At 39.0% G+C, this 72,089-nt stretch overlaps 5 protein-coding genes across 8 annotated transcripts in view; 3 read left to right on the top strand and 2 right to left on the bottom strand.

The window, feature by feature from the left end:
- Nucleotides 1-44, top strand: part of LOC121974300 (transcription factor TCP14-like) — a 2,358-nt gene extending 2,314 nt beyond the window's left edge. The window contains exon 1 of the mRNA XM_042525291.1: nt 1-44. This exon is cut by the window's left edge and continues 2,314 nt beyond it. The gene's annotated coding sequence lies outside the window, so the exon portion shown is untranslated.
- Nucleotides 45-11,413: 11,369 nt separating this feature from the next.
- On the top strand, nt 11,414-29,407 carry LOC121974298 (PH, RCC1 and FYVE domains-containing protein 1-like). 2 transcript variants are annotated; one of them, XR_006109977.1, is made up of 9 exons: nt 11,414-12,308; nt 18,027-18,113; nt 18,212-18,301; nt 18,939-19,019; nt 24,681-24,869; nt 24,951-27,020; nt 27,320-27,466; nt 27,586-28,590; nt 28,935-29,407. XR_006109977.1 is itself a non-coding variant. In XM_042525290.1 (9 exons), the coding sequence occupies exons 1-9, from the start codon at nt 12,261-12,263 to the stop codon at nt 29,065-29,067; spliced, it is 3,129 nt and encodes a 1,042-aa protein (XP_042381224.1). In that variant the 5' UTR covers nt 11,414-12,260; the 3' UTR covers nt 29,068-29,407. The 2 variants fall into 2 exon arrangements, 1 of the variants encoding a protein (XP_042381224.1); XM_042525290.1 differs by having other exon boundaries at nt 28,307-28,590.
- A 1,467-nt stretch (nt 29,408-30,874) lies between these two features.
- On the top strand, nt 30,875-32,267 carry LOC121974297 (homeobox-leucine zipper protein ATHB-13-like). Its single transcript, XM_042525289.1, has 2 exons — nt 30,875-31,607; nt 31,744-32,267. The coding sequence occupies exons 1-2, from the start codon at nt 31,128-31,130 to the stop codon at nt 32,065-32,067; spliced, it is 804 nt and encodes a 267-aa protein (XP_042381223.1). The 5' UTR covers nt 30,875-31,127; the 3' UTR covers nt 32,068-32,267.
- A 2,794-nt stretch (nt 32,268-35,061) lies between these two features.
- LOC121974296 (very-long-chain aldehyde decarbonylase GL1-9-like) lies at nt 35,062-42,260 on the bottom strand. 3 transcript variants are annotated; one of them, XR_006109976.1, is made up of 3 exons: nt 41,637-42,260; nt 35,612-36,471; nt 35,062-35,522 (listed from the first exon to the last, which is right to left on the bottom strand). XR_006109976.1 is itself a non-coding variant. In XM_042525288.1 (3 exons), exons 1-2 carry the CDS (start codon nt 41,865-41,867, stop codon nt 35,926-35,928), a joined length of 777 nt encoding a protein of 258 aa, XP_042381222.1. In that variant the 5' UTR covers nt 41,868-42,260; the 3' UTR covers nt 35,062-35,522; nt 35,902-35,925. The 3 variants fall into 3 exon arrangements, 2 of the variants coding, with proteins under 2 accessions (XP_042381222.1, XP_042381221.1); XM_042525288.1 differs by having other exon boundaries at nt 35,902-36,471; XM_042525287.1 differs by having other exon boundaries at nt 35,062-36,471; nt 41,637-41,961; nt 42,080-42,260.
- A 12,318-nt stretch (nt 42,261-54,578) lies between these two features.
- On the bottom strand, nt 54,579-55,787 carry LOC121977223 (F-box protein SKIP23-like). Its single transcript, XM_042529817.1, has one exon. The coding sequence runs from the start codon at nt 55,785-55,787 to the stop codon at nt 54,579-54,581; it is 1,209 nt and encodes a 402-aa protein (XP_042385751.1).
- Between the last annotated feature and the right edge of the window lie 16,302 nt (nt 55,788-72,089).

Genomic DNA, 72,089 nt, shown 5'->3' with positions numbered 1-72,089 from the left:
AGGTGATGTCCTTAATTGCTACCGCATGCTTGAAAAATTATATTCCTTAGTCACTATCTTTTTTATTGGGAAAAGCCCCGTTCCAGGCTTTCATCATCTGACGCTTTATATTCTCTCCTATATATCATCGCTGCATGCTTACCGCATGTATTAATTATTTTCTTTTGATAGCATTATCATCACCATGTCCAATCGCATAAGGGTTTTTTTGTTTTGGTGTGTCTAGAACTCAAAATATTAAGAGTAAAATTTTATTGGTCAAAATCTGGTCAGTTAAAAAATTTTATCTCTCAATTATAATATATACATATAATATTACTAAAATACCTATGTATACACATTCATGTATGCATTATGGATGGTCAGATTCTAGTCATTTAGCATTACTCAAATATTAAATAGTAAATAAGTCATTTTCTCAAAAGATTTCAGAATTTTACAAAGGCATATTGCAATTTTGTAATTTTCATCGTGTTATTGTCAAATATGGTAGATGGTTAAATCATCAGTCGATAAACCAACTTATTTGCGCTATTCCTCGGAGATCGTCGGTGAAGAAGAAAATTAACGGACTTGCAATTGGGATGTACTCAAAAAAGAAGATTAGAATGACATCAGAGATGGAACTCAACATGCCACTCTGATGTTTAAATTAGGGTTTACTTGAGGTGGTATGTTAAGGACGATGATGAATAAACCAAATAAAACTTGGTGGAGTTGGGAAGAAATCAGACCCTTTGTCACTACTTTTGTAAGTGCTTGCATAGATGTAAGGAGAGCATATCCACATTAGTAGAAATATTATCATTGTAGAGGTCAATGAGGGGACAAGATCCGATGGTCATTAGTATCTCTCCATTTATCCCACACCACATATTAGTGGAGGGGTGTCTAGGGAACTGGACTTGTCAACCTCCTAACTGAGCTTGTTTGGTTTAAGTTATCACGTATAATTTTAGTTATGTGATGACATAATAATTATATAATCAGGGTTCAATTTAGGTATATAACCTAGTGTGATATTTTACGGTATTATTCTTATTTTATTATTATTATTATTATTATTATTATTAATAGTGATATATATACTTAAATAAAATTGGATATTTTTTAAAAATTATTTTAGAATTTATTAGATAATTTTATTGGACTTTAGATTATGTCTATTTAATTTATTCCAACTATAACTAGGAGTTGATTGATTTAATTAACTAAAGTTTTAATAAAATACCTAAGTTCAAAAAAAAAAAAAAAACAAAACAAAAATTACCATCTTCATCTTCCTCCTCCTCCGAGTGTCGCCGATTGCCGCCCGTCGGCTACTGCCGCCCGCTACTGCCACCTCCGGCCGCAACCCTGCCGCTGCCTACCGCTTGCTCGTCACTACTGCCCACGGGCGTCTACTGCTGCCACCTCCGCCGTCCATTGTAGCTGCTACCACCTATGTCGCCCACTGCCGCTGTTGCCACCTCTGGTCGCCACGAAGCTTCGCAACGATCTGCACTTGTGAAGGAATGCAACGTCACTGCTTGTTGTCACCTCCGCACAACCCAATTGCCAATCCAGCACCGCCCGCCACCCACTGCTGTCACCCGCCACTGCCACCTCCGACCACCGCTCCACCACATGCCACATGAAGCTTCGCAGCGAACCTTCGCACCGCCCTGTTGCGCTCTGATTCTTTCGAGAGTAATTTAGGAAAAAATTACTTAACATCCGGAATTGAGAAAAACCTTGGGCGACCCATGGTTTTCTGATTTTGGGTTCGATGCCGACATTGATGATATTTGCTAACGTTTCGTAATCGAGAAAAATTTCAGAATCTAAAAAAAATCTCGAACCAAACACGGTTATCCTGGATTACCGTAGGTGGATAACCTTGGTTATTTGTGATATCCCTGAACCAAACGCACCCATAGTATTTTCAGCAAACCCATGTAAGATGTAGGCCCGTCTTGAGGATGAAAAAAGATAACATTGATGAAGAGTGGCCTTGGGAATTGACTAACCTCATATCTAAGATCGAGACTGAGAGATGTAGTTGAGACCTAGGACTAAGCCAGAGAGATAAGACCAAGACTTGAAGCTGAGGTAGGGATGGTATTGGGAGATGAGACTGAGAGATGTCCTTAAGACTTGGCCTGAGCTAGGGATGATGTCAGGAGCCGATACTAAGAGATGTCTTTGAGACATAGAATTAAGCTAAAGAGATAATACCAAGACCTGGAGCTGAGCCAAGGATGGTGTCAGGAGCCTAGATGGAGAGATGTAGCTGAGACTTGAGGCTGAGCCAGAGAGATAATACCAAGATCTAGAATTGAACTAGGGATATAATGACGAGACCTGGAGCTGAGCTAGGGATGGTATCGTATTCGAGTTGGTCTGGTCAACCCTGGATCTTATCTAAGCTATATTTGATCATGTTAGATCCATCTTCACTTTGACAAATAACTTTTGACCCTTGGACAAGTTGGGGGGGGGGGGGGGGGCTGAATGAGATGGCTGCATCACATAGGATTCATATGGACCTGTTTCCTAAAATATATATTTTTTATTAAAAAATTATAAAATAAATCCCATGTGACCCATCGGAACGCGCACTACCAGACTACTTGATCACTCGACTTGGCTGCTCGACAAAACAACCAAGGGGCTTGGTTGCTCGACCAAGGTCGCTAGGAGGTTGTGCGTGAGACCAGGCCCTATGACCGCTAGACCAAACTCTGCGATTAGAGTTGTAGACAAGCCGAGCCGAGATTCTGGGTATTTAACCTTATTGGGTAAGTAACCGAATCAAACCGAGTAGAGCTTAAAATGAACCAAACTTTTGAAATGATTATTCAAGCTTGACTTGGTTTATTTTTTATGAGCTTGAACTTGTTGAAAGCTTAACTTGAGCTTAGTTCGTTTAGATGTTATCAAATTCTCAATTCAAGCTTGGCTCGAGCTTAGTTTGTTTAGATGTTAACGGACTCTAAATTCAAGCTTGTTTTATTGTTTAAAATTTTTAATTGTTTGATTGGTTAGCTTGATAATTTAAATTTATTTTATTATTTATTTAGCATATTAAAAAGAATTTTATTAATAAATATGGTTGGTGAACATTGTTCATGAATGTTATTCACGAATATTGTTCACGAATGTTATTCACGAACATTGTTTATGAATGTTGTTCACGAACATTGTTTATGAATGTTGTTCATGAACGTTAATGAGCTAAACACATATGTGTTCAATTTTGCTTGTTTAGCTTAATGAGTTGTTCAAGTTTATTTATTTAATCAATCTTGTGTATATTGGACGAACATAAATAAACTCTTATCAAACTGAACACCAAACTTGCTTACGAACGCTTGGTTCATTTACAACCCTACTTGCGATCGTGAGGCCAAGTAGCTGTTGGTGCAACCTTAGGTCAAGGTTGACTTGGTTGACCTGACTCGAGTTGACCTGACTCGAGTTGTGTTTTGATGTTTGACGATGTTTGACGAGAAGAGAGTTGTATTCTTGATGTTTGACAAAAATAGGTGTTCGGGAGATTGTAGGTGCAACCTTAGGTCAAGGTTGACCTGGTTGACCTGATTCGGGAAAAGTCCAAGTATGGAGACTTGGCACGGGAAAAGTCCTGATGAGTGAAGCCGGGCAGTGGAAAAGTCCTAACTGGGATGTTAGGCAGTTGGAAAGTCCTGGTGAGTGAAGCCAGGCAGTGGGAAAGTCCTAACTGGGATGTTAGGCAGTTGGAAAGTCCTGGTGAGTGAAGCCAGGTAGTGGAAAAGTCCTAACTGGGATGTTAGGCAATGAGAAAGTCCTAACTGGGATGTTAGGCAGTGTGGAAAGTCCTGGTGAGTGAATCCAGGCAAAGGAAAATCCAGATGGATCAGGGATGATCGGACATCTGGTGTTGAGGAAAGTCCAAGTAGGTCAAAGGGATTGACCGGACACTTGGCAGGGAGTTCTAGCAGGTCAAGGGAGTGACCAGATGCTAGGGATGAAGTACCAATAGGTCAAGGTTGACCGGATATTGGTTTGGAAGTCTTCGGACTTGGTTTGGGCAAAAACCAAGCTCTGGATCGGTCACCAGACCGATCCAGTGATACCTTGTTTTCTCTGATCGGTCTGGTGACCGATCAGCAAGCGAACATCTGGTGACCGATCAGTAAGAAAACAGAGGCGAAAAGAAAGGCAGCCTGATCGGTCCACAGACCGATCAGGCCATGTCCTGATCGGTCTGTGGACCGATCAGAGATGAGCATCGCGAGAAGGAAAGGAAGGGGATCGGTCTGCGGACCGATCCACCTCTTCCCTGATCGGTCTGTGGACCGATCAGGGTTCTAGCCGTTGCGACGCAACGGCTAGTTTCTTCGCTGTTTCTTCTTCGCAGGTATAAAGATCGAGGGCATCTTCTGTGCATTTTTCTTCCTCTTCTCTTCTGCTACAGAGCTGCTGTTCTGGTGCTTGAGCTTTGTTGAGCTCTTCTTCGCAAGCTTCGCGTGAGCTTCTCGACTGGGATATCCTGCTGTTGTAGGTGTTCTGAGGAGCTGCTGCTTCAACGAAATCCAGTCGGCGAGGAGGCAAGAAAACCTGTGTTTTTACATTCATTGTTCTTGTCTTCTTGTATTTCTTGTTGTATTCCTTTCTTGCTGTTGCAAGAATATTGTGGCGAGGTTTCTCCACCCACAAGGAGTATATTGTATTAGCCGGTTTTCCGGGGACTCATCCACCGACGGATTGATAGGCTTCGTCCACCTTACGGACACGCCGAGGAGTAGGAGTTTCATCTCCGAACCTCGTTACATCCTTGTGTTAAGGTTTGGTATTCTTCCTTTCGTTTCTATTTGTATTTTCCGCTGCGCTAACAAATTGTAGGAAGAAACGAGCGATTTGGGGCGGCTATTCACACCCCCCTCTCTAGCCGAGTACGAAGGATCCCAACAAGTGGTATCAGAGCGAGGCCGCTCTTCGACGGATCAACACCCGGGGGAGCACGGGCTAGAGATGGATCTCTATGGAGAAGACATCACCATTCCACCCTTCTACGAATGCGGCGACTTCGCGTATTGGAAGGTAAGGATGAAGTACTTTCTTATGACTAACATAATGAATTGGTTTTGTGTACAAGAAGGTTTTACTCCTCCGGTGGATAAGGAAGGAAAACCACTTGAGAAGGAGGAGTGGACAAGAGAACAAATTCACAAATCCGAAATCAACGAAGAGGTAACGAGAATAATTGAATTTTCATTGCCTACTAACATCTTGTGTAAGATAGGTTACAACAATGCCAAGGAATTATGGGATAACTTGGCCAAGTACCATGAGGAGAGCTCCACTTCAAGCCATGAAGAGGAGCCTAGTGAGCCAAGTAGCTCACATCATGGAGGGAGCGAATTGGGAGTTGAGGGCTACTCAACATCCAAGGAAGAAGAGGAGGAGAGTTCCTCTTGTTCAAGATCGGAGCAAGAAGAAGATTCTACCTCCGGAAGGGATGAAGGAGAGAGTCATCCATCCCAAACCCTAGGTAACTCAAGCATTTTAGTTTCAAATAAATTACATATATTATGCTTTGAGTGTAGGGAGTATGGACATTACAAGAGCAAATGTCCAAAGAGAGTTAGGAAGTCTCCACCGGCGCCAAAGGTCAAGGTAGCCGGAGTCCCAACACGCAAAGGCAAGAAGCACGTGGTGTGCTTTCAATGCAAGCAACGGGGACACTATAGGAGCCATTGTCCGAGGGGGAGGCAACCTCACAAGGGCAAGAGACCGGGCACATCGATAGGGGGAGCTAAGGCAAACCCTAAGGTATCTTTTAAGGCTCATTCGTGCAAGTCTAGTAGGATACATGCTAGTAATTTTATTGCATTAGTCAATAATGATAAGCATGTTAACACTAAAAATCAATACATGTGCTTAGGTGCTAAACATGTCAACCTAGATAGGGATACTACTAGGAATGCTAACCCTAGGATTAACACTTCTAAGGTTAAGGAAAACCTAGGTAGAAACCCCAAATCAACTAGACACATGCCTAGGAATGCCTCAAAGAAGAATGACAAATCAAAAATTGAGGTATTAGAGAAGGAGAATCAAGTCTTGAGGTCAAGACTTGATACTTTGGAAAAGGCTCTTAAAAACTTGGAGAAGTCATCTCTAGGGTTTAAGGGTCAAAAACCAATGTCCAAGGACAAAAAGGGTTTGGGTCACAAACCTAAGTCCCAAATGGTCAAGCCCACCTATCATAATGTTCCATTCGATTATGGAACAAAACCTAAGGCTAGGAAGACCATTACCAAGGTCACAAGGGGAGTCACCCCTATAGTTGACCTTGATGAGACCCAAATGACCAAGGCTTTAAAGCCTAAGAGGGTCATTAGGAGGGTTGCTAGGGAAGTCATCCCTAGTGAATTTTTAGTGAACCCAATGAGCTCAAGTAGGTATTGGGTTCCTAGGAGCATTTTCTCTACCCCATAGATGGGTTAGAGAGTGTCAACTCCAATAAGAAGGGTAGTTAACCCAACTTTGAGGAAATTGACACTCAAGGAGCATTTTCAAGGTTTTTGGGAACCTTTGAAAATGAAATGGAATAATCTTTATCATTCACTCCTTGGAAGAGTAAAGTGTGCCAAAGTGAGAATATATTAATCTTACTTTAAATTGACACAATGTGGAAAAATCTAGAGAAATATCAAATTGGGATTTTTGATATTCTCTTAGGTAATCAAGGCAATCTGGGCCTTAATTTAGAAGTGCTACTCTTGTAAAATTTTTAAAATGGTATAAATCAAACAAGAGATCAAGAAATGCCAATTTGGGTTTTGACATTTTCTTGGAGCACTTTGGGCAATCTAGGATTAGAATTTAAGTTAACTAAGTGATTAAGGATACTTAGATAGGTAATCTAGGTATTTTATTTGTGTTAACTTACCATGGTTGTTTGCCATATGACATGTCATGACATCATGTTTAGTTTTATCATCATTTGAAATGTCATGATAGTGCTTAGACTAGTTTATATGTCATGCTCTATTTAAGTTTTCATACTTTATGCCATGACATCATGACATTGGCACATGCTTTCCATTTATGATATCATTTATGCCATGTCATCATCTCTCGCATTAATAATCAATTGAATTGATTTAAGGATGAAGAACACATCTTGATATTGAGATCAAATTTGTGGTTAGAAAATGCATGAGACCTTAGCCTAAGTTGACCTTAACCCATATCTCACATCAAATTGACTTGAATGTGGTTTGATGCACCTTAGATGTGTGTGAGATATTAGGATCATGAGTTAGGATCAAGGTGCATAGTCATTGTACCTAGATGACCCTAATTCAAGAAATTAAGGATCATAGGGAAAGCTTGTGTACAAGTCATGTACATCTAGCCCTAAGATTATGGTCCTAAATTCAAATGGTTTTAAAAACATTTTAAAATTGATTTGAAAAACCTTGATGAAGCTTTTCTAGTGATAGCATTCTTCATTGAGCAAGATGATACAAAGATGACTTAAACTTGAACTATTTTAAAGTTTTTGAACTTTGTATCAAGATTAAAAAATGGAAACTATTTTCATAGAAAACTATTTTTCCTTGATAGTGTATGACATGAGGAATGTATCCTCAAAGTTTCGTAATTTTTGGAATTTTCTGTAATTTTCTATGAGTTTCTGAACTTCTTCCGGGGAGAAAATCAGAAATCTCTGATTTCAGAGGCTGGATCGGTCACCGGACCGATCCAGGGAAGGCCTGATCGGTCTGGTGACCGATCAGTGACGATCCAGTGCGATCGGTGAAGCGTGGATCGGTCGGGGACCGATCCAGGGGGTTTGATCGGTCTGGGGACCGATCAGAGCGTGCCAATTTCTGATTTTCAGCTGTTGGTCTGAAATTTCAGCTGGAAGTTGGGTTTTGTGGATTTCTAAAGGTTTGAAACTCTCCAAGACATTGTTGGTGCAATGGTCGAGGGGGAGTTGACTTTTAGGGGGAGTTTTTACTCTTTGAGGATTAGTGATATGGGATTATCACTAAGTTGGTTGTTGAGTTTAGTATCAAGGGGAAATTAAGAGTTTCAATGAAAGGTATGGGACTTTCATTAGGAAGAAACTCTTGACCTTGATACCCTCCTTATTCTTTTTGATGTGTGTCAAAAAGGGGAGAGTGTTCATTGGAGAATTATTGGAGAACCCAAGTTAGGTTATCGGGTTAACCTAAGCTAGGGAAAGAATGTCAAGGAATGTTCAAGGAAGAACATTGGAATACTTTTTGATGTGTGTCAAAAAGGGGGAGAATTATTGGAGAACCCAAGTTAGGTTATCGGGTTAACCTAAGGGGAGAATGTCCGGAGAATGTTCAAGAAAAGAACATTGGACATTGGAAGATGGTTGGAAAACCTAAGTTAGGTTATCGGGTTAACCTAACTTGATTTTGGATTTTGTCAAACATCAAAAAGGGGGAGATTGTTGGTGCAACCTTAGGTCAAGGTTGACTTGGTTGACCTGACTCGAGTTGACCTGACTCGAGTTGTGTTTTGATGTTTGACGATGTTTGATGAGAAAAGAGTTGTATTCTTGATGTTTGACAAGAATAGGTGTTCGGGAGATTGTAGGTGCAACCTTAGGTCAAGGTTGACCTGGTTGACCTGATTCGGGAAAAGTCCAAGCAGGGAGCTTGGCACGCGAAAAGTCCAAGCAGGGAGCTTGGCATTGGAAAAGTCCAAGTATGGAGACTTGGCACTGGAAAAGTCCAAGCAGGGAGCTTGGTACGCGAAAAGTCCAAGCAGGGAGCTTGGCATTGGAAAAGTCCAAGTATGGAGACTTGGCACTGGAAAAGTCCAAGCAGGGAGCTTGGCACGCGAAAAGTCCAAGTATGGAGACTTGGCACGGGAAAAGTCCTGATGAGTGAAGCCGGGCAGTGGAAAAGTCCTAACTGGGATGTTAGGCAGTTGGAAAGTCCTGGTGAGTGAAGCCAGGCAGTGGAAAAGTCCTAACTGGGATGTTAGGCAGTTGGAAAGTCCTGGTGAGTGAAGCCAGGCAGTGGGAAAGTCCTAACTGGGATGTTAGGCAGTTGGAAAGTCCCGTGAGTGAAGCCAAGTGGAAAAGTCCTAACGGGATGTTAGGCAATGAGAAAGTCCTAAGGATGTTAGGCAGAAGGAAAGTCCCGTGAGTGAATCCAGGCAGGGAAAATCCAGATGGATCGGGATGATCGGACATCGGTGTTGAAGAAAGTCCAAGTAGGTCAAAGGATTGACCGGACACTTGGCGAGGAGTTCTAGCAGTCAAGGAGTGACCGGATGCTAGGGATGAAGTACCAATAGGTCAAGGTTGACGGATATTGGTTTGGAAGTCTTGGGACTTGGTTTGGGCAAAACCAAGCTCGGATCGGTCACCGACCGATCCGGTGATATGTTTTCTCGATCGGTCGGTGACCGATCGGATATCAAAAGCTCTGTTCGATTCTTGATCGATCCGGTGACCGATCGAAGAAAACAGAGGCGAAAAGGCTGATCGGTCCACGCATCGATCATGTCTGATCGGTGCGTGGACCGATCGAGACAGCATCGCGAGAAGGAAAGGAAGGGATCGGTCGTGGATCGATCCATCTTCGATCGGTCGTGGACCGATCGGGAGGATGCCTAGTTTCTTCGCTGTTTCTTCTTCGCAGTATAAAGGATCGAGGGCATCTGCCGTCTCTCTCTCCTTCTTCCTCTTCTCTTCTGCTACAGTGCTCTGGTGCTTGAGCTTTGTTGAGCTCTTCTTCGAAAGCTTCGTGAGCTTCTCGGGATATCCCTGTTAGGTGTTACGAGGAGCTGCTGCTTCAACGAAATCCAGTCGGCGAGGAGGCAAGAAAACCTGTGTTTTTTACATTCATTGTTCTTGTCTTCTTGTATTTCTTGTTGTATTCCTTTCTTGCTGTTGCAAGAATATTGTGGCGAGGTTTCTCCACGCACAAGGAGTATATTGTATTAGCCGGTTTTCCGGGGACTCATCCACCGACGGATTGATAGGCTTCGTCCACCTTACGGACACGCCGAGGAGTAGGAGTTTCATTTCCGAACCTCGTTACATCCTTGTGTTAAGGTTTGGTATTCTTCCTTTCGTTTCTATTTGTATTTTCCGCTGCGCTAACAAATTGTAGGAAGAAACGAGCGATTTGAGGCGGCTATTCACACCCCCCTCTCTAGCCGAGTACGAAGGATCCCAACAGTAGCCACAAGGTAGGCCCCTACGATTGCGAGGCTAGGTGGCCAGGTCAAGGGGCCAGGGAAGTCATGCAGACAAGGCGATTGCGTGGCTAGGCCGCAAGGCCAAACACCCCAACCCGAGTAGTCGTGGTAGTGCCCGAGCCACCAAGCAACCGTGCTGCTAGGTCAAGCGGTCACGCATCCAGATGGCCAAGCTAAGTGATCGCGATCGGGCGAACGATGAAAATATTTTGTTTTACATTTTAATTTTTTTTCAAGGATTTTTTTTTTTAAAAATATAAAGTATGGTAAACCTTTTATAAAATTTGCTCTTTTTGGAAAAATACCATACTAAATATTTTAAGTGTTATGAGATGTAGTCTCTGAATAATCAATCTAATTAAAACCCTCTAATAGAAAACCAAATTGTTATCGTGTTGGTGATAAAAAATAATTCACTCTTATTTATTTTTATTTGATTTTGTTTTTAAAAAATATTTTATATAGTAAATAGGTATTTATAAATTTAATTTATAGAAAACTAAACTAGAAATACCCCCAAAAACGATTTTGAGCATCTTCTATTTTGAAAGATTAAACTTTTTTAATAGTATTATTATATAAATTTAACTTTTCATAATCAATAATAAGTTATATGAATTACTTAGAACAACAATAATGATAGAGTTAAACAACATACATTTTTTCAATAATAATAATAATATATTACTTTTAACATTCATATGGTCATAGAAATTTTCAGAAATATCATTACGCTAAGATATTTATCAATTGTAAAAAAATTAATTTTGCATTAAAGTTGTCAAAAGATATTGAATAATGTGTATTTTTCCTCTTATTTTTCAACTTTCACACTCCATTTTCCAAAAATAAAAAGGGGATAATTTTTCATAGTGTATACCCGAAATTTTACCTAGTTTTCGTTCCTTAATTTAATCTTACTATTTGATACACTCGCGCAGTGTTTATTCCATCTTTAATAATGAAATGGCAGGTGTGGCCCACCACAAATGAGTAAGAACAACTGCTTCGTCTCACATCCCCAAACTTTTCTCCTCGTACCGATTCGGTCACTGTACAAGCGCAGACCCGTGGACCCCTTTGGGAATCTGAGAGGAGACAACTTCGGGTAACGGAAGTCGGTGCGCGTACATCGACTGTTATATAATGCGCATTGATGTCAGCTCTAACGGGGTTTAGCTACCAGACGTGTTTTTAATTTCCGAAAAGAGGGGAAGAGATTTGCAGAGGCGCACGTTAGCAAATCGCAGGTGAAGCCCCTGCATTTGAATTCTTCGTCGCGTCTCTCTCTCTCTCGCTCGCTTCCATTGTTTCCTCGTCGGGCGGCGGAGCTCTCGATCCAAGCTTCTTCCCTCGCGTGCGGGCGTAGATCCTTGAGTACATCGCGGTTCGTCCCCGCGGACGTCCCCTGTAAGCGGCGCCGATCAATTGCTCTCGTTTCTCCCTGCCTGGTGACCCAGTTTCGAGCACTGTCGTCGTACGTTAGGGCATTCCTCGACTGCTCCTCCCATTGTCTTGGAATCGAGGCCTTGTTCATCTCGCGCTGCCTCTGGGAATTTGGATTTCATTTTGGGAAATACCAACTTTCTAGGGTTCCGTCAAGATCTCTGAGGTTTCTGTTGTGGTTTGTTCCACTAAGATCGCTTGGCTTCTGGGAACTAGGAATTCCTCTCAGGATTGTTCGGCACTTTGCTTTCATTTGCATCGTGGGGCGGAAGAGTGCGGCATTGCAATACATTGAAGTTGGAAGACCTTAGCTCGAGCTGACACAAAAGTTCGTGCTGCTACTGATTTGGTCTGCAGCGGAGTGTGTGTTTGGTTTGGATTAATGGACGTGCCATGTTTCTTTGTCATTGCTCACGGCCACATATTGTGAATTATAATGTGTGTGTTTTTTCTCCATAAACGAAAGATCTTGTGAGTTCGTTTATGGGGCCGTGGAAGGTTCTATGCAGATGCAAAATATCTTCTTGCCACTATGCAGACAAGGCTTGTTCTTTGTGCATATGTTGTTTACCGCTGGTAGTGGTAGGTGAATGGCAGATCCTTTAAGAAATGGCCCCATTGAGAGGGATGTAGAACAGGTAGCATTCTTGTAGTTAATTTTTTTATTTTTTAAATTCCTGTATTTCTTTGCCTGAACTGTGATTAATTTATTTGTATTGGCTTCTTAGAAAAACAATGCATTGTAATCTATTATGCTAGAATACCCAATGCAAATTTACATGGAAAGAGTTGATTTCAATGTTGGATTTAAGCAATGTGGATTTCATTGTTAAGAATCCAAGAGATGTAATCAGCATTAGTTTATGATTTGAGGAACTTGAGATCTTTTAGCCTAGGATCTATCTTGATTCTACAAGCTACTAAGGTTTTGAATGGATCTGTGGATCAATGACCTTGAATAGCTGAACTGCAGGATTTCTTTAATGAACTCATCTTGGTGAACATGGTTTAGCAGAGACTGGATTTACCTTGTAAGACTTTAACTAATGCTAAGCAAGATAAAGTTTCAAGAAGACGCTTCAATATAAGCAGCAGAAGGGTGATTTTGAATGTCTTAAAAGATTTTTTCTAGTTAGAATAGGAGTAGAATGCCATCATGGATATGCTTTATATATTTCAGTTGCTCTTTTAGTTTGCCTTTAAGGTTATTCAAATATTCTTGAGGTCTCATGACATTTCCAGAATATCTTGCAAGCTATTTTACTAGTGTTGTAGATCATAAAATGCTTAAAAGAACATATTTCTGGTGACACATCATTTCTTCAAAGCGTTTGTTAACTATGTTATTGTAGGAATCTCTTTTTTCTCTCTTATTTTTATCCAGATGACTTTCTCCTTAAATGCAAAAAGGACTTTAGCTAATGCTAAGCAAGATAAAGTTTCAAGAAGACTCTTCAATATAAGCAGCAGAAGGCTGATTTTGAATGTCTTAAAAGATTTTTTTCTAGTTAGAATAGGAGTAGAATGTCATCATGGATATGCTTTATATATTTCAGTTGCTCTTTTAATTTGCCTTTAAGGTTATTCAAATATTCTTGAGGTCTCATGGCACGTCCAGAATATCTTGCAAGCTATTTTACTAGTGTTGTAGATCATAAAATGCTTAAAAAACATATTTCTGGTGATACATCATTTCTTCAAAACCTTTGTTAACTATGTTATTGTATGAATCTCTTTTTTCTCTCTTATTTTTATCCAGATGACTTTCTCCTTAAATGCAAAAAGGACCCTCAATATTATACCTCCCAATTGCCATAACACCATCATCCCGACATATGTAACGAACTTCTGTTTCATTTGAAGAAAATTTCTATGATCTACAATTTTCACATCATCTTCAGTATAGATGGCCGTTGCACTTTGACCAGACAATTTCCATTTCATCTCCAATATTGATGACTATTGCACTCCAACCCTGTAATGAATCTTACTGGATTTAGAAGTTGTCTTGGACATTGATTGATCTGAGAGTTCTTGTTGGGATCTCCAATTTTAGCAACTTCAACATTAGTTAGTGTTGATGTTCTAGCAGTTTTATATTTGCAAGTAATAATTAAATGGAAAATCATATTTAGGGTTGCGGCATTTTCACTTTTGATAAATAATTAGTGCATAATTTGTCTCAATTATAGTCTAGTGTATTTCTTGATTTAGATTATTTATTTCTTCATTTGCCTTAGAGTCAGAGTACTTGTAATTGTCGTCTAGCAATCAATAATAATTTTTACTTTCCAATATTGGTGCTTGAGTTTTCCTCATAGTGAGGTAATTATCTTCTTTGCCTCATCAATCTGGTCCAAGCTCATGTACGGTTTGATGCTTCAATTTTGATATTGTGTCAATTGGCTTCAAAGTTGAAGCCTCTTGGTTGGAGCTCGGTGTTAGTTATTCCATTCTCTATCCTCAAACCTCAAGCTACCTTACCATTCTCATCCATGACTTTTCCCACGACAATTCTCCTTTGATCATATTCTAATTGAACTCCCGTGTCCTCTACTTGTCTTTGCGCACCACCGACCTCCTTGCTATCCAACGAAGTGACTTAAATCACACATGTAGTCATCAATGGTTGTCTGATTGACACCACAAACCATTCTCATCTATGTGTTTAGATCGGAAAAGTTCCCCATGACATTGGCTATTATTCCCCATGACCTCTTTTATATTAGCATAAATTTCATCTTACGTTTAGTGTACACCAAGTTTAACCATGATACTATTTTAGTAGTGGTAGACTTATTTTAGAAAATGACACATTTTATTATATGCAAGAAGACCAATAATGTATCTTAGATAGCTAAGTTATTTTTTAAGGGAATTATTCAATTGCAAGGTTCCTTTGATTTGAATTATTTATTTTCTTATTTGCTTTAAAGTTGTGTTTATGAAAAATGTCTAAAGTCCGTGTAATTGTTGTTGTTTTGCAATCAATAATAATTTTGATTTTTTAATCTTTGTGTGAGACAGTGAGAGTGTTTCTCGGTGTTAGATAATTGTCTTCTTCCCTCCATCAATTTTGTCTTCATCAATTTCATCCAAGTTTTTGGTGTTCAATGGGTTGATTTTGGTGTTGCTTCACTCTTCCACCCATTTGAGTGGAATGAAATGGAGAGCAAAAATGACACTATGCTCTCTTCCTGTTTTCCACTCAATGTAAATAACCTATTTATGCTTTACCTCCCCTAGCTAAGATCCTATCTGACTAATACAAGAACAACAACAAAGCCTTATCCTACTAGGCGGAGTCGGCTATATGGATCCTTGTATGTCATTGTGTTCTATCCCTTATTATATCATCATTTATATTTAATTTTTTTAATCTATTTAATTGTTGCTAACCTAAGTCTTCTTAGGTCTTCCTTGTTTAATCTATGTATTTGTCATAGTGTCATAGTTTCACATAGCTGGAGTATTTATTGGTCATCCAAGTAGATGTTAGTACATCTTAAATGTGTCTCTCGAAGTTTTCCCTTAATAGGTGCAATCCGTACTTTCTCTTCAATGTATACATTTCATATTTGTCTATCTTCATATGTCCGCACATCTACCTTAACATCCTCATCTTTACGTCTTTCATCATTTGCTCGTGTGCCCGAGTCATCGCTCAACATTCAGCTCCGTATAACATAATAGGTCTAACCGTCATTATGTAGAACTTCCCTTTAAGTTTTAAATGTATTTTATAATCACAAAGAACACCCAATATTCTTCTCCATTTCAATCAACCTGCTTGTATCCTATCTGACTAATATTTAGAGAAAAAATATTTTTTAATTGAATAATCATGACCTAGATCTATGCAAGTAACCCAACTTTTGAAATATTAAAACATGTGAATACTGTTTATCCATATATGTCATATATGCATGCTAGATATACTAACATATTAGTAAAAAGACTAGGTGTATGGTAGGTTGAAAGGGAAGAGAAAAATAATTAAATACACACAGAGATACTATCTATTAGAAATTCATTTTTGTAACTAATTGGTCAAATGAGGACATGGATAACTATTTTGTGAGTAGACCGTCGTAAATCAATTTGTTGGGTGAATGAGAAATTAATATCCAAAATTGTTTGAGTTATGGAGAAAATCGTGATATTATTTGGCTTGATTAGAGGAGCGCATGACCTAGATCTATGCAAGTAACCCAACTTTTGAAATATTAAAACATGTGAATACTGTTTATCCATAATTCCATATATGTCATATATGCATGCTAGATATACTAACATATTAGTAAAAAGACTAGGTGTATGGTAGGTTGAAAGGGAAGAGAAAAATAATTAAATACACACAGAGATACTATCTATTAGAAATTCATTTTTGTAACTAATTGGTCAAATGAGGACATGGATAACTATTTTGTGAGTAGACCGTCGTAAATCAATTTGTTGGGTGAATGAGAAATTAATATCCAAAACTGTTTGAGTTATGGAGAAAATCGTGATATTATTTGGCTTGATTAGAGGAGCGCATAAGCTCATACACAAACATGGTCCATGTACGTGGACGCATGAATACTAATTTGAGTATGTGCGAACATTAGTTTGTGTGAGATTAAAATCAAGGAAATCCTAAGATGTGCATTAATTGTGCATGAAAGAATGACCGTACCAATTGACACTCACTTGCCAGCCAAATGACATGTGGGATTGAATGAGTACCCTTGGTTGAGAAGAGAGAATAGAAGAGAGATTTATCTTCTTTCCCATTAATGGAAATATTCCATTCATATTGCTCTTCACACTTGTTGACACTACCTCTCCATCACTATATAAAGGTCGCAAGGCTCCACTCTCAAATTGCCGAATACTCAAGTTGTGAGTTCTCCTATTGAATTCTTCTCCCTCTCCTCTCTAAAGAGTTTCAAGGCTTTGAAAGTTTGCCAAGACTTGAAATTTGGGGTGCTCCTACTTTGAGTCATAGATTGTTGTATCTTGAGATGCGATTGCCCCCAGGGCGTAGCACAGACGGTGGGCGTATGGTATCTCTGGCGTAATGGTCAGGGGTCGATTCTCAGGAACTGACGACCTGGGGTTTATCCCGCCATGCGCCTATGGCATGTGTACCTGCATGAACCTCCCTCCATATCAGTGGGGCCGGCACTAGGGGGGCCGCTAAGGTAGCGGATCTACCTTTTGAGATGCGATTGCCAATCAACCATTAGTACTAAGCAGGGCAATGTCGTCTTAAGGAGAGAAGGCTTGCCTTCGCCTTGATGTTAAAACTCTTATCCAAAAGCATAAGCTTACATGAAGGGCGTGTCGACATTCCAAAGAGGCGATTCGATGACGGATGATATAAAGTCAACAATCAACAAAACTAAGTCAGTGATGACGTTACCATGAAAGGTATGCCTATCACCCAAAGGGGTATCTCAATATCAAAAGGGTGTGTCGAGAACCGTAAGGGGCTAGATCCTTGTTTCCATACTAATGCCTCAGTGGTTTGTGCCATCAATTGCTCAACGAGGTGACTGACCAGCCCCTATGTCGTTGTATCAAGATCAACAACTATCCAACAACATCATCAATCCTAAAGAAATTACATATTTCCTATATTAACTCCTCGCCTAATTGATTTCTGGATAAAAAACTAACAAATAGATGATCAATATTTTTTTTTGACTTTCAATAATATTAAGCAGTGAAATTTGGAGTATTTTTTCTTGCTATAGCCTTAGTTGAAGACATTTTGATCATTAGCATATTCCATTCAAGGTGATATCTGTTTGAATCTTATAAACATATACTACTATTTTTAATTGTAGGGATAGTAAGAGAAAAAATGTCTATTTGAATCATATAAGAATTTAATATTATTTTTAATTGTAGGGATAATAAGAGAAAAAAAAAATAGAATAAGAAACATCAATTATGAACAACAGTGACAATGTGAAATCATGTCAATCACAGCTAGGTAAATTGTTGGTACTCATACAATTCTAATTGTTACAACTTGGGACCTTCTACAGAAAATATTGATGCTTATAAAAATACATGTTAATTTAGTTCAATTAGTAATTTGTGCCACATAATTCTCAATTTTGCCGTGCAGATCCATATTGATGACATCATGTAAGAAAGCAAAATTTAATCTGATTTTTCGCAAATTAGATTTCTTGGTGCGAATTGTTAAACATTGATCTTTTGCTCAATTTATTGTCATTGTAAACCCAGTTTCTTTCATTTCATTTTACGTGCAAAGCACAAGTGCAATTGCATATAATAGGACACACCCCTTTCTGATTGCTATTATTATATTATTGATGCTAATTCTTCACACTGCCCAGGCAATCACAGCCTTGAAGAAAGGAGCGTATCTATTGAAGTATGGTCGAAGAGGGAAGCCAAAATTCTGCCCTTTTCATCTTTCTAATGTAAGTTGTTTCAGTATGATTCGTGGGTTGAACAAGTAATTATAGGATACTCTGGTGCAATTCAATTATCTGATTATTTTGTCTTGTTCATTTTTCAGGATGAAGCGACACTTATTTGGTATTCTGGAAGCGATGAGAAGCAAATTAGACTTAGCCAAGTTTCAAAAATTATACCTGGGCAACGTACTGTGAGTTTATTTCATATAGCTTTATGCAATTTGTATGACTATCATGTTTTTCCTATATCATCGATCAAGAGACTGCATCGTACATTACTCGTACTGTAATTTTTATACGATAGATAAATATACATCAGCTTCCCTTTTTCTTGTTTCTTCCTCCCATGGAATTGTAGACTCATAACTGTAGTCACCAGTCATACTTGACGATTCATTGACTGTTGAGCAACAAAAGACCGCACACGAAAAGTTATAGTGAAGTTATGTGTATGTTTTGTCATTCAGGAGTAAGTTGTACTCTTGATAGACAATAATATGTGAGAACAAAAGCTAAGAAGATATAAATATGGTGCGTTTCGTGTTTAGACAAGTTGAATAAGTTAAGAGTTAAATGTATGAGAATAGGGTAATAATAGACTGAAGAATCTTAGCATAAATAAAAGCGACTTAAAACACTTGGATATTACTTATTTTGAAACGATTGCAGCAGAAAATCCATTTAGTCAGTTCCAAATAGTTGGACATGACATGTTAGGTTTTTGAGCAATGAATGACTTTATAAGCTTCTTTTTTATTTGATTAAACAACGACGCTATTGAATTTCTGTGATATCATGAGAACAATTGTAGATTTCAACTTTTTTCAGGCAATATTTCAGCGGTATCCACAACCTGATAAAGAATACCAGTCATTTTCACTCATATACAATGACAGATCACTTGATTTGGTATGCATTTCTTTATTATTTCTCACTTTTACCTCCTGGTTGGACTAATTTGTTGTTATTATATTCTAGAAGTAGGAGTCTGTAATTTCTCCTCTGGCAGTTAGTATTTAAACCTGTGTTTGTTTTGAAAAAGAAATACCACTTTTTTCCCATTCCCATTCTCGTTGAAGAGAAAAACCATTCATGAAATATGCTTGATAGCAATTTTACAACAAAATAGGTATGACTAAAAGAAAAGCTGTATTGTTTATTAAGTTCTACAGGAGATCAATTGTCCTATGCATACAAATATTTCATTTCAATCATACTTGATCCTGTCGGGAATTTGAGAAGACGAACCTGTCGGCGTGACGTGTCTGGAAGGTTGACCGCATCTCCATGACCCGGATGGTGAGCTGTCCTCTACGTTGACCAAGTCGTCCGAAGTCCTCTGGTTAACAACACCTGCACCCAGCGACCGGGTTGCCCCGATCCCTGATACCTCGATGCTCGAGGTGGGTTTCGCGAACATATGAGCAGTCAGATATTAATAGAGAAGTAAATGCACGACTAATGAGTACGAGAACGTACCCTGACCTCGGGGGGGAGGGGGGGGGGCGCCCTCGGATGGCTCGGTGAGCTGATCGTGATGATGATCGAGTTGTCGCGGCCTTGACGGATGGATGGATGTGAGTCAGCTGAGGAGCCGGATCTGGAGCAGCGACGTGGAATCCGGTGTAACATGTACCCACAAGGCGGCTCGCAGGCCGGAATACGACACACACTAACGACTCATAGGCCGGCTGGTAAAAACGTCTCACAATCATAATAGTAATACAAAGAGCAGAACACCACAGCTCGATGGCCGGAAACACAATAGATGTCCGGAAACATTGCGTTGGATCGGATCTACGCCGAAAGCGGCGGGGTCAGTGACTATACAGCCGCCGGAGTCGACGGTCGGGAAGCCGGAGTCGGCTGTAATACCGCAGGAAGAGATGGCAGCGGCTGCGATGACCGCTGGAGACGACGTCGGCCACAGGAGGCAACGGTGTTGGCCGAAGGAAGCGGCGCCGACTGCTGGGGGCGGCGGCGGTGGCTGCGGCTGCAGGAGTCTGCAGCTAGGCTCCTGGGTGAGGCCGGCGTGGAGAAGGGAGAGAGGAAAAGGAAAGCGATGAGAAAGGGGAGTAGAGGTTCCCCTCTTGGTTTGTGGTAGCAGTGGAAAGAAGAACACGAAGAAGCCCTCGGGCTCAGCGGCGATGGAGAGGAGGAGGCAGCTGTGAATGCTGTCGTCGGTGGCAGCGCAAGTCTAGCGGCGCCGATGTGTCGAAGGAGGGGAGATAGTGACCGAAATCGCCGGCTAGCCGTGGGAGAGGGAGACGAGGACGAGAAGAGGAGGTTCGGCTGTTGGCCGTCGAGAGGGCGGTGCTCCGTTCGTGGTGGCTTGCCGGCGAGGAAGGAGAAGAGGGAGAAGAGCGATGGAGGTGGCCGGTGATGGCACCGACGAGGCGCCAGTGATGGCACCGGCGAGGCGCCGGAGAGGATGAGGAAGAAAGCTTCTTCCTGTGGGCGGCGGCGGAACCACGAAACCCCCTCCTCCTCTTTCTTCTATGAACAAAACTTTTAAGTACCAAAAACCCTAAAGCCTTAAACTCCAAAATGACACAAATGCCCTCCTCCCTCTCTTTAATTCCTCTCATGCCCTAAACTATATCCGGATCACAAAAACCCTAAAGCCTTAAAACTCCAAAATGACACAAATGCCCTCCTCCCTCTCTTTAATTCCTCTCATGCCCTAAACTATATTCGGATCACAAGCCTTCCCTTCAAGTCTAGTCGAAGGAGGCGCAAGTCCGACTGACTGGACAGTCTATCGCCAAAGCTGAATCACTCTCATAATAGAGTCAAATCGCTGAACCTATCGTATAATGTAAGTCGATAACCGGTCAGACGCCGAGCACACGAAAAAAAAAGGGGCAAAACATCAAGCGAGAGACGAGTAACATGATAGTCGCCCGAGCGACATGCGGGGTAACGAGCAGACCGAGCGAACGAGCGATGCCGAGCACGCGACCGCAAAGAGGCCGATCGGTTGGAAGGATGTCGATCGGGGGAATAGATGCCGGGCGGACGATGCCGAGCAGACGCATCACCCGTGAATTGAACGGAAGCGTAGCCCGGAAAATGCAGGCGCACGGACGTGAAAGTCTTTAGCCGAGCGGGCATAGAGCCCGTGAGATATCCTAGTCCGAAACCAGTGGACCTACTCTCGTCCGCGATCATTAAAGATGTTCGACCCCGAACGGGTGAGCCTAGTGACGACCACTCGACCCCGAACGGGGGAAATAGGAGATCTGATGAGCTTGACCTCGAACGGGGGAGATAGATGCTCTGATAAACTCGACCCCGAACGGGGGAGATAGATGCTCTGGTAAGCTCAACCCTGAACGGGGGAGAAAGAATATCCGCTGAACTGGTCCGAGACCAGTGATGATCGCTCGACCCCGCATCGGGAGAGATAGGAGATCCGATAAGCTCGACCTCAAACGGGGAAGATAGATGCTCTGATAAGCTCGACCCCGAACGAGGGAGATAGATGCTCTGGTAACCTCGACCCCGAACAGGGGAGAAAGAATATCCACTGAACTGGTCCGAGACCAGTGATGATCGCTCGACCCCGAATCGAGGGAGATAGGAGATCTGATAAGCTCGACCCCAAACGGGGGAGATAGATGTTCTGATAAGCTCGACCCCGAACGGGGGAGAAAGAATATCCGCTGAACTGGTCCGAGACCAGTGATGGTCGCTCAACCCCGAATCGAGGGAGATAGGAGATCCGATAAACTCGACCCCGAACAGGGGAGATAGATGCTCTGGTAAGCTCGACCCCGAACGGGGGAGCAAGAATATCCGCTGAACTGGTCCAAGACCAATGATGATCGCTCGACCCCGAACGGGGGAGATAAAATATCTGAAACTGGTCTGATATCAATGATAATCACTCGACCCCGAACGGGGGAGATACACGCTCTGATAAGCTCGACCTCGAACGGGGGAGAAAAGACATCCGATGAATTGGTCCATGAAGTGGTCTTCAAGCCGGGGTTTTTATAGTCATCGGTTCAACGCTAGGGTTTAACGTCGTCACTTGACGATCTTCTAGTCGGGGTTTTTATAGTCGCTGGTTCGACTCTGGGGTTTAACGTCGTCGCTCGACGGTCTTCAAGCCGGGATTTTTATAGTCGCAGGTTCGACTCTGGGGTTTAACGTCGCCACTCGACGGTCTTCAAGTCGGGGGGGTTTATAGTCGTCGGGTCGACTCTAGAGTTTAACGTCGCCGCTCGACGGTCTTCGACATCGAGCCGGTGGCTCGGACAATATACGTCCGACCGATCGACACGGGTTCTTAGACATCGAGCCGGTGGCTCGGATAATATACGCCCGGCCGATCGGCACAGGGTCTTCGACATCGAGCCGGTGGCTTAGATAATATACGCCCGGCCAATCGGTACGGGGTTTTCGACCTCAAGCCGGTGGCTCGGATAGTACACGCTCAGCCGATCGGCACGGGGTCTTCGACATCGAGCGGGTGGCTCGGATATAATACACGCCCGGCCGATCGGCTCGGGGGCCTTTGGCATCGAGCTGGTGGCTGGGATATGATGGAAACCCGGCCGATCGGCACGGGAGTCCTCGCTCGAGAAACTATGATAAATTCTATGACCGAAAGATAATACAGCTGAAAAACTAACCTACCGACCAGCAAAGGATCTGATTCAATTTCTCGACTCCCGAATACCCGTGGAGTGAGGAGGATATGATATACTCGTCGAAACCCATCAAGGTCATGAGGATGGCGGAACTTTCCGGGTCGTCCGTCTTCACGTTCCAGACCAGGTGTGTTCCCACAGACGATGCCAATTTGATCATGTCGGGAATCTGAGAAGACGAACCTGCCGACGTGACGTGTCTGGAAGGTTGACCGCATCTCCATGACCCGGATGGTGAGCTGTCCTCTACGTTGACCAAGTCGTCCGAAGTCCTCTGGTCAACAACACCTGCAGCCAGCGATCGGGTTGCCCCGATCCCTGATACCTCGATGCTCAAGGTGGGTCCCGCGAACATATGAGCAGTCAGATATTAATAGAGAAGTAAATGCACGACTAATGAGTACGAGAACGTACCCTGGCCTCGGGGGGGGGGGCTCGGATGGCTCGATGAGCTGATCGCGATGATGATCGAGTCGTCGCGGCCTTGACGGATGGATGGATGTGAGTCAGCTGAGGCGGGCTCGATGAGCTGATCGCGATGATGATCGAGTCGTCGCGGCCTTGACGGATGGATGGATGTGAGTCAGCTGAGGCGCCGGATCTGGGAGCGGCGACGTGGAATCCGGTGTAACATGTACCCACAAGGCGGCTCGCAGGCCGGAATACGACACACACTAACGGCTCATAGGTCGGCTGGTAAAAACGTCTCACAATCATAATAGTAATACAAAGAGCAGAACACCACGGCTCGATGGTCGGAAACACAACAGATGTCTGGAAATATTGCGTTGGATTGGATCTGCGCCGAAAGCGGCGGGGACAGTGACTATACAGCCGCCGGAGTCGACGGTCGGGAAGCCGGAGTCGGCTGTAATACCGCAGGAAGAGGCGGCAGCGGCTGCGATGACCGCTGGAGACGGCGCCGGCCACTGGAGGCAACGGCGTTGGCTGCAGGAAGCAGCGCCGACCGCTGGGGGCGACGGCGGTGGCTGCAGTTGTCTGCAGCTAGGCTCCTGGGCGAGGCCGGCGTGGAGAAGGGAGAGAGGAGAAGGAAGGCGACGAGAAAGGGGAGTAGAGGTTCCCCTCTTGGTTCGTGGTAGCAGTTGAAAGAAGAACACGAAGAAGCCCTCAGGCTCGGCGACGGCGGAGAGGAGGAGGCAGCTATGAATGCTGTCGCTGGTGGTAGCGCAAGTCCAGCGGCGCCGGTGTGTCGAAGGAGGGGAGATAGTGACCGAAATCGCCGGCTAGCAGTGGGAGAGGGAGACGAGGACGAGGAGAGGAGGAGGTTTGGCTGCTGGCCGTCGAGAGGGCGGTGCTCCGTTCGTGGTGGCTTGCCGGCGAGGAAGGAGAAGAGGAGAAGAGCGATGGAGGTGGCCGGTGATGGCACCGGCGAGGCGCCGGAGAGGATGAGGAAGAAAGCTTCTTCCTGTGGGCGGCGGCGGCGGCGGAACCACGAAACCCCCTCCTCCTCTTTCTTCTATGAACAGAGCTTTTAAGTACCAAAAACCCTAAAGCCTTAAACTCCAAAATGACACAAATGCCCTCCTCCCTCTCTTTAATTCCTCTCATTCTCTAAACTATATCCGGATCACAAAAACCCTAAAGGCTTAAACTCCAAAATGACACAAATGCCCTCCTCTCTCTCTTTAATTACTCTCATGCCCTAAACTATATCCGGATCAATACTTATTCTTGTGGAAGCGCTGTTGTGCTTATTTTTTCTTTTCTTTGGAAAGTAAAATGAAAATTGAAAAATAATTTCCAAAATATAAACACAACTTAAGATACCAAAAGAAACTACAACTACATGCTTTGAGCACACAACAATATGCTGCACAACATGCAATTAAGATTATGCACTTTCTGAAGTGTGTTCTCATAATAAACTCTCCACATTTATTTGCGCTTTCAGATCTGCAAAGATAAGGATGAAGCAGAAGTCTGGTTTGTTGGTTTGAGGGCTTTGATCTCAAATGGAAATTACCGAAAGTTGAGATTTGAATCAAAAGGTGATAGGAGTTCCTCTGATAGTCCTCATGCTTATATTTGGAAATTTTCTCCATTTATATCACCCATCAGTGATACCAATATTTTCCATAAGGTTTGACAAGTTTATTCTTGGTAAACTTTTGAAATTTCATAAATTTGCTGCTTACTGAATATCTCTTTTTTACTTTCTAAGGATTCCATTGATGACCAACAAGTTAATATTCAACATGAGAGCCAGCCAACCAATGGTTTAGGAAAGGTGTTGTCCAATGTGATATTATGTACTGCACCAGCTGAAGATTTGTTTCATTCAGATTCTCTAAGTAAACCTACTTACTCATGCTCATCAGGGGCTACTGATGTTTCATATGGCTACGGTTCTGCGACTGATACTGTTCGAGTGAGTTTATCTAGCGCTGTTAGCTCTTCTAGCCATGGAAGTTTTGATGCATTAGGTGATGTTTTCATTTGGGGTGAAGGCATTGGTGATGGGTTGCTTGGGGGTGGATTGCAGAGGATTGGAAGTTCATCTACCACTAATATGGATGCACTTTTGCCTAGAGCCTTGGAATCAAATGTAGTTCTCAATGTCCATAATATAGCCTGTGGAAGGGGCCATGCAGTTTTAATAACCAGACAAGGAGAGGTTTTCAGTTGGGGAGAGGAATCTGGAGGAAGGCTTGGGCATGGAAACAATGCTGATGTTTCCCAGCCAAAGCTTATTGATGCTTTAGGTGGACTGAATGTTGAACTTGTGGCTTGTGGAGAATATCATACATGTGCTGTGACTTTGTCTGGGGATTTATACTCGTGGGGTGATGGTACTCACAGTTCAGGATTCCTGGGGCATGGGAGTGATGCAAGTCACTGGATTCCCAAAAGAGTGGGTGGTGCAGTGGAATGTCTGCGTGTGTCATCAGTGTCCTGTGGGGCATGGCATACAGCTATTGTGACATCTTCTGGCCAGCTATTTACATTTGGCGATGGAATGTTTGGCGCTCTAGGTCATGGAGATCGTAGTAGCACAAACATACCAAGAGAAGTTGAAGCTTTGAGAGGAATGCGAACTGTTTGTACAGCATGCGGTGTTTGGCACACAGCTGCAATTGTAGAAATTTTAGATGCATCATCTGATTCTGGTCGCTCTTCAGTAGGGAAATTATTCACTTGGGGAGATGGTGATAAAGGCCGACTCGGACATGGTGATAGAGAACCTCAATTTGTTCCAGCATGTGTACTTTCTCTTTCTGATAGCTTGTGTAAGGTGGCTTGTGGGAACGACATAACTATTGCTTTAACAACTTCTGGATGTGTTTATGCAATGGGAAGTAATGTCTATGGGCAACTTGGTAATCCTGAATCAGACGGTAAACTTCCTTGCCGTGTTGGGGGTAAGATTTCCAATAGTTTTGTCGATGAGATATCATGTGGCTCTTATCATGTTGCCGTATTAACTTCGAAAACTGAGGTTTACACCTGGGGAAAGGGAGCAAATGGTCGTTTAGGCCATGGCGACAATATTGACTGCAGTACTCCAACTCTTGTTGAAGCTTTGAAGGATAAACAAGTGAAGAGTGTTGTGTGTGGTGTAAGTTTTACTGCTGTCATATGTCTTCATAAGTGGGTATGCAGTGTGGATCAGTCCACTTGTGCCGGTTGCCATCTCCCTTTTGGTTTCAGAAGAAAGCGTCATAATTGTTATAACTGCGGGCTAGTTTTTTGCAAAGCATGTAGCAGTAGAAAATCTACCAGAGCTTCTTTGGCACCAAATATTAACAAGCCGTACCGAGTATGTGATGAATGCTATGCAAAGCATAAGAAAGTGATAGGGGATGGTGTGATACCAAGAGGACCAAGATATCAAATTGGAAACCTGATTCCTGATGAACTGGTTGACAAAGATTCAAATGGTTCTAAAGTGCAAGGGCAGTCTAGGTTCTCCTCAGTTGAATCTTTTAAAGGTGAAAGCGGAGATTTCAAAGAATCAACTAATGTCCGCCGTCCAATCCTGCATCAATTTGGAAATCTATACTCATCTACCTCTTCAAAATTCCTTCAACCATCTTCAAGGAAGATATTTTCTGCTTCTGTTCCTGGTTCGAGAGTTTCTTCTCGTTCATCATCTCCTACATCATGCAAGCCTAGCCCGCCCCACTTGTTACATAAAATGACTGCAACTGATCATAAATGCATGGAGATATTTGCTGACCCAAAGCCAATGACTGAGGATCTAGAACGAGAAGTAGCTAAGTTGCAGGCACAGGTATTTACATATTATAAGCTCAAATTATGTATGCATCAAGTTGGATCACCAAAATAACCTGCACATTATCTTTTGAAACATTGAAATATGGATGCCAGTGTTACTTGCCTCATTAACAATTAATTTCTTCTAGTATTTGCATTTCTTCTTCTTGATTATGAAAGGATCAATTGCAAACATTTTCCATCCTTGATTATATTTATATTTATGAAGATTTTCTATTTGAAGTCTATATCATTGTGCAATGTATGGATGATTGATGTGTTATATACCACAAACTGTTGCTTTTTCTTCTGTAGGTAGATGAGCTAATGTCTAAATCACAAATTCTAGAAGTAGAACTGCGGAAAGCAACAAAAGAGTTGATAGATGCAAAGTTAATAGCAAATGAAGAAACTGCAAAATGCAAAGCTGCAAAGGAAGTTATCAAGTCTCTTACCTCACAGGTACAGCTTGCTTTTCATAATACTCTTCTTATTTGAACCTCGGCTCCCAATGGTGAAGAGCAGCTAGTGTTATTCATTTAATAAATTATTGCAGACTAAAAATTCCTTGTATGCTTCAGGGCTTCCTGGTTTGATATGCTTGCTTAATCCCCACCTTGATCTTATCCATATTGGTTATCATTTCCAATCATATTCCTATATAAGAAAAAGAAATGGTTGAAGCATCTAATTCATGGACCACTTTCACTAGAAGCCATGCACTATATTTCTCAAAAGAACTCCTTTCTTACATCTAGAAGACACGACTGCCAGTAGAATTAGCATGGTGATATCAAATCAGTATATATCTCTGCTCTTGCCATTTTCTCTCCTATTCATCCGCCCAAAGAAGTTAGATGGACTTCATTATAGGTACAAAGTTCTTGTTATTGGGAGAAAATTAACAAGGTGATCAAACTATGGAGCTGATGGCATGCGTTGTTACTCACTAGTAGCTGATGGATCTTTTTTTGTGTTTATCAAGGATGTTTTTTGGACTTAATAGATTTATTCTTCTCATATATGCATTGTGCGCCTTGATGATGATTTTCATACCCTGAAAGTAAGACAATAAGAAGTGGCATCTTTATAGTCATCATTGATCACTGATAATACACAGTTCCAATAAGTCGTGCATGTTAAGTTCCCAACACAACTCATTTACTAGCTATTAGGTTCTTTAGGTCCTGCTATTTTGCTCATTGTCTCATGAACTATGATGGCAAATTCAGCAATGGCCTGTTTTAGCTGCATTATTCAACAGACGGGATTTTGGACTTAATTTGTTTTGGTCCTTGGCAGCTGAAAGTCATTGCTGAGAGTGCGTCGGAGGGATTTCTGGTATCCAATGATGAATATGCCTTTCCAGATTCATCTAAACTTTCTTCCCGTGACAACACGTTAACTAACTTGCTTGCTGCCCATGTGTCTGAGTCAAATGGTTGCAGTAGTAATCCGGTGTTGTACAATGGTAATGACAAAATTCCTGAGGCTGAAGAATGGGTTGAACAAGCTGAACCAGGCATTTACTTAACCATAACTTCTCTGCTTGGAGGCCGTAAATCACTCAAGCGTGTGCGCTTTAGGTATGCAAAATGTTCCAACCATTTCATATTTCATACGACTTCTGTTGTCATTTTGAGAATACACATATTTGGTTTGTTCTCTCCCCTATCTCCTTGCACTTTATATTCTTCATAGGTATACTCTGTTTCATTTACCTGCATCTCCTGGATCTCCTGGATGTTTTTTTTTTATATTAGTTGGACTGAACCAGTTTTGCTTCTGGTACCAGAACTGTTCGGTCTGGTTAGATTTTCAAATTCACTTGGTCCAGCTGCATGTGCTCTTTCCCGTACCCTTCAGATTGCTTGTTTGAAATATTTTCTTATGCATTGTAAACAAAACTCAGCCCATTTTTCATATGCAGCCGGACAAAATTCAGTGAACAACAAGCAGAGAAGTGGTGGGCAGAAAATCAGTCTAGGCTTCAGGAGACGTACACTATTCTTGCAGCTGAAAATTATGCCTCCGCTTCAGCATCTAGAGAAAGAACAGGTTGACTGACATAGAACCGATATCCATGGATTCTCCCTCACCCTTCCCCCCCGGTAAATGTAAATAACCCTACAGCCGGTGGGTGTTGCACATAACTCGTTGGTGGTTGCTTCAGAATACTACAGCCTGAACAAGGACAATCACATGCTAATCATCTCTACGGCCTCGAATAAGCTTGTGCAGTTGGTTTTTCTATTTTGCTTCTCTTTTGTTTACTCCATTGACAAAATAACATGCCAACTTTTTCCTCTTTCTCTGAGTCTGGCATGCGTGTTTTTCTTCCATCCGCTCGCTCGAAGACAACAACATTTTTTTTTTCTAATTTAAGGTTTTATCTTTTTCTCATTTTTTTTTTATTGTTACTGGATTGCCGGTAGATGAACTATGGAACATTTAGAAGGTAAGTTGTCTCCACGGACAACCATGTTTTCATCATTCTCGTCGATACTGAATATTTTAGCCAACACGTGGTCAGCATTTAAAACAATGGAAGGTTATTTGCCTATTTCTCTATAATCATTTCACGTTTGACTGTGCCCGGATTGTAATTTGTATCGCAAGTTATAAAAACCGTGTCATTTTTACCCTACAAAATTTCGTTATGCTAGTTGAGTTCGAGGTGCCATAACTGGTTCTAAGCTACTACCATGCCCATCATAGAGAGGCAAGAGATGAGTTGTGGGTTGATTGTTGCCTTCGGTCCGTGAGAGCCTTTCCTTTCTCTTGATTGCGTGTCCTATTTAAAAAAATAATTTATATATTATAAACATATTAGGTTATAAATATAAATATAAATATATCATAATTAGAAATCAAACTTTAACTGTCTAGATGATAACCGGACATTTTACTACTACACTGTGTCCAAGGGACAAAGAGGCACTTATACAAAGGGACATGGAGGAGCAAAAGTGTCATCAAAATGCCCCTTGTTATCTAGGACATCGTAACGACTTATTAGTTTATGCTTACATTTAGTATTGCTACATGTTCTGTATATCGGTGGGCCAGGCCAGCGTTATAATGAAAAATGCCAATCACTAAATAAATTCAAATTTTGACGTGAGACGCAAACTTTCAAGATGACCATTATTTAGGGGCATATAACGATTTGTTTGCTTGTGATTTACACTAGTATTGCCGCTTTTTGTGTAGAGGTGGTCCAAGAAGTCGAAATAAAAGGAAACATATTTTTTTTTAGTAATTCATATATTTAATTGGTTGAATCCATTAATTCTAGAGATAATTGAACAGTCATCCATCAACATCCATTGAAAAATATTCGTACGATTAACGTTCTTAGAGTCATCCTTCCATGGGAGTAAAATCCTTATAGTGCATTGTGACTTTGATTCGACCTCTAGATACATAGTTAACCCTTTAAAAGGACTAACTGCTATATCATTCTCTCGAATACTTTTATTTAAAGATTTTCTCATTATTCAATCCAACTTCCTAAACCAAATCTCAAGTCATTATGTGGCATTCAAAATTTTGATTCATTCTTTCTTTCTTTTCTTCTTCTAAAATCCGATATGACATTGTTGCCTGGAATAATGGGCTGTGTTGCTATTATAAGCCATATTAATGGATCGGTAACCCAGAGGAGAGGACACATCGCCAATCCAAAAAACGAAGAATACTGAAAAGCTCAGTGTCTTTTTCTTCACAAGTAAACACAAGTACAAGCCCAATCCAAGTGGAGGCTCAACTGCAGTGCACCCAAACAGTCCTTGCCGAATCCCCACTGTTCTCCCATGATACACAGCCATGCTTATATCACTGCGAGATCCGAGCGAGACGACCATGACAGACAGGACTTCAACTCCATGAAGATGGCTAGCTGATGACGACGTCGCCCCGTACTACAAATACACCAATCCGTTGCACTCTGCATCGCCTTAGCTGTAACTTAGACTCCACATCTTGTCCTTTTTAGCAGCTAGCTATCACACATTGTTATCTCCCATCACTTCCTCCACAAATCCATGCGAGTGTTTCTCCTTCAATCGAGCCTAATCGATCGATCAGTGACCACCGACCACCCCAATTGGGCTGCTTCTCGATGACTTACAATGGAATTCCTGCGACGTTCTTCCCCGCAAACCTGCTGCTGCAGAATGTTCCTGACGAGGAGAGGCGGCAGCACTCCATCATCGGCTCGCAGCACATCGGACTGAGGCTCTTGCCCAATGACTGCGCGGGCGCGGGAGCCGAGAAGAGAAGCTGCAGAAACATGGAGGAGGAAGAGGTCTCGGACGGCGACGGTTCGAGGGAGAAGAAGCGGAGGCTGAGCCTGGAGCAGGTGAGGACGCTGGAGAGGAGCTTCGAGTTGGGGAAGAAGCTGGAGCCGGAGAGGAAGATGGAGCTGGCGGCGGCTCTGGGGCTGCAGCCCAGGCAGGTGGCCATCTGGTTCCAGAACAGGAGGGCCAGGTGGAAGACCAAGAAGCTGGAGAAGGACCATGAGGAGCTCCAGAGGCAGCTCGATGCCATTAAAGCAGAGAACGAGTCCCTCAAAGCCCACAACAAGAAGCTTCTCTGCGAGGTACTGTTTCAAACTGTAGCATTTCTCAAGAATAATGTTGTTGTTCGTTACACACATCATGAATTCATGATTGATGATGAGAAGGTACTTCACTTTCCGTTGCGTTAATTGGTTAATAATTGGTGACGAGTTGCAGTTGTTGGCACTCAAAGGGAAGGAGGCCTATGAGCCAATCAATCTGAACAAGGAAACAGAGGGATCATGCAGCATGAAGAGCGAGAACAGCTCCGACATCAACTTGGTGATCTCAAGAGCACCGATCAGCGAGAGCGCTTCGGATCTCAACCAGGGAAGGAATTTCTTTCCTTCCTATAGGCCGCCGAGTGCTAATTCCTTCAAGCCAGAGGCGGCCAAGATTGGCGGCGGCGGCGGCGGCATCCAGGAAGAGAACCTGTGCCACATGTTCTGCAGCACAGACGATCAGTCACCCTTCTGGCCGTGGTCAGATCAACATAACTAATCCTTGACGATCACAGTCGATCGTCCGGAGTCCGGACAAGGGAGGGAGAGAGAGAGGAAAAAAAATATTCAACAAGTGTCCCATTTTTCTTTTGATCTTATCATCAGGCAGGCAGCCTAGCACATGCAAAAGGACACTGACGCATGAAAAGGAAAGCTGCTGCTCTTTTGAATCCAAAAACAGGAGGGAGGGAGGGAGGGAGGGAGGGAGAAGAAGTTAAGAAAATGAACAATTCTTGACGGTGAAGTATCACGTCCTGGTCAATCATGAATGCTGTCAATTCTCTCACTCACAAGGCTTGGTGTGCGCATTGTTTGTATAAAACAGAGTTGGATTGATCATAGGTTTTTGTAGTGTGTTTAATCATTGTTTTTGTTATGACTATCTTATCGTAAATTTATTTACCAGTTCCCTTTGGCTACTTTGATGATCAAACGAACTCGCTTTAACTGTGGGAAAAAATTATTGCACAGACTTTACTGTTTGGGAAATCTCAATATGGAATTGGTGGTAAAGGTTGTTCTGACAAGGAAGAGGAAAACTCGACTTAGCGTCACAGCCTTGCATTCAAGGTACAAACTGGGAGCATATGACACACTGTAATCCACTATCTAAGAAATATTGGCACACATGGGACCAGCCAAGGTTATGGAGTCCCATCTTTGCAGGGCATGCCTACTTATCTGATGAACATGGACCCAGGACTTTGACGGCTTGTGTAATAGAAATTTAGGGTTAGAAGGAACCTCAAAATTACATTATCAGCCAACAAATTAACATAAAATTGTTGCAAATAGTTGATAGAATTAGATCATCAAGTTGAAGAACTTGGAGTTAACTTTAGGATCTATTGTCAAAACTAAACCAAGCTTGAGGTATTTGATTCGGTTGGACCACTAGTCGACCTTGGGTCATAGCTGGTCGGAGAGAGACCGAAAGCCTTTTTTACCTAGTTATTTGGGGTCGAAGGGAATAATGGTAGTGAGTAGAATAGAGGAGAGCGTGTCCTCTTGAGAGAAGTTGTTTTTTAAGGTGCAGAATCATAGAATAGAATGAAATGATAATTAGAGTGATTCAACCTAATAGATTAATAAAATAGTATGACAATGAGAATGATTTACAATTGCCTTTGTAATGCATAGTATTTATCTTGCGGGCTGCTAATGAAAGGAGAGATTCAAGGAGAACTTAAGAAGAGAGTGTTGTGCAGTCAACTTAAATTTGATCGATATGATTATGGTTTTAATGTGTGTGTCAAAAAATTTAGGTTAGACTGTCATATTGGTTTGATATGTGTGTTTGAGTCATGCAGAACTTGGTGAAACATACATGAGGAGTTTGGTGCGGCTAAGCTTGGGAAACTCATCTTAAGGCTCGGGTCCTTGAGACGGTGAAGGATGATGTGGAAGACATCCGAGGGACCGTTGGACCCTCAGCAACGGAGTGAAGTCGAAGGAAGCGGACTTCAAGGCAATGTGAAGGATGGCACGGAGAGGAGCCGCGGGTTCGGGTGCATCTGAGGGACGAAGGCCAAACAAGAGGGCTTCAAGGGGCGACTCCGGAAAGGATGAGTGTGAGTGTGTAACCGAGACCAGTTGACTGATGGAAGTTACAGTCGACTGGGAGCGAACAGAAGCATTCTGTTCGCTTAGCCAGTAGTGACTAGTTGACTGGTACTTTCACCAGTCGACTGGTAAGTGACCGTTAACGACCGTTGGCAGAAACCTTGATTCTGCCAAGTAGCCGTTGGCTTTGTCCAACGGTTGCACCAGTCGACTGATGGAAGTGTAGTCGACTGGTGTTTTGGGAATGAGTTGTCTTGTGATCAACTCTTTCCACTTTATATATTGGAAGTTTAGGGTATTGAAGGAGGTTACTGATCTTGTTGATACACTCCTAGTCTTGGCCTCCAAGCTTCCAAAATCTAACACTCTTCTTCCAATTTTTATTCTCAATCTTCTAAAAAAGAATAGTGCCTTGTGAGAGCTTTGCTCCACCGAGAAGGAGAAAGGTTTAGCCGGAGATTGTCGGGGACTAATCCATCAACGGATTGAGGGATTGTCCACCTCAAGGACAAGCCGTGGAGTAGGAGCAAACAATCTCCGTACCACGTTACATCGGTCGTGTTAGAGTTTGTATTATATTCTTATTGTTTTCTTTAGTTAGTAGTATTTCTACTTGCGCATTAACTTTATAGAGAAGAAATCAAGTTGGGGATGACCTAGTCTATTCAACCCCCTTCTAACCGGTCACAGGATCCCCAAGAGAGAGAACGTCAAAAAATAAGAAAAACTCATCGGATTTACCAGAAAAAAAACTTTGTTAATAAAAAAAGGATTAATTCTCATATAGTTATACGTATGCCTCTAGACTCTATAATTAAGAAAGGAAAGAAATTCTAATATATGGACTTCAATTCTAATATTGTAGAAAAAAGAAAAGAGATCTTTTCAGGAAAAGAAATCTCGAATAGGATACCAATGTAGATAAATTATGACCCATAAATATCAAAAATATCAAAATTACTCTAAACACCATAAAAATAGAAATTACTAAAAATAATAATAAAATCTTCAGAGGCTCAGTTGAGGATCTAAACGGTGGAATTTGGGTTCAAAATTTAATGGTTACGGGTGCCCGATAACAAATATAGATTTTAAAATTCCTTATGTGTGATTGTTAACAGAATCTGATTCCTAATTTTAAGTCAAAAGTTATGACCATTATAATTTGGATTAATCCTCTGTCACTTTGTGTAGTCACCCTTGCACATTTGGTCTTTCATTATTTCTCTCATGTTACTTAATTACTCACTCAGTTTGGCTAGTTGATTCAGCTTGGCTAGTTCGGTTTGCCTAATTCATTAGACACATTTGACTCCCTTTCCTCATCTAGTTTACTTAAATCATCTACTAGGCAGACCCTTCTTTCTCTGTTGGTAGACCATTTTCCTTCCATTTCATCTTACCAAACCCAGTGTAACCATAAGAAATGTTGGAATCTAATTGCCATAATCAATGGCAAATGCTATCACAATCTCTTACAAAGGAAAAGGTTTTTCTCATTACATTTTGTTACACACGATTCCATGGTTCCTGAATTACATTTCTCTGCCTTTAACTAGTTCATAAAACGAGGAACAAGCCATGCGGGGACCAAATTAAAGTTAATTCACAGACATAGATATAAAGAACAGGTAGGAAGATGGTGACGCTGTTGCATTGCTTCCTGACATAACCATGGAGGTACAGATCCATGTGGAGGAACAGTGATCCAGGTGTTATTTTACAGACATGTCTCTTTCAGACAACGATATGGCTTTGTGAGATTCATGCAACTGGTGGTGCCTCTGCCAAATCTAGCAACTTTAGATCGATAATCCATCCATGTATCGTACACTTCATCATGGTGAAGTAGGTGCTGTGAGGGCCGGAGAAGTCTGTGGCCTTCGGTTGCTGGAATCATTAGTTAGGATGTCATCCTCACACCAAGATACAAGTTGTAAGGTTTAAAAGGAAGGGGAAAAAAAAAAATACAATCTTACACTTTAGGTTGCCTCTTCTCTACATCAATTTCCCACAAATTAATAAGAAAACTCTGATTCACAAGTTTCGGGATATTCAAGTAAATTTCGAAACATTAATGAAGTTGGGAATCTCAGAATTCCTAGATGAACATGTAGTGTGTGAGCCAGTGGCAATGACTGAACAATTGAGCTGAACAAAGAGACTGAAACAAGCAGAAATGAAGAATCAAACGTCCTACTGTTTTTTTTTTTTTGAGAGAGAATTGAACTGCATAGATTCTCAACAACTGGTATATTTTTATGCATACCACTGCAATCTGTCTTTGAACATGTCAAGTAATCTTTTTTAGTATCCTTGCCTCGAATCCACCTTCTTGGCGGTGCATCAAGCTGAAAGGCATGTAGGTGCCCAGCAATCTGTCCCATACCGAGAAGAACGGCTGGGAGTAGTTGTACTTTGTGCCCTGGAGTTGATGATGGATGTCATGGTAGGCAGTGTTGTTCTGAAAGAGGATATGGAAAATATTTCCAGGTAGCCAAAGGCCACAATGATCATCCACCGTCTTGATAACAGCAAAGCAGAAGAAGAAGACCGAGGTTCGTGCAGTCATCCCTGAGATCAGGAATGAGATGGCCCCACCAAAGGTATCGAGAAGAAGTCCCTCCAGCGGGTGATTGTAAAGGGCACCAATAGCATAAGGAACAATAAGTCTATGATGCTGTGAATGGACATGCTGGTACAGGAACTTGTTCTGGTGCATGTATCGATGAATGAAGTATTGCCATGTGTCCATTATGAACATTGCTACCGCGATTTGGATCAATTGGACGAGTAACGGTGGCTGAGCTAAGCTACTTGAACTTGGCTTGGCAGTCACCTGCAAAATCAAGAATCAGACCATAGTTTTCTGTTTTTTATATATGTTACGACGAAGGAACCTAGTCTTATCATTTTCATCCACAATACCACAACATGTGTGTGTACAACCACAGTCACAGATTATGAACATATATAATACGACTACATTAATTGATTTGTTTATTGAAAAAGGAGTAGATGCGTGAGTTTCCTAAATCTTATCAATGGTGGTGTCATAAGAATGGATAGTAAGCATATGGCCTAGAATTAAGTGATTACTTTTATTAGACAGGCAAACAAATGGGTGCCCAGCTCATGATATGGAAGTGTCATACCAGGAAAAAGAGAGAAATGAAAAGACATTGAATGAAATAAAAAAAATAGATTTCTCTTATTTACTTGGAAAGAAAAAGAGAAGAGAAAGGAGTGCAATATCATCAACTTGCACATCACATGAATACAAATAATTGAGAATGTCATCTCTTTTCTAATATTGATTCACTTAAAATGAAATTTGAACTATTCCATTTCCTTCCCTCCAAATGACTGGAAAAAGTAAAGCAGCCATGATTACTTAATCACCATATACCCCTAGTCTTCAACTGTAAACTACAAAGTTGAGATAATGAATTAAAAACTAGATACCACCTTTTCAGTATGAACGATAGATAGACTACCCAAGTTTGGAAGATCTATATGCATCTTGTGCGTACTAATGCACAATATGTATGCCTGAATTTGGGATATCTACATACATCTTGCGTGTACTAATACACAATGCGTACACCTGAGTTTGGCATATCTAAACACATATTGAGTGTACTAATACACAACCTAGTACAAAAAAAGCAAACTTCAGAAATTGGGATTCATCTCCAACTTATAATCATTTTAACTATTACGAGCAGGTTTGGGCTTTTTACAAGGACCCCACATCATCATCCAATCATCAGCCTCACTTTATCAAATTTAATCTCTTTCAAGGTCTATTTAAATTTTCTGCAAATTTAACCATCACACCATTGATTGTGAAATCCAGTGAATATTTCAATGGGAAAATATGCCAGCTCTTTATATGCATAGCTCATTACTGCCCCTTTATTCTGGCACATTTTGATAGTCTTTGCTGCACAACTCAATTCTTGTTAAGATACTCTAACTAACAAGTAAATTTATTGTGACTTTATTTCATCATATTTGCCTAGCAGGATGATTCAGAATGACGGTGCCGGTTCAAAATGTCCAAACATGTTAATGGATAAAGAAGCAATATGGGTCTTGTCTCACTTTACCCAAATTTTATCCGTACTTATACATATATCAATTATTTGATATATTGGCCAAAAAGATGTGCATTTTTGGATGAACATAGACTAATTACCTAACTTCACTAGTACCCTTGAAATTATAAACATGAACAGCAATACCTCCAAACTTCCATATTGCATGTGTTTAACAAAGGTTCTCATATAACCAAATTGAGGATCATGAATGTCAAAAATTTCCTATTGAACCCTGAATGTGATCTAACTCCTTCCTCACAAATAAATGAGATCAGGCTTTGGCTGTGACCAAAATTATAAGAAAGCAGGAAATGGTTCAAAAGAGTAGGTATTAGAGATGGCAAGCATAATCACACAGCAGGAGAATTAAAAAATAACACAGAGAAATAGAAGAATATAGAGAGAGGTTGAAGTCATGATTTATGCTCTAATACCATGTTAGTCAATTGTTTATAATACTCCCAAAAGCTAAATCTAAGTAAATATTCTTATCTATAATGTTTTATTTGAAAATCCATGATCTGTGATCTAAAACCTTCAATTAAAATCACTGTAATATGCACGGTTAGTAGGAACTAGGAAGAGACAGCAAAAGGATCGGGAGAGAGGGAATCGAGAGAGAAATTAGAAGAGGGGAAGAGGGCAGGTGTGTGAAAGACAGTGATAGCTATGCGGGATTGGTCAGACACTCAGACTAGGCAGCAAGATGAGGATTCTTTATCATTAAAATATTGAGATGCCTTTAAAATCACATAAGATAATCGTACTAGGGAATTAAAGGTTTGAATTGGCTCCAAACAGTTTATACATATTCAGCTGCTTCACATTGCTATTCAAAAATCCATTGGGGCAATCTGTTCCAAATTTTAGGCACATTTAATATATTAAAATGATCAAGCCAACGGTCCAGATCCAAGCTTTTGGTACTGATTTCATAATTATGCTTCAGAGTTCAACTGTAACAGAAAGAAATGTTCTAGCCAATCCTAACCAAGATCTGATCATGTATAATAAAGCATCCTAGCTAGTCGTTGCCCAAATCCATCTTATCCCAAGGCATACACAGGGTTGTATCAGATTGGTGTCTGGTCATTTGCAACAACTTAGAACTGACTTAACAATGAGGACAAAATAAAGTTATCACTTGACTTGCTAGGAACTAAAATATCAAAGATCATTACTAGCATATACATAGTGGGAAAGAACAGTCACCCACACTTCTTCCAACTGTCAATATTCTCCCTAAAGTCTGTGATCTATTTACTCTGTAGTCAAATAACAACACTGTAATAGACTTTTGCTGAATGCCAATATAAGATGCAAGTAAAATGATTGCCTAAAAAGCAACCAATGCACATTCACTGCAGTGATAGTGATGACATTGTAATGCTAGCATCAACTTATATTGTAAGGAACTAAAGATAAGAAGTCCTACAAGTTAAGCATGCAGTTATGGGTATCAAGAAGGAAAACATAGTGTCAACAGGCTTCATTGAATCAGGACTTAGACAAGTTTTCTGAATGGTTAGTACGCAGTTTTCAAAGATAGGAAGTATAATCCAGAAAATCTCCAATATTCTACTACTCTGCTAAGGATTCAACAATAGAAATATACCTAAATCTCAGTTTAAAGTGGATAAATTTAGTACGAGAAGAAATCCAACTATGAACAGACCTCATATTTCCCTCATCATTTAAGATGGCCTCATATTTCCCTTTCAAAATTAACCATGAAATTATTTTCCTTGTCTATTATTACCTCTTAGCAAGTTAACCTTAGAAATATGATTTTTTTTAACTATAATCCAAACAAAATTGAACATTCCTAGAATGCTAAAAACACAATTGCATGACTTTATTATTTTTTTTTTTACTGATCGTCCTAATTAACAAGGAACCATACTGAAGTAACATTTTTAAATACTCTTCAATCCCTGATACAAAAAGATATAAACCTAAGGCTAACCTGATAACCTCAGCAAGCAAAACAGATCTTATTAAAGTTTATGCACTGAGATGATTGGATGTTTTTTAACAATCAAACATATTTCTACTCAAATCTTCCAAGATCAGATCACACATGGAAACGATAAAACAACTGCCTTGCTTAATGAACCATGCCAAATTAGCAACACAAACATCAACAAGATGTATTCACACTAATGACGATATAGCCCAAACATGTATCCAGTTATTGAGCTATGTTTGGGGAAGATCATTAGTCAGAACTGTTTTTAGTGTTTCCAGTAATGTTTCTCAAATCCATGTACCAGTAAATCTACTTGTAGTCAACTCATTTCAGTTAACAAGATAATATGATTTAGAAAGTTTACATGAACCCTTGATTGGCACTTAGTTTATCCTTGATCTCATATCTAGATTCTCATTAACTGCAATAGCCTGCATAACATATAAATGGCTAGTGCAGAGACAGCTTTATATATGAAAATTTCCACAAATTCTAGTGTGCAAATAACAAGCGTCCAATGTCATTTATAGACTACCAAACCCTAAAAGGGATAATCTTGCACAGCATGGTATTTTTCATTTTTGTGTGTAATGTGAAAAGCTAATTTAAAAATATTTCTCTAAAAAAAGAGAAAATGAGATGATTAGAATATCTCTCTATGACAAATAAAACAAGAATGCACGAAAAGTAGACTCATAAAATTAGAGCAGAGGTGACAACAAAGAAACCGAAAAAACCCAGAACTACATTTAGTGATCCAAACATTAATGTTATTTTAACTACCTTCCTAAATTCAATACCAATGAAGAACTAGAGAGAACAAATATTGATCCTAAGGAATATAGACTTGCCATTGACACCTTAAGTATATTAATGAACTATTGGATCCCATATTACCAATTATTCTATTCAATAGTGTACAAATATTTCAAGTAAACAAGAGCTGGAAAAAATGTAGAGTTCTCTATTCTTTAATAGTTTGTATACTTTTCTAATTTCTATACCTTGAGTTAGGGATCAAGGACAAGAATTACAAAAGAGATTTAAAAAAAAATAATTCATTCACATCATATTTCCTATTAGCGTACAAGTAAGATTGTACTTGTATATAGATCATGGAATATGTGGGATCATACACAATGTGGAGGTTTGAAATTCATGTTCCCAGGTAAGCTTGCTGATTGTGCAAGAGCAGCACACCATTACTAGGATTCAATGGGATCACCAACCAGACTTCATACTAGAACCCTACCAAGTGTTAAGCTGACCCAAATCGATTGATAGCCAATTGTGTATCAAATGATCAATAGACTTGATACCATGCCAAATGTACTAGGTGTTCTACTAATCTGACCTGGTGTTCCCTAATTAGTCTTCAGAAGTTGTAACCCCCCTTATATATGGCATGGGAATCAATAATTACAGGATACGGTATGTTTGTTAATCCTAGACTCCTTGTTGGATAAAAGAATGAGTAAAACCATCAGTGGGATTATATTGTAGCAGCAGTGTTAGTGATTTATGAGAGTGGCATAATAGTCATGGACGTAGGCAAAGGCAAGCTTGCTGAGCCATGTAAAATTTGTTGATTTTTTTATTTATTTTTGTTTTTCTACACCCATGCTCCTTCGAGGTTCTTGCTTCCATGGTGTGTAGGTGGGCATTGTGTTTCTAACTGGTGACAAAGAAGTATTAGATCACTAGCAACCAATACCTGAGAAGTGGCAGGATCATATCAAACCCAATTCTGGAGTATATTTGCCAGATCTACTAAAATCTAATAAGAAAGCCTATTAACTTTAAGTTTCAACATAATTATGATTTCATCAAATATCAAATTCTAATACTAGTTAGCCTCATTAGTGAGACATTGACCATAAAAAAGAACACACAAAAAGAAGTAAACACATCGGAAGGAATTCAACTACTCACCAAGAACATGAGCCCTGCAACCGTGGCCTGAACCAGCTGCTGAAGCAAAACTCCCTTAATCACAGAGGGTAAAGGCACCACATTCTTCTGCTCCTGTTCTTTTCTAGTATGCAATCGGTACTGGTCCAGGGAAGGCAGGAGCTGATACAGTCCAGCGTACAGCCAATACACTACGACGGGGGCAAAGGTGCCCATCAACTCATCACTGATGTACCCTTCCCAGAAGACCATCTTTGACTCAATGGAGATCCGGAGAAAAAAAAAAAGAACTCCTATTTCACCGAGGAATTCAGAAATCGGTATGAAGCGCGACAGATTGTGGTCACTGGAAGGGGAAGGGAAAAGATGGATCTTTACAACGGCATCCGTTCCGGATCCAGCAATTTCTCACCGTGGTGCGAGAAAGATCAAACTTGGCGATGGCGACGAAAAATTGCAGTTACCTCGAAATGGCAGATCCGACGCCCGAAGGGATTCGAAGAGTTGGAGTTCCGATCAGGAGGAGAAAATGCAAACGGCGCTTTCCCCTTCGGCCCTCTCTATCGGGATTTCAGGAATCAGAAAAGCGTCGTCGGTGGAACCATTTTCGTTTCGTGTTTTCTCCCGCTGCAATTCTCCCAAGAAAACAAGTGGCAAATGGGTTGGATCGTGCGGTCATCGTGAGATCATAGTTTACCGTTCCGCAACTTCAGGAAAATAGTTTAATTGAACTTTTAAAATTTTATCAATTTTATTTTTTAATATATTCATCAAATTTATACTAAAATTTGATAGGGGAAGGATTTAAGGAGAAGACGGGAATTGAAATAAAAAAATAAAAAGAGAAAGAGAAATTAAAAAAGTAAATAAAAAGAAATTCATAAGTTTTACTAAATTTTATTAAGAATAATATGAAGTTGTTTCTAAGTTGTATTAACACAAACTGATTTAAACCAAACGATAATATATTAATATGCATAGCTTTTTCGTCACCACTCTAGTTTAATTTTAGACATTAATTTTAGTTATCTAAGATGATTCATTCGTCCTAATATTTATGTTAATCCATCAGTAAGTTAATACGGAGGAGATAAATTATATATGACTACAAGCCATTAGTATAGATGACCAATGATCTTATCTGAAAGTCGATGAGATGGATGCTCGGGATGTGGCGCTCCCGCTGACCTCCTGTGCACTTTGCTCCGACCTACAACACAAGTGGCGTCAGTGTCAAGCCAGGAAAGGAGTCCCGGTGATGACCCTCTTATGCTCAAGTCAATCTACCTCCGGTGAAAAAGAAGAAGCAAATACCGAAGCAACAAGAAAACTGTACGTAGCGCAACAGTAAATATCGCATACCTCCGCCGATACTTGGACCCCTCTTTATATAGGGTTTTAGTAGCGCAAATGCACGCTTCCCAAGGCGAGCACGTATCTCAAAGCTTCCCCTGAAAAGACGTGTCCCTAACAGAGTACCTTAACAGACCGAGCATATCTCTGAAGTGACAGTGAAAGCTTCCGCCGTACGATCCTCTGTCTAACCATGTCGTCTGTCAGTCGCACTAACTCCTAAAAGGATATCAAAAGATAGTCTGCTGTGTCTATTGCTTGGCAGAGTGGAATAGTAGATCGGTCGGAATTCTATTGTCCACGTGTTGTCTGTAGTCGGGTTAAGCGGAGTAGCTATTCGACCGAAAGTCCACTGTCCGAGTGTTGTCTGTTGTCGGGCCGAGCGAGATAGCCGCTCGGCCGGAAGTTCACTGTCCGCGTGCTCGGCTGATGTCAAGTCTGCTGCTAGGCCGAACGACTCTTTGTCGTTCTCTTAGTTGAGCGTCGGGTGCTCGGCTTATGACCGAGTCAAAGGTGATCTTAGATCGAGACTTTTCTCTTCCCGATCGAGACATATTTGTCTAATTTGTAAATGACTTCTAAGCATTGACCGTCTTAATTTTGACCTCTTTTAACTTTTATCGTGAAAGTAAGATAGGGTCTCTCATCATTACCGCATCAACCAAGATATAGAAAAATATATGTTGAGATGTGTTGAATTTTGACCCTATAAAATTTATAGGATAATATTTCATGTTCCAATCACCATACCTTACTGCACCGCCCCGTCAGAGGAGACTTAATTTTTGCTGTCTGTATTATTGATTCATTGATCTCTATTTGAACTTTATTATCTTATCCAGTTTGTTGTACGTGCTACAGTGAATAGTTTGCTTAGCTGTGATAGATTCCACTAACCTAACCTCAACTCTAAGGTTGCAGTTCAGTTCAAGTGGAGAAAAAGTCTTTATGTACCATTTATACTTTTGAAATTTATATAAATTTTAGTATAAATTTGGTAAATATATTATCTATGTTAAAATAAAATTGATAAAATTTTAAAAGTTGAATTAAACTATTTTCTTTAGTTACGGAACGGTAAACTATTCTCTCACGACGACGGCACGATCCAACGCATTTACCAATTGTTGTACGTGCCTATTATTTTATCGATTCCTATTGTCTAATTTATTATATATTGGCTTATAAGGTTTTAGTCAATTTTGCTTTGCTTAATCAAGTTACTTTAATTTCTACGGTATATTCCTGTTTTGGTTTACATGTTTTTATTATTTATCCATCGTAATTTGTAGTTGAGATTAAATCCTACAATATGACATTTTAAATTTTGATCAACTCATTCGATTTTGAGATGAATTTAGTTGATGAATGATATTGTATATATCATAAGTGGAGCAAGTATACTTTTCTAGTCTTAAATGTCAATGGTATTTGCTTGCCAACAACAATAAAACTTATTACATGAAATCAAGATATCTCTAGCTTAGGAATTTTGAGATGAAAGATTTTAAGGACAACTTATCTTTTTGTTAGATATATTAGTGACAGATCAAGAAATTCAAGCATGAAAGGATGATTATTATGTAGAATAAGAGATAGTATCCTTTATCTCCATCGGTAGAATTACATAATACTAGGAATTCCATAGCCGGTAAGGGACGACTACTAATGTCGCCCTCCCACTGGATCCGCCCCTGGATATACAAATACATTGAGATTGCTTTTAGGGTACTTTGTTACTATCACAAAAGAGCTATATCAAAAAGGTCCTCAGAAGATATGACATGCAAAATTGTAAATCAAGTGATAACATATGTCTAAGGGAGACAAATTTAGTCTCAAATAGTCCCAAAAAATGACATTGAGGGAAAAGAAATGCAAGAGATTCCTTATGCGTCAGCAGTAGAGAGTTTAATATATACTTAGGTTTGTACATGTCTAGATGTTGCTTACATTACAAGGATATTAGGTAGATATTTGAGAAATTCACAGTCAAACGGGTCTTATGATATCTATTGAGAATATAAGATTACATGCTCACTTATTAGAGGTTAGATTTGTTGACACAGGTAGGCCAGTAAAAGGGGGTGAATTACCTATAAAAAATAAAACTAAACCTATCTCTATCTTTCAACTCAGATTAGTAGCACAATTAAAACAACAATAATAAAAGAAATAGCAACTTAAAAATAGTAGGTAAAAGGTCAAAGTTTCACTTGGTTATAACCTAAGTGGTTATTAATCCAAGGCGTTGAAGAAGCACTAGAAGATCTCATTCGTTGAAGGCAGAGAAACCTTTTACACACGTCGACAACTGAGAAATGACTAAGAAAGTTAATACAGAAGTTGTTGAATATTTCTTAGGTCTATGGATCTTTTTATAGCCTCTAGAAAATATTATATGCAGCTTGAAGGTGTCTCCAAAGAGATCGAAGGTGCCTTCTATCTGATAGAGTCTATTCGCCGAGTATACTCGACTAACGGCTAGCAAAGGCGCCTTTCTCAAAGGCTGGAAGGCGCATTCGCACTGTTCATTGAAGGTGTCTTCCAAACCATGGAAGACGCCTTCCAAACCATGGAAGACGCCTTCCATAAAGCACAAGGCAGATCAGCTCCCATAAGCTGATCTCTTCTTGTGTGGGTGATGATCTGGCTACTCGGAGTTGAGCTCATCTGAACCCAATTCTGACCTTCTCCTTGAGCAGGCTTCCTCCTCGACTTCTCGTTCCTCGGACGTCGCACATGTTCTTTTCGTCCACCGGTGTACTCTTCCGTAATACCTCATCCCTTGGATGCACCGAGCCTGTCAACTCTTTTCTAGTGTCATCTTTCTTGTTAGCTGCGTTTTCCGCTCGACTTCTTATGTTCCTAAGCTCCTGCACTCTTAGACACAAGGATCAAACACACATATGACCTAACTGAACTTGGTTAACCACATCAAAACTATTTCAGAATATTTACAATCTCTCTCTTTTGATGTTCATTAACTCAAGTTCAAGTTAGAGTTAAAAATGCAATAACATAACTAAAATAGATAAAAAAAAATTTGCTTGCAAAATAATAAAAATTTTAAATTAAAAAAAATTCTAACTTCCCCTTAACTTGTATTTATTTCTTTCCCTTCAAACACGTAAAAAAAAAAAAAAGGAAAAACACAATAAATAGTTAAACAAATTTTAAAAAATTTCTAGGTGTACTTTACCAACATTACTAGAAGACTAATATGTTTCAAAAATAATTTTCAAATATATGCTATTTTTAATAATTAAGTTTCTATTTTGATAAAAATAATTTAAAAATTACTTTTTAATTTCAAAAAATCTTGAAATTTTTTATTAAATTTAAGCCGAATAAGATAGACTAGTAAAAAACCTTTTCCAGAAAAATATTGTTTAATCTAACAAAAATAAATTATTTTACACAGCTAATTTTCAACAATAAATCTTTTAAAAAAAATCAACTCTAATAATTCTGTTAATTTTCTTGGATACGTAAAACATATTACTTAATTGTAGAAAAATAAAAGTTTTTAAATTTCTATTTTCTTAAATTTTTAATGTTAAAAATTTGTTTTTTTCACAAAATAATTTATAATAATTTAGATAATATTAAAAAAAAAAAATATTTATTAAGATAGAGAATATCATGTTATATCAAAAAAAATTATCAGAAATAAGTCAAAAAATTATTTTTAATGTTTAAAATACTATTTTCATTAATAAATACATAGAAAATAATTTATCAGTGAAAAAATTACAAAAATATTTCCTTTGACAAAGAATATTATAATTTATAATAGAAAAATAAAATTTCAAAAAAAAAATTCTGTTTGTATATCATATTTCCATTTTGCAAAAAAAAAAGCTTTTAGCAAAAACTAAGATCGAAAGATTAACGAAATAATTGATTTTAATTAAATGACTAAATCATGTAAATTAATGCATAGATAAGATTTTAAGAAAAGAAAAAAATATTCTTATTTTTTTAGCATAATTTTTTTATTCCAAAAAAAATTATTATAGGTTTTTGCCTATTGGATTTACTAAAAATTTAAGAGGTACATAATTTTTAGAAATTTTCCTAAATTACCCTTAGTGATTTATAATATACCAGTTGATTCTACTATAATTTCTAAATTTTAGTTTTTTAAAATCATTTGAACATGCATAGTCATTTTTCAATTTTTTTGATTTGTACTTTTAATTTTTTATTTTGTATCTTTAAATTATCAAATATATCTAAGGGCATGAATTTGCTAAGTTTAATTTTAACCTAGAATTATATCTTTCTAATTGTACTATATTCTTAGATAACATTTGGATAAATTCAAAAGATTACTTGAGAGATAGTACATGTACCTTATTTAACTCGTGTTCTGATGCTCCCCTTTCATCGCTGCTTTCTTCAGAGGATCCTCCCCCTTCGTCGATGCTCATTTATGAGGAACTTTCAACGTCCCTCTGGTGGTATGAAATCAGAGCTAGTCCGACGTAGACCTCGATCTCAAATTCAGAGGACAACGATTCATCCCATGTTGCCTTCAGATTCTTATGCTTCGATCTTGTTGGTCTTTTGCCCTTGTCCTTCTCCTTCTTCTTCAGTTCGGGGCAGTCATCCTTGATGTGACCTTCTCCTTGATAGTTGTAGCATCGTACCTTCCTTTTATTCTGAAAATACTTTTTCGCCTACGACTTATTAAATTTATTAAATTCAATAAACTTACTAAATGCTCTTACCAATAACGTTGCTTTATCTTCGTCGATTGATACTTTAAAGTCTGGATCGTCTGTTCTTGCCTTTAGGGAAATTGTCTGACTTGGCTCCTTTGATTCTGCAAATCTAGATTTATGAAGTTTTAAAATAGAAAATAAACTTTCTAATGTGCTTACCTCTAGATCTTTTGAAGTATAATAGGAGTCGACAATTGAGGACCATTCGGGTGTCCTTGGAAAAGCATTTAATGCGTACCTTAGAGAATCTCAGTTTGTTATATTTTCTCCGAGATTCGTGAGTTTGACGATTAACTCCTTCAGTTTGGCGTATAGTTGCACTACTGATTCTCCTTTTAGATGAAGGTTCATCAGTTGGTTCCGGAGAAGATCCCATCTAGCGAGCTTTGCTTCATACGTTCTTTCGTGTAGCTCCAAGAATTTTTCTAAAGTTCTTTTGTTGATGCGTAAGCACCGATCATGCTGATTTCTTGAGGTGACAGTACACTTAGTAGGTAGAATTAGGCTCATCCATTCACCACAAAGTATACTTGCTCTTTCTTTGTTCAAAGGTACTCTTCTTTTTGTTCATCTTTTTGATCGTTTGGAGCTTCAAAATCATATTTAATTATTATAAAACTTCGAAGTCAATTTTAAAAAATACCTCCATGCATTTTTTCCATAATGCAAATTCTTCCTCAAATTTCGACAGATAGATGCTCGATCCGGCTATCGTCTCGGTGCTTCATTTGACGGTTAATCCTTCTGAGGTGTTCTGGATCTGACACCACTTGTTGGCGCAGGTAAGCAAGAGGGGGGTGAATTGCCTTTAAAAAATAAGACTAAACCTATCTCGATCTTTAAACTCAAATTAGTAGCATAATTAAAACAACAATAATTAAAGAAATAACAACTTAAAAAGAATAGTTAAAAGGCCAAAGTTTTACTAAAAGGCCTAAGTGATTATTAATCCAAGGCGTTGAAGAAGCACTAGAAGATCTCCTTCATTGAAGACGGAGAAACTTTTTACACACGCTGACAGCTCAGAAATGACTAAGAAAGTTAATACAGAAGTCGTTGAATATTTGCTAGGTCTAGGGGTCTTTTTATAGTCCCTGGAAAATGTTATCCACAACTTGAAGGTGCATCCAAAGGGTCCAAGGTGCCTTCCATCTGATAGAGTTTATCCACCGAGGATAAAAATTTATCCTTAGCTAATGGCTAGCGAAGACAACTTTAAAGGCTGGAAGGTGCCTTTGCACTGTTCATCAAAGGCACTTTCCAAGCCATTGAAGACACCTTCCATTAGGCAGAAGGCAGATCAACTCCCAAAAGCTGATCTCTTCTTGTGTGGGTGATGGTCCGGCTACCCGGAGTTGAACTTATTTGAACCCAACTCCGACATTCTCCTTGAGTAGACATCCTCCCTGGCTTCTCATCCCTTGGACGCTGCGCACGTCCTTCTCGTCCATCGGTGTACTCTTACGTAGCACCTTGTCCCTCGAATGCACCGGTCATGCCCCTCCGGATGCCCGAGCAACCGTGTTATAAGTGAGCCTATAGCCACGTCAAGTGTCAGAGACTACTGAGCCTCTCGTCCAGGTTTAAAATACGCCCCGACTCACGTGCTGAGCAGCCGTGTTATAAGTGAGCGTCACTTTCACAATAAGTGTCAAAGGCACTCGACTCGTTCGAGCAGATAGCTAATCGTATGAACAAAGCAAGAAGGCTAAGTTTGTGACGCCAATGAGAAGGATAAAACATTACTAAGTTTTGAAACAAAATACTTGGGAGCTCCGAACAAGAGCACGTTGATTCATACTTAAGAAATTCTTACATTAGATAGAGAACATAAGCTGAAGAAGGTACAAACGATGAAACGAACTAAGCTAAACAAGGTAATCAAGCACATCATCGGGGAGTGAGTTGGCGATCTGCTCCCTCTTTATGACAGTGCTTTGCAGATCAGGAGGGATGTGACCGCCATCCTTCAGTTGTTGGAGCATCCCTTCAACGTCGTATTTGAAAAGACATAGAGTCCGATCGGTAAGTAATTCATTGAAGGTCGGGGAGCGAAGATATTCCACCTTGAAAGATTCCTACTGACTGGGCTCCTCCTCCTTGAACTTCTGGAACTTAGTATGGGAAGCTTTCAGATTGGCTCTCAGAGCAATCAGCTCGGCATCTTTTTCTACAAGCGACCCCTTGAGTCTAGTGAGCTCAACCTCGTGCGCCACTTGCTCCGTTGCTCGACTGACTTGTTCAACGGCCAAGGCAGTCTCTACCTCTTTCAATTTATGTGCCAAGACACAAGCTTTCTTGTTCTTCAACTCCATGTCATCGACGGCTCAGTTTTTCCTAGCATTAGCCCACTTAATTTTGGATTTGAAGTTGACAGCCTACTTTTCTAATTGCTCATGCCGAACGGCTTGGGCATGACTATTATCTTTTTCACGGCCTAAGGCCCGCTCGGATCCGAGCAAATGCTCGAAATTCTTCTTGAGATCCAGCTTTAGTTGAGCCGCCTCGACCGTTAATCTATCAACTAAGGACTGAGAAGGGATTGGGCTGCTGAGCAGAGCTCGCAGCTGCCTATTCTCATGCTCCAGATGAGCGAGCCTCTGACACATGGTTAGACTCTCCACCCAGAACTACAAGCAAACGAGGTTAATATTAGCCATGAGAACATAATTTCGAATGGGAAAATAGGGGTCACTTACACCCGTCACCTTCAGGGTATGGAAGTCTGTGAGCTCACCAGGTGGGAGAGTCGCTGCTCGGTCCCTAGCATCTACCCAAGTCAAGGCCAGAAAGCGTTTGATCATGATCCTGTAGTTAGGGGACCGTGGCTCAGCGCAGTCAGGATCGCACCAAGCATCAGTTGGTGGTCTGATTATCGCAGTCATGTGCCGACGACCGCTCGGGTCAGAGTGTTTTGAAGTGGTCCCCCTCTTCGACTTGGACGCGGGGGCAAAATGGATTATGGATAGGGGGCCCTTTGGGCTGGTCGGCGGAAGATAGGAGATGGGCTGCGCAGCTACCGCGCCGACCAACAATTCACATAGTGAGGGCGTTCTATCTTAAGACAAAGGAGTTGATAGGCTGGGTGAACGTGCAAGGATGGCTGATGAAGAGTAGGGATGACAACGGGTCCGGATTGGGATGAGTTTGGCCAAACCGTGACCCGTCTCGTCTCCTTTTGGACCTGCCCCGTCCCGCCGTAGAATTCACTATCTGATCTATCTTGAACAACGGATAGAAATTCTTCGGGCACGCCCTATAGAGGTGTTCATCTATCACTCCGGATTTGTGCTACACGAAGATATATGCTCTTAAACGAGATTAGTTTGTGGGTAATTTTGCATGCAGTCCCTATTGGCAAACAAATCTTTGCATGCAGTCCCCATCCATGAAAATCTTTATTTTCACTCCCCAGTTAAACATCTTTACTTAATTGCCCATGATATTTTTAGGTACAAAAAGTCTAAAAATCAGTATAAATCCTCTTAAATTGAGTATATTAACTTAGAATCTAGTATATTTTCTATCAAATTGAGTACGATTCTTTTTTCACCTCAAAATATACTCGATTTTAGTTTAATGTGCTGAATTTAATAGGAATTATACTCATTTTTAGATTATTTGTACCGAAAAATATGAGGGTTAATTTCGATAGAAAATATACTCGATCCTAGTATAGAGTACTAGATTATAGTGTAAAGTACTGAATTTAACATGAATTATACTTATTTTTAGACTTTTTATACCTAAAAAATAAGAGGAACAATTTTACTAGAAAATATACTCGATTTTTAATATAAAGTACTGACTTTAAGAAGAATTATACTCATTTTTGGACTTTTTGTACTCAATTTTGAAATTTTTGTACCTAAAAAATCTGAGGGGCAATTTAGGTATCAATATTTGCATGAGGGAGTTGAAACAAGTAATACTTTGCATGCCGGGAGTGGAAACAAAATTTTTTGAACATGGAAATTGCATGCAAAATTAACATTGTGATTGAAGATTTTTCTCTAATTTACCGTTAGTTTGGTTGGCACTCCATCTGGCTTATTTACAGGATAAATTACTCTCCATGCAAGTAAAATAATAAGGCAACAAGTGATTATGAAAAATAACTAGAAGGAATCTACTTTACCACGTACTGGTTTACCGTGTGCTCAACAAAAAAAAAGAAAAAGAAAGGCAAATGGTTTACCGTGGGCTCAAAGTTCGAGAAAGAGAGAGAGAAGAAAATTGATGAGCAAAAGCAATTTGTTTGGTTTAAATTTATTTAGATTTATCATCTTTGAATTTCAATCCAAATACTAATGCTTTAACTGATAACAAGAAGAAAATTATAATGAGAACGTACCATTAAGGAAAAAAAAAATTAAGTCCAAAACATGATGAAGGATATGAATAAGGTAATGCAGATAGAAAGAAAATTAATTATGAAAACTAGGAATCAATGAATATGCTGATTTCTTTTTTGGTGTGGCCTCAAGTCACCCATGTATAATTATAAGTTCCAGGTCATTACATCATTAAGGTTCTCTTTCTATCTCCAGCTTCATGTGGCATGGGAATTCACTGTCTATTCTTTGCTGAAACAACCATGGGTGGATTAGCATATTTTAATTGAAGGCAAACAAATTTCTTACACACTAATTATATTGGTTTACTTAATTCTTTTCCCCTTCCACAAAAAGTTTGTATGATTTTTTTTTTATTCAAAGTTATGGAATAAAAGAATTGCGTCTCAGATGTCTTCTATTAAGCAACCATCGTGGCTTTTGCTCCTATTGCCTAAAAATATTTTGCTTGTATACAGAATTTTCAAATTCTGAACTCAGATGACCATACAAATTACTAGTGAAAGGTATGCTAATTTGCTCATTTCCTAATAATCCAATTTCAACTTAAACAGTTAAATCCCTCTATGTTTTAACTAATGACCTGCCCTTTGGTTTCTATTGTCAGTGCTTGTGACAACAATGTTAACAAACCCATCGTTTTATGTTAATTTGTTCTTGATTACTTTCTGACTACACTATTTGTAGATATATATATGCCTCTTATTTTCCCATCAGTCATTCACTGGTGTGAAAGTTATATTCATGTGCTCATTTACAATGATACAAGGTCATCTGAAACAAGCATCAACTATTTAGTCTACAGTTAGGTTTCTCTTTAATTGGCATCAACTATTTAGTCTGCCCTTTGTTTTCCTAATGCTTATAAATTTGCTGAATTCAATCTTGGACAAATTAACAAACAATAACTATAACCTATATGGATTGCTTGGATAGCTAGGTTACAATATATTGGTGCATGCTACTTAAGTAGCTGATATATCCTATCTCACATTCATTTTACAAGAGGTTATTTCTGTTATTCGAAATCTTAAAGTCATAAGATAACAATTTTACTGTCACACCAAGACTCTCCTTGTGTTAAACGAACCAAAATACTAAGCTAAATTGCCTTATTACTATTAGGTTTGAACACCGAGAAGATAACATGAAAGATTGCCTTAGGCCACTGCTAGTGTTGATAAAAGAGGTAGAGACAGCTTGATGTTTTAAAATTACAATTAATATTAGTAAAAAATTATTTATTAATTTAAAATAAAAATTAATTATAATTTTTTTTAATTTATAATGTTTTATTTATTTATTTTTAAATTTTACTTAAAAGATTGATAAAAATAGATGCGAACTAATTACATTAATTTTTTGGGGAATAAAATTTCTAAAATATAAGAAAATCTTCTAAGTTTTACTTTTGATCTTAAAATAAAAATATCAAAATTCAAATAGATTATACACATTTATGTCATTTTTAAATTTAGAAGAGCCAAGAGTATCCTAATAAGAAAAATAAATTTTAATTTTAAAAAATAGTTATAGAGTTGCTTTTAGTACTTATTAATAATATAGGTATTAATTAAGTTAAATTGTTTCTTGTTACGGTAAGTTAGAGAAAAATCTCCAATCACAATGTTAACTTTGCATGCAATCCCCATGTCCAAAAAACTTTGTTTCCACTCCCTGCATGTAAAGTATTACTTGTTTCAACTTTCTCATGCAAATATTGATACCTAAATTGCCCCTCAGATTTTTTAGGTACAAAAATTCTAAAATTGAGTACAAAAAGTCCAAAAATGAGTATAATTCTTCTTAAAGTCAGTACTTTATATTAAAAATCGAGTATATTTTCTATCAAAATTGTCCCTCTTATTTTTTAGGTATAAAAAGACTAAAAATAAGTATAATTCATGTTAAATTCAGCACATTACACTATAATCTAGTACTCTATACTATGATCGAGTATATTTTCTATCGAAATTAACCCTCATATTTTTCGGTACAAATAGTCTAAAAATGAGTATAATTCCTATTAAATTCAGCACATTAAACTAAAATCGAGTATATTTTGAGGTGAAAAAAAGAATCGTACTTAATTTGATAGAAAATATACTAGATTCTAAGTTAATATACTCAATTTAAGAGGATTTATACTGATTTTTAGATTTTTTGTACCTAAAAATATCATGGGCAATTATGTAAAGATGTTTGACTGGGGAGTGAAAACAAAGATTGATGGAGATTACATGTAAAGATTTATTTACCAATAGGGACTACATGTAAAATTACTCTTATTATTATTCTTTTTATCTGAATCTTAGGGAATATTATTAGAACAATCAATTGGCTATATATATATATATATATATAAATTTCACTTTTTTAAAGAAAAGTAAAAACTTTTAAAATTGATAATCAAGTCACATGGATTAGCTAAAATTATTTTTCATCTGCATTTTCCAACTAGAATAACAGAATTAAGAAGCTCGAAAATTTAATAAGAAATAACAGTTTTTTCCTTCATAAAACAACTAAAATGGCTGTGGCATGTGCCAAAATGACATGGAATGTGTCGCACCTTGAGGGAGCAGCGGCTTCACAGTTGCATTCTTTTTATCAAACTTTTGTGGCATAGTCATGTAGTAAATGAGTCTATCATCATCTGGCATCTCTACATGCTCGCCGGCAATGTAAACAAGATTAGGCATACCGCTGAATAACTGCAGGAAGGAATACGGAGGTGAAGATATCCCATAAAAAAGTACAGAATTCCGGAAATTTATCTCAACAAACTTTACTGGTGGTTCACCAAAATTGTGTCCTCGAAATAGTTGATACACATTAACCGACCTGGTTTTGTAGAATGGAAGCTTCCTATCCTTAAACGATATATATCCCTCACAATCACTTACTCTCTGAAAGAGCAAAGGGCGTGCAGTGGAGGTACATGTTAACTTCCAATCAGCTTTGTTGAGCTCCATTGAAGGAGAAGTAATGGTCCATAGCTTATTAAGGTTGTTGCCTGAGAAAATATAAACTTCTCCCAAACAGTTGACAGCATAAAAATATTTGAGGAAGAAGACGACGTCCTCGTACTTGCTCTCGTTGTTCATCAAGAGCCACGAAGAACCATCCGCCCCCATGCGAAGCGATACCAATGCCTTGCTAACGGCTGAGATGACTACGACGATGCATTCAGTTGTGGACAATGGATCAGAGGACATCGCCATCTGATGGATTAAGTATCGAATCTCGACATAATTCATCGTAGCCTCGGGATGAAGGGGGTCAAAGGGCATGTTATACTGAATCCTTCTGGTGAACAATTGCTTAGGGGCCTCGGGGAGATGAACATGTGCACCGGTGAGGGGGTTGAGGAGGGAGATGGCATATGAGTTCTCTTGTCCTTCTAGAACCAACCAACCCTGGCACGAGACGACGATCCCTAATTCAACGCTCTTGTTTTCCTTAAGGGCCGGTACAACGATGGAGTGCAATTTGTCATCGGTAAAAGAGATGTAGAAGAGTCGCCCATCAACGCGATCACATCCGGTGATTAGCCATGGAAGCAGACGTCGACTCTCAGGGATGATAGAGATAGATCGCCATGTTTTGCAAACGGCGCGAAAGCGAATATAATCCATAACATCTAACCTCTTGGCAATGAGTTCTAATAGATTGTCATCGAGAAGACGCCAATTGACCAATAAATTGTCGTCGCTAAAACACGAATCCGCCATTGAGTTCTCTGTGTCATACATTACAATCAAATATATTTATAAGAAAATAATTTACTAACAAATATATCTAACAAGATATTATGTTGAATTTTGAATATGAATTAAAAGATAAGTATTAAAAAGGTAATATTTAGTAATAATGATTTGTTAATTTCTACATTTAATAATTTCTTTGTCCTTTAATACCTGTTCACATGTTCAAAATATTCCGAATCAATCATATAAGGCAATTTCGAACTAATAAATAAAACACCAATCAATTATTTCAAATTAATTACCTATTCAATGGGAATAAAATCAATTTTCATGATTTTTTCCTTCTATTAACTTATATTTTAATTTAAATTATGATCTTTTGTTATTAAAATTTTGGAAATATATATTTTAATTGGTTTTTTGTTTATACGTATATATTACTTTATATATTTTACTCATATGTATACTTTTTAAATTTCTATATCTATTTATTCCCTTTTTACCCATATTTAATATCTTCATTCCAATCTAATTTATTTCTAAGCATTTTTTAAAATTTCTAGCTTTCCCACCATATTTGTGATTTGTCTTTTCTCTTTTTTTTTTTATTAATATACTGGAATTTTTTATTCAAAAAAGGTAGATCCGCTACCTTAGCGACTCCCCTAGTGCCGGCCCCACGGATATGGAGGGAGGTTCATGCAGGTACACAGGTCATATGCGCATGGCGGGGTAAACCCCAGGTCGTCAGTTCCTGAGAATCGACCCCTGACCATTACGCCAGAGATACCATGCACCCCCGTCTGTGCTACGCCCTGGAATTTTTTATTCAAAGATACAACTAGCTAGTGTTTGAAAGAATTGTTGTCACACAAATATCTCTTCCCAAACATTTTGCCATGGCTGGGATTAGATTTGCTTTGATATCAGAGCTCAGTTTGATGAGAGAATTGTTAAGATTAATTACCTGCCAATTCGTAAGTCTAAATGATAGTGGTTCACTTATTGGAACTCATAATCCTTTTCACTGGTTCACAATTCCTTAGGTGGAGAGAGACTTGCTACTATTAGGCATCATGTGTTTCGTAAGCACGATTTTATACTAGGAGTTAAACTTTCGGTTTTGACAGGGATATCAAGTCTTAATGGAAGGGACTGTGACATCCTAGTTTAGTCCAACATGAAGAGTTAAGGACCCCAAGGCAAGGGCTGTAGTTTAGCTTAATTATAACTACTGAGCTTACATGAGTGAGTTGCTATTAATTCTTGCTTAAGCATTTTAGCTAGTGGTCGGATCTAACAAGATAATCTGAAAATAAATGACATTTATCAAATCATCACGAGGACAAAAATGATACAGATGCAATGAAAAAGAAAGTGAATTATCCATCCGGGTTTGTGCTATACAAAGATATGTGCTCTTAAACGAGATTAGGTTGGTTGACACTCCATGCAAGTAGTTGAAACTTAGCAAACGCTAGATCCCAAGGAAAATAATAAAATTCACATTAATGTTACCTAATAAGGCAACAAGTGATTATGAAAAATAACTAGAAGGAATCTACTTTACCATGTACCGGTTTACCGTGGGCTCAAAGTTCACTGTGTGAGAGAGAAAGAGAGAGAGGAAACAAAATTGATGAGCAAAAGTAATTTGTTTGTTTTAAATTTATTTAGATTTATCATCTTTGAATTTCAATCCAAATACTAATGCTTTAACTGATAACAAGAAGCAAATTAGAGTGAGAACGTATCATTATGGGAAAAAAAAATTAAGGGGGCGTTTGGTTTAGGGGAATAAGAGTAGGAAATGAGAATGGAAATTATTGATTATCATTGTTAATGTTTGGATTATAGAAATAGGAATACAAATAAGGGAATGAATCCTTGAAATTGGGTAATAACCTATTCCCATGTATCTCCCCTTCAATGAGTCATTACCTTATTTTCATCAATCAAAATATTCCCTTATTCCAAAAATACCCTTGACCTAAAACTTAAATTTTCTCCCTTAATATCAAATATCAAAATATATTTATTTATTTTTTCTTTATATCACTTCTCTCTCCTTGTTTTCTCTCATCATATTTTCTCTCTCATCATTTTATCACACACTTTCTCTCTCCTTAATCTCTCCTATCACACTCTCTTTCCTCTTTTTTCTCATTACACTTTCTCTCTCATCATACTTTCTCTCTCCTCAATCTCTTCCATCGCACTCTCTTCCTTCTTTTTTCTCATCATACTTTCTCTCTCATTATACTTTCTCTCCCCTTAATCTCTACCATCACGCTCTCTTTTCTCGTTTTTTCTCATCACACTTTCGCTCTCATCACACTTTCTCTCTCCTCAATCTCTCTTGTCACACTCCCTCCTTTTTTTTCCTCAACACACTTTCTCTCTCATCATACATTCTCTTTCCTCAATTTCTCCCATCACACTCATTGATCTCTTTTTTTCTCATCACACTTTCTCTCTCCTCAATCTCTTTCATCACGCTCTCTCTCCTTATTTTTTTCTCATTATATTTTCTCTCTTCATCCTCTCTCATCATACTTTCTCTCACATTATATTTTCTCTCTCATCATGCTCTCTTCTATCACACTCTCTCTTCTCATTCTCTCTCATCACACTTTCTCTCTCTTTATTCTTTCTCACCACACTTTCTCTCTCATCATACTTTCTCTCGCATCATTTTCTTTCATCATATTTTTCTCTCTCATTCATCTTTCTCTCTCATCTAATTTTTTCTCTTATTTTCCTTTAAGGGTAAAAAAGGAAATTTTGATTTATTCCGATAGAAAATATATATGCAACTAACCAAACATTACTTTTAAGAGTGATATCCATACTCATACTCATTCTCATTCCACACTACAATGATTTCCATTCCGATTCCTATTCCTAGGAAAGAATCAAACACCCCCTAAGTGTCCAAAACATGATGAAGGATATAAATAAGGTAATGCAGATAGAAAGAAAATTAATTATGAAAACTAGGAAACATTGAATGTACTGATTTCTTTTTTGGTGTGACCTCATGTCACCCATGTATAATTATAAGCTCCAGGTCATTACATCATTAATTAAGGTTCTCTTTCTATCCCCAGCTTCATGTGGCGTGGAAATTCATTGTCTATTCTTTACTGAAACAACCATGGGTGGATTAGCATATTTTAATTCAAGGCAAACAAATTAAAACAGAGAAAGCTAAGGAGAAAGGAGTTCCTAACAGCACTCCAAATGCATAAAGGATAACGATCTAGTGAGATTGGGATTGCATTGCTTCTGAACGTCTCAGCGTACATATCAAGAAGAACTCCAAATGCTTAACAAGTATTTACACTATTCTATTGTGTACATGACTAGATAGTTTAACCCACCTTTTTTTTCATTCAATGATCATATTTCTTGAATTTAACAGTTGGGTGAAAGATAACAAACTAGATCAACTGGAATTTGCCCGGCAAAAGCAGACTTATTGCTATTTTTCTGCTGCTGCAACACTTTTCTCTCCTCAAATGAGTGATGCCCGCATATCTTGGGCCAAAAACAGTATCCTCACAACTGTGGTTGATGACTTCTTTGACATTGGAGGATCTACAGAGGAGCTTCACGATCTTATTTCGTTGGTTGAGAAGTTTGTGATGTTTCTTGTTATTTGATCTTTTATTATATTGTTCTCTAAAAGGTTCACAAGCTAAATTTCCTTTTGCTATTGATAATAATTAATAGGTGGGATGCAAATTGGGAAAAGGAGACGCATTCTGAACAAGTTCAGATCATTTTTTCTGCTCTGTTCAATACTATCAATGGGCTTGGGGCCAAGACATCAGCATTGCAGAAGCGAACTGTCACCCACCATTTAGTTGAGATAGTTAGTGGCTTGGGTTGATGAAGTCCATGATGCAAGAAGCTGACTGGCTGCTAACCAAGAAAGTTCCTTCACTGGATGAGTACATGAAGAATGAGTTTGTGTCTTTTGCTCTAGGACCAACTATTCTGCTAGCACTCTATTTTGTTGGACCGGAACTCCGGGAAAGTGCTGTTAAGCATACCTAAAGCTGTTTATTTTAATTAAGGCCCTTCTTGCAATATTTGATAGTCCCTTACCTAAGGCTGGTAGGTTGCAAGCTGTTTATGTGAAAACATAGAAAGGTGTTCTTTTTAAAATTAAACCGCATGTTCGTATACCGACGACCTTCAAGCGAAAGATCCCAATCTCTGTTCCCAATACAGAGAAAGCTGTTTTTGTGGTCTATGTGTAAGTGCATAGATCTGTCTTTGTGTTGCTCCCAATCTTTGTATATTTGATTCCATCAGTATAATTGTGGAAGTACTTGCATCCTGTGACTGCTGCAGCACAATTGTTACAAAAGTTAAGCATAACAGCTGTTGGGAAGTGTGAGAAATTTCTTAAAATAATAATAATAATAATAAACCGAGTAACTCATCACTTTCCTGTCAATTCTAAGATAATAGGTGTTAAAATTTTCCTTTTAAAAATCCTTATGCAAAGTGCCTCTTGATTGGTTATTTCTCGATTTTGCAAGTCTCTCTTATCGTTCTCTTTACACAAGTGATGAAGTATTTATTCTCACCATGTGTTGGTATACCTTTGAGGTCGCACACGTCAGTGTGAATTAGCCCGAGTGGTTCGTTGCTTCTTTTAATATGTTGAAAGGATGACCTTGTTATTTTCACTTTAATACAAATTTCACACTTGTGTTTTAGGTCAAGGTGGAATGTAGGTATATTGTATGTTTATTAATCTACGCAATACATCGTAGTTAACATGTCCTAGTCTATCATGATATAAATACGAATACTCAAGCATATAAGTAGAAGGACTTTCATTTTTATTTATCTTAGACCTAATGTCATTACATTGAGTTTAAATAGCTCATCAGATACATAGCCCCTTCCTATAAACATTCCATTTTTAGACGATACAATTTTGTCCGACTCAAAAACAATGCGAAAGTCTTGCTTGCTTAACAGTAATCCGGACACTAGATTCTTCCGAATCTCCAGAACATACAACACATTATTCAGAGTAGGGTCCTTGCCTGAGGTCATCTTCAGCACCACCTTTCCTTGGCCTATTATGTCCGAGATTGCTGAGTTCCCCATAAACAGCTTGTCTCCCGTGACTTCTTCGAAGTTGTGGAGCAACTCTTTATTGCATCACACATGTCTGGTGGCTCATGTATCGATCCACCATTGTTGCGAGTTTGAACCGACCAGGTTCAGTTCTAAGACCACTGCGCAGAGGTCCTCTATTTCTGGTTCATCGTTCAGGTTGGCCTCTTGCTTTTTCTTCGGCTTCCTGCACTCCGAAGATTTATGATTCACTTTATCACAATTGAAGCACTTCCCAGAGAACTTCTCGTTGATGTTGTTGGTGCAGCGGAGGCCGGTAAGAGGGGGGTGAATTGCCTGAAAAATAAAAACTATACCCTCCTCGGATTTCAACTTAAAAAATGCAATAGCAAAATAATAACTGAAATAAAGAAATAGAAATAAACCAGAGACTCAGCAGTTAACCTGGTTACAACCAAGAAGGTTGTTAATCCAGGGCGATGGAAAGCGCACTAGAAAAAGTCTCCTTTACTGAAGGCGGAGAAGCCTTTTACACTCTAACAGCTCAGAACTATTGCTAGGAATTGATTACAGAGTTGAATACTGAATTAATGAATAACTCCTAGCTCCAGGGGCCTTTAAATAGCCTCTAGAAATCCTATCTCGGAGGCCCAAGGCGCCTTCAACTGAGGTCCAAGGCGCCTTCAACAAGTCATGAAGGCGCCTTCATGTTGAGGGCACCTTCAAGCTGGTTTTCCAGCTTAGTGTCTCCTTTACTTCAACTTCCGAATCTCTGTTCTTTTGGGTGATTCCAGTCAACCGAAATAGGGCTCACCCAAGCCCAATTTCCGACCTTCTCCTGGAGCAGCTTCCTCCCCGGCTTAACGTCTCTCGAACGCCGCACACGTTCTTCTCGCCCATCGGTGTAATCTTCCGCTGCTTTCTCGTCCTTCGGACGCACTGAGCCCGTCGGCTCCCTTCCCATGCCGTCCTTCTCGCTAGCTGCGTCTTCCGCTCGACTTCCTGCGCTCCTAAACTCCTGCACACTCAGACACAGGGATCAAACACAAAGCAGGACTTAACCAACTTGGTTGATCACATCAAAACACCCACGGGGTCCAACAATCTCCCCCTTTTTGATGTGCATCAACCCAAATTCAAGTTAGGGAAAAAAAATAGACAAACAGTAATTTTAGAGAAAATTACTAAACTAACATGTTAAACATAAGTTTGCAATAAATAAAATTGCAACTACTTAATTAAGAGTTAAACAGAATTTTTCAAAATTATTTTTAAAACTGAGTTTTGAAAACAAAAAATTCTCTCCCTTAAACTTGTACCTTTCTCTCCCCCTTTGATCACAGCAAAAATGGGGTAATTATAATGATATTTAAAAAAAAAAAAGTGTCTAAGTAAAATGAATTTTTCAATTTTTTTTTTCTAATTTCTAAGTAAAATGAATTTTTGAATTTTTCCAGAAAAAAATTTCTAAGTAAAATTATGAAGATTTTCAAAGATAAGGAAAAAAAACTTTTTAAAGCATTTTTTAATTCTAACTTTAATGCTTTTACCAGAAAGTTAATTAAACCTTTCATTTCTATATTTGGCTTCCAGACAGTGGCGAGTCACTAGGTCTTCTTAGTTATTGGAGCAACCACCATTTTCTAGTCAAAGCCGCATAAGGAAAATCATTGTTTAATTTTCTCTCTGAAAGCTTTTAATTTAAAAAAATCAGTCTAACATGGATTTTGGAACCCAATAGAGGTTCCTTCTTACAAGATTAATAAAAAATCTGGGGGGTACATAAGTTTTAGGAATTTTCCTAAGTTGACCTTGATGTTTTCTTATATAACAATTCAATTTTCCATAAATCTTAAGTTTTGATTTTTGAAAAATATTTGTTTTAAAACATGCATCAGTTTTCAAATTTTTAATTTCTAATTTTAAATTATCATTTTCTGATTTCAGTTTATCTAATATTTTATTTAAGTCAGCATTCTCTTTTTTTAATTTGAATAAATCTTTAGAAAGAGACTTAATAAATTGAAAGGACTGAGTTGGGGTTAGATTACGTACCTTATTTACCTCACTTGGTGATACTCCCCCTTCATCGTCGCTTTCCTCTTCTAATATTCCTCCCCCTTCATTTATGCTCATTTCTGAGCTTGACTCTTCTTCCAACTAATGGTTAGCCATTAGCGCTAACCCCGAGAATTCTTCGATGTCTGATTCGGATGATGAGTCTAAGAACGTGACCTTCAGGGTCTTGTATCTGGAAGATTCTGGCTTCTTGTACTTTACCTTTTCCTTCTCTTTATGCTTGCTCTTCAATTTCGGGCAGTCATCCTTGATGTGCCCTTCTTCGTTGCAATTGTAGCAACAGACTGTCCTTCTCTTTTGATGATGTTTACTCGACTGCGATCTAAATTTGTTAGATTTAAAAAACTTATTAAATCGTCTTACCATTAATGCAGCTTCGGATTCGTCGATCGAGGCTTCGGAGTCAGAACTGTTTATTCTTGTCTTTAAGGCAATGTTCGGACTAGTCTTCTCTACTTCATTGGGCTCTGCAACTCGAGATTCGTGAAGTTCAAAAGTAGAAAACAAATTTTCTAAAGTACTTATCTCGAAGTCCTTAGAGATGTAATATGCATCTACTAAGGACGCCCATTCTAGAGTTCTGGGGAAGGCGTTGAGCGCGTACCGGATCGAGTCCCGGTTCTTTACTTCTTCTCCAAGGTTGCTTAGTTGCGTGATCAGCTCTTTGATCCTCGCTTGGAGTTGCGCTACCTTCTCGCCTTGGTTCATCCGGAGGTTCGTAAGTTGAGTCCGGAGGATATCGCGTCTTGCAAGCTTTGCTTCGGATGTACCTTCGTGAAGCTCCAGGAATTTTCCCAGAGGTCTTTCGCCGAGTCGTACCTTCTAATCTGACTTACCTCTTGTGGTGGCAACACGCTAAGCAGATGGAATTCTGCTTTTCCGTTGGCGACAAAATCGGCTTGCTCCTTCTTGCTCCATTGATCCTCTTCTTTGTCTTTTGGAACTTCAAAACCATATTTCATAGTTAGTAAAATATCGAAATCGGTTTTAAAAAATACCTCCATCCGGCGTTTCCAGGTTGCGAAGTCTCCGTCGAACTTCGGGGGATAAATATTCGCTCCGGCCATCGTCTTGATCGTTGTGCTTCAGTCGACGGTTAGTCCTTCTGAGGCAGTCTGGCTCTGATACTAATTGTTGGTGCAGCGGAGGCCGACAAGAGGGGGGTGAATTGCCTGAAAAATAAAAACTATACCCTCTTCGGATTTCAACTTAAAAAATGCAATAACAAAATAATAACTAAAATAAAGAAATAGAAATAAACCAGAGACTCAGCAGTTAACCTGGTTACAACTAAGAAGGTTGTTAATCCAGGGCGATGGAAAGCGCACTAGAAAAAGTCTCCTTTACTGAAGGCAGAGAAGCCTTTTACACTCTAGCAGCTCAGAATTATTGTTAGGAATTGATTACAGAGTTGAATACTAAATTGATGAATAACTCCTAGCTCCAGGGGCCTTTAAATAGCCTCTGGAAATCCTATCTCGGAGGCCCAAGGCGCCTTCAACTGAGGTCCAAAGCGCCTCCATCGAGTAGGCGGATAAAACTTTATCCGAAAGCTCAACGACCATTTTTGACCTGTTGAAGGCGCCTTTAATAGGTCATGAAGGCGCCTTCATATTGAGGGCGCCTTCATGCTTCATGAAGGTGCCTTCAAGCTGGTTTTCCAGCTTCGTGTCTCCTTTACTTCAACTTCCGAAGCTCCGTTCTTTTGGGTGATTCTGGCCAACTGAAATAGGGCTCACCCGAGCCCAATTTCTGGCCTTCTCCTCGAGCAGCCTTCCTCCCCGGCTTAACGTCCCTCGAACGCCGCGCATGTTCTTCTCGCCCACCGGTGTACTCTTCCGCAGCTCTCTCGTCCTTCGGACGCACCGAGTCCGTCGGCTCCCTTCCCGTGTCGTCCTTCTCGCTAGCTGTGTCTTCCGCTCGACTTCCTGCGCTCCTACACACTCAGACAGAGGGATCAAACACAAAGCAGGACCTAACCAACTGGTTGATCACATCAAAACACCCACGGGGTCCAACAGATGCCTCCTCTGTGTCCCATCTTGGAAGACTTAGGGATCTTCCGTTTTGATCTTTAACCGTGCTCGACCACGTTGGCTTTCATAGTAGCCTGAGAGAACAACTTTCTCTCTGAACTCTTTTTGTCTTCTTCGATGCGAAGTCGAACAATGAGTTCCTCACATTCATCTGCTTCTGCTTCAAGTAGTTCTTGAAGTCTTTCCAGCCGGGGGACAGCTTCTCAATAATAGCAGCCACCTGGAAGATTTCACTTAGAACTATCCCTTCTAAGTGGATCTCGTGCAAGATCACCTGAATCTCTTAGACTTGGCTAATTACCGTCTTGGAATCAACCATCTTGTAGTCCAGGAATCGGCCCATGATGAACTTCTTAGCCCCTGCATCCTCCATCTTGTACTTTTTGTCTAAGGACTCCCACAGCTCCTTAGTCATTTTCTTCATGCTATACACAACATACAGCGAGTCGACAAGGCAGTTGAGGATGTAGTTTCGGCAAAGGAATTCAGAATGAGTTCATGCCTTCACTGATGGTTTGTGCATCAGCATCCTCAGCACGCCTGGGAGGGTCCTCGGTCAAGAACCGAGCCAGATTAAGTGTGGTCAGGTAGAATAGCATCTTCTGCTGCCACCTCTTGAAGTTCAATCCACTGAACTTCTCTGGCTTGTCCCCGTGGTTGATTGACATGGTTCCAATCATGGCAGAGGGAGTCTTCAGGTGTTGAGTCTGTTGCATCTCAACATTTTGTTCTGTGCCCATCTCAACAGAACCGAGTCTGTTTCAAGATTGTTGGACAATCTGTTGTCGGAGATATTGGGGAATTAACTGAATTGAAATTACACAAAATCAATTCTAACTTATCTGTCGAGATGACCTGAGCTGATAATCTCAGGTTGCCAGCAGAGACGGGTTTCTGCTAATTGCTAAGTGCAGACAGAGCACCGAGTTCGAGCGGCAAAGTCTGAGCGGTCGAACGAGCGAAGGGACCGAGGCTTGCGGTGGTCGCAGTTTTCTTGAAACAGATTCGCCCCACTTCCGGCTGTGCTTCGAAGTTTCCTCGGGTCGTCTGTTTCTCAGGATACACGGCAAAACCATGAACGCAACCAAACACTGGTTGTTCGTGGCGAACTGAGAATGCACTTGAGTGCTATCACGAGTAGTTCAGCCGAGCGGATGCACAACTGAGAGAAGAATTGGGGAACGAAGGTGGAGGAATTCTCTTGCTTTCGCTTCTCTTACGCTTCTCTCTTTGCTCAAGATCCAACCTTCTTATATAGGAGCTCTCACCTTGCCTGCAATAAATGATCAAACTATGAACATTTAATGTTGGGTTTAATGTTGTCATTAATGAGTTTAATGTCTTCATTAATGTCCAGACGTTACAGAATCATTATTAATAGGTTTCATGTCACCATTAATACTGAGACGTTACGACATTAATGAGTTTAATACCGCCATTAATGTCGAGACGTTACAGAATCACCGTTAATTTCACATTAATGCTTCCGTTACAATCTTGAGCAAAAAGAGATTCATTAAGTGTCAATATGTTGGTTTATTCTTTTGAGCAAATTGTACCTCGACCGGTCCGGCATTCGACATGCGCAGGTCATGCTCGCACAAGAGTCAATTTTGGTTCAGTACAATTCGGGTCCTGGATTTGCACCCACCCCTACATACTCACGCGTGAGAAAGTCTCTCCTCATGTATATGTTTACAACATAAATGCATGTGTCATAACTTAAACCAACAATAAAGTCAAGAGACTTCTAATGTGGGACTAAACTCATGCACAATAGAATTTCTTCGTCTCCATCTCTTTATTCCATTCACATTTTGAACAAAAACCTCATCCAAAATCTATAGAAAGAAATCAAGAAAAGCAGAGAGAGATTAAAGAGAAGAAATGAAGAAAATTAAATATTAATTATAGAAACCTCATGAGGATTAATAATCTTCCAAAACCTCCTCTTTTTTGCTCGAAAAAAATCAATCAAGAAATAAGAAATTACAAAAACCTCATCCAAAACCACCTTCTCCTTTCTTGATAGCCATTACACAAAAACCTCAGACAAAACCACCTTCTTGCTCGAAAGAATCAAGAAAAGCAGAGAGAGTTTAAAAGAGAAGAAATGAAGAAAATTTACAAGATATCATCCACATAAACTTTATTGGAAACTAGTACAATCTTCGATGTAGTGTCTAAATCTCTCGGTCCTTCGAAATCACCAAGGTCATAGTCAGGAGGAGGAGGCGATGGGTGTTGAAGGTTTCGGTGCCGGAGGAGAAGACGTGATAAGTGAAAATTCAAAATCAAATATTTTTTTATACTTACGTTGTATAAATAGGCTGACCCAAATCGGTTGATAGCAATTGTGTGTCAAATGATAATTTGGTTCGGGACAAATTATTTCTTCCATAATTTGTACAAATAATTTTTGTTAACAACGTAATGCAGATAGACTAGATTAAATTTTAGTACTTATTAATAATAAAGGTCCTATTTCATATTCATTTATATTCATCTTTAATGATAAAAAAAAGTACGGATCATCAGGGGTGGACATTCGGTTAATTCGGTCCATAAATTAACCGAATTAATCGAAAACCAATTTACTAAAACCGAATTAACCGAATCAGTTATTTCGATTAACACTGAATTAACTAAATTCATTTAAAAGAATAATAATAATAATTTATATAAAATTAATATCAAATTAATCGAATTAACCGAATTCTCACCTTTACGAGTGATCATCAATTAATTGGCCATTACTGAATCTCGAGGAATATTATATGTTGAATCAATTTGCTATGCATCACTTGGAAATACGACTTTATGTAATTTTAGAGAATTTAGTTTTACAATTCATATAAACAATACCGAATAGGGGTTTCTTGATAAAATTCCACATTTTTAAAGAAAAATAAAAACTTTTAAAAATATTTGACAATTCCAACTAGAATAACAATAGAGTAAGAGACTTTTAATGTGAGACTAAACTTATGAATTTCTTTGACTCCACCTCTTTATTCCATTCACATTTTGAACAAAAACCTCATCCAAAATCTATAGAAAGAAATCAAGAAAAGCAGAGAGAGATTAAAAGAGAAGAAATGAAGAAAATTAAATATTAATTATAGAATGAGGATTAATAATCTTCCAAAACCTCCTCCTTTTTTGCTCGAAAAAAATCAATCAAGAAATAAGAAATTAGAAATCTCATCCAAAACCACCTCCTTTCTCGCTCCCAAGAAATCAAGAAACAGTGAAGAGGTAGCCATTACACAAAAACCTCATCCAAAACCACCTTCTTGCTCGAAATAATCAAGAAAAGCATAGAGCGTTTAAAAGAGAAGAAATGAAGAAAATTTACGGATATCATCCACAGAAACTTTATTGGAAACTAGTACAATCTTCGATGTAGTGTCTAAATCTCCCAGTCCTTCGAAATCACCAGGGTCATAGTCAGGAGGAGGAGGCGGTGTTGAAGGTTTCGGTGCTGGAGGAGAAGACGTGGTAAGTGAAAATTCAAAATCAAATATTTTTTTATACTTACGTTGTATAAATAGGCTGACCCAAATCGGTTGATAGCAATTGTATGTCAAATGATAATTCAGTTCGGGACAAATTATTTTTTCCATAATTTGTACAAATAATTTTTGTTAACAACGTAATGCAGATAGACAAGATTAAATTTTAGTACTTATTAATAATAAAGGTCCTATTTCATATTCATTTATATTCATCTTTAATGATAATAAAAAGTACTAATCATTAGGGGTAGGGGTGGACATTCGGTTAATTCTATCCATAAATTAACTGAATTAATCAAAAATCAATTTAATGTTAGTTAATCAAATCAAATCAAACCAAAATTTTATTAAAACCGAATTAACCGAATCGGTTATTTCGATTACCACTGAATTAACTTAAATTCGTTTAAAATAATAATAATAATAATTTATATAAAATTAATATCAAATTAATCGAATTAACCAAATTCTCATCCTTACGAGTGATCATCAATTAATTGGCCATCACTGAATCTCGAGGAATATTATATGTTCAATCAATTTGCTATGCATCACTTGGAAATACGACGTTATGTAATTTTAGAGAATTTAGTTTTACAATTCATATAAACAATATCGAATAGGGGTTTCTTGATAAAATTCCACATTTTTAAAGAATATAAAAACTTTTAAAAATATTTGACCATGATTATTTTATTTTTCATCTGTATGACATTTTCCAACTAGAATAACAGAATTAAGAAGCTAAAAAATTTAATAAGAAATAACAGTTTCTTTTCCTTCGTAAAATAATTAAAATGGTTGTGGCATGTGCTAAAATGACATGGAATGTGTCGCACCTTGAGGGAGCAGCGGCTTCAAAGTTGCTTTCTTTTTATCAAACCTTTGTGGCATAGTCATTAGGCATACCACTGAATAACTGCCAGAAGGGATACGGAGGTGAAGATATCCCATAAAAAGGTACTGTTTAATATATATGATTGAAGAAAAGATGGAGAGGAAAGAGATTTATTATGAATACTTCAAGGTATACTGGTTGATTTATATTGATTCATATGTATTTGTGATGTGAATAAATGCATGAAAAGAGACTCTCATATGTGGGTGTGCATGAGGGATGAAATCTAGGGTTTGGATTATACTGAACCAAGTTGACTCATATACAAGCATGACCTACGTGTGTAGAATGTCGGACTGGTCAGAGCAAAATTTGTCCAAGTGAAACAATTAACATTTTGCCACGTAAACCTTTTGCATCTTGTGTATAGATGCATTAAATTGAAAATTAATTATATAGAGTGAAATGTTGGAGTTTCATATCTAGACAAGTATTAATCATTAACGATGTTCATGTTGGAGTTTCGCTAGAAGGGGGGCGAATAGCGATAAAAAATATTCGGAGTATGCAGCGGAAAATAAGTGAACAATGCTAACACAAATCAATTTACTTAGTTCTGAGCCTTCGTCGACTCCTACTTCAAGGCTCGCACTCGTTGAATGCTTTCGTTGGGTAATTCACTAGCAGTTCGCCAAAAAGTTATAAATGAAAGTACAAGAACTTTAAAGAGGAAATACCGATAACAATAAAAAAAAGAAAACTTTAGCAGCAAGTTATCGAGGAAGCTTTGCCGCGACGCAGGATCAGAGCACAATTGAACACCCAAGCAGAAACTTATTGTTCTTCAGCTCTGGAGGTAGCCTCCTTTTATAGGAAGCTTCGGGCGCCCGGATCCATTCTGGGCGCCTGGACTATGATTGATTTCAAAGTGTGAAACTTCACAGCAAAAGTAATCCAAAAATAAAATGGGGGAAAAATCTTACCGATGCCAATTGCAAGCAAAAGTAATCCGAAGAAAAAATAGAAACTTATATCAATGCATAGTTATTACCAAAAATCTTAGCTTATCAATCTCAGCAAGCAAAGATGACATGTTTTCTGTTTCTTTTGGCGCTGTGAGTGTTGAGATTCCGGAGCGTCGTCTTTGGCGGCGGTGGCAAGAATTGGCTAGAGGAGTGGCTAAAGTTTTTAACTACTACTATAACAATAACAAAGTATTACCCCAATAGGCGGGTCGATTTTATGGATACTTCTATGTTATTAGACTCTATCCCATGCTACATCAACATCCAAAATTAAATAAATTTTATTTTATTTTATTGTTATTAACTATTTTTTTTTTATTTAGAAATGTCCATCATTATTGAGCTATGTTAACTTTATGCCTCAAACTACTTCGATGAGTATTCGAGTATTGTTCTTGCTGGTTGAGCAGCAAGGAACCATCAAGTAATTTTGAAATGATTTGGTCCAATCTACCCACTCTTATATCGACTAATCAATACCACTTAGAATTTTCTAGGGCCATTGGATATGTGAACAAATCCCAACCTAAGTTGGCTTATTGGTGCAACCCATCAAGATTTGGTTGGCATTCCCAGTGAAAGACTTCGTGACAACTGCACTGAGATACCTTGTCTACAATCTGGCAACAAAGATTTACTTAAAACAAGAGAATCGATTTTCCTACACTAGCAAATTCAGATGTTTTCTAGTAGCACTGGAGAGGGGTTCGAATAGGGATCACAACTTCAAACTCCCTTGTGTATCGGTATATTGAATCGACACCAGACAATCTTAAATGAAGTAACTGATGCAGTCGGTGACAGATTTGGTGCATCATCAAAGCATCCTTCTTCGGGTCGTCATGCTATCCTAAAAGTGGAGAAACTAAAATAACTCTATCACCTTGAACAAAAAGAAACGACACAGTTCGCTTGGTGGTCTGTAAAAAAGAGATAGGATGCACATAAAATTCTGAGATTATCAACTTTATTGAATAATAGCTTATAATGAAACAAGAGAATAAGTAATTTAGTTTTGCAAAGCTCAAAATGCATAGTTTGAGTTTGACAACATTGTATGGTTCAGGTCTGGTATGGATGTATGGTTACTTGCGTGGATGTTAAACAGAAGAAAAACATAGACTATTTGAATGCAGAAGATTGACTCGACAAGTGTGTGCCAGAAGAATAAAAACTCTTTTATGGTTGACATTGCACTCGATGAGTTTGGGAGGAATACTATCTATTTATTGTAGCCATCGTACAATCTAGAGGAAACCAGTGACACAAATTAAAAGTGGAATCCTTTTTTGGTTGTGATTCGTTTCTAAATTTATCTTTTACCAACCCAACAGTCACTTTTATGGTAACATGCAAAAAAAAATTACAGAAAATTCGTTTCTATTTTGCTTTCCTTGATGTTCTGAATCTTCAACAAACCTTAGACTATATACTTTTTGGATATTATAATCTTAGTTTCAACAACAAATTATGAAAAACATTACATCAGTAGCCTCTTACTTTTCCAAAAATCATTTGTGCAATGGTAGGCATGTGTCATTTCATTATAATAAATAAACTAGAATCTGTAAATCAGATAAACTTGGGCAATTTGTTTTTTGGCACTATTGCATCTTAGGATAATGATACCACAGTAGCAGGATTAGCTTAGCTGAACTATTTCTTCATAGGTCTCGTCGACAATTTCTACAGTAGTTATGATCTCTTCCACATCTCCAAGAATCATA

The sequence above is a fragment of the Zingiber officinale genome, chromosome 4B (genome assembly GCF_018446385.1).
Source record: "Zingiber officinale cultivar Zhangliang chromosome 4B, Zo_v1.1, whole genome shotgun sequence".
Lineage (NCBI taxonomy): Eukaryota > Viridiplantae > Streptophyta > Magnoliopsida > Zingiberales > Zingiberaceae > Zingiber > Zingiber officinale.
The sequence above is the reverse complement of the archived record's forward strand: the minus strand, read 5'-3'. Positions and strand labels throughout refer to the sequence as shown.

Coding starts and splice junctions, on each gene's coding strand:
- LOC121974298 (XM_042525290.1), top strand. CDS start 12,261: ATGGCAGATCCTTTAAGAAATGGCCCCATTGAGAGGGATGTAGAACAG. Junction 18,302..18,938: donor TTATACCTGGGCAACGTACT/GTGAGTTTATTT, acceptor AACTTTTTTCAG/GCAATATTTCAGCGGTATCC. Junction 27,467..28,306: donor TCAAGTCTCTTACCTCACAG/GTACAGCTTGCT, acceptor GGTCCTTGGCAG/CTGAAAGTCATTGCTGAGAG.
- LOC121974297 (XM_042525289.1), top strand. CDS start 31,128: ATGACTTACAATGGAATTCCTGCGACGTTCTTCCCCGCAAACCTGCTG. Junction 31,608..31,743: donor ACAAGAAGCTTCTCTGCGAG/GTACTGTTTCAA, acceptor GACGAGTTGCAG/TTGTTGGCACTCAAAGGGAA.
- LOC121974296 (XM_042525288.1), bottom strand. CDS start 41,867: ATGGTCTTCTGGGAAGGGTACATCAGTGATGAGTTGATGGGCACCTTT. Junction 36,472..41,636: donor TTGCAGGGCTCATGTTCTTG/GTGAGTAGTTGA, acceptor TTGATTTTGCAG/GTGACTGCCAAGCCAAGTTC.
- LOC121977223 (XM_042529817.1), bottom strand. CDS start 55,787: ATGGCGGATTCGTGTTTTAGCGACGACAATTTATTGGTCAATTGGCGT.